The sequence below is a fragment of the Danio rerio genome, chromosome 13, assembly GCF_049306965.1.
Source record: "Danio rerio strain Tuebingen ecotype United States chromosome 13, GRCz12tu, whole genome shotgun sequence".
Taxonomy (NCBI): domain Eukaryota; kingdom Metazoa; phylum Chordata; class Actinopteri; order Cypriniformes; family Danionidae; genus Danio; species Danio rerio.
The window spans coordinates 21,805,571-21,873,539 of NC_133188.1; positions in this window are offsets into that span (position 1 = coordinate 21,805,571).

Consider the following 67,969-nt stretch of genomic DNA (forward strand, 5'->3'; position numbering starts at 1 on the left):
CTGGGGTCAGTGGCCCTTAGGTGGAGGGCTAGGGGCACCCTGGGGCCTATACTGCTAGTCCATGTAGAGAGGTGGACCCCTGGGTAGCTTGCTGGAGTCAGCGGCCCCTAGGTGGAGGGCCAGAGGGCACCCTGGGGCCTATACTGCAAGTCCAGGGAGAGAGGTGGATCCCTGGGTAGCTTGCTGCGGTCAAAGGCCCCTAGGTGGAAGGCCAGGGGGCACCTTGGGGTCTATACTGAAAGTCCAGGGAGAGAGGTGGACCCCTGGGTAGCTTGCTCAGGTCAGTGGCCCTTAGGTGGAGGGCTAGGGGCACCCTGGGGCCTATACTGCTAGTCCAAGTAGAGAGGTGGACTTCTCGGTAGCTTGCTGGAGTCAGCGGCCCCTAGGTGGAGGGCCAGAGGGCACCCTGAGGCCTATACTGCAAGTCCAGGGAGAGAGGTGGATCCCCGGGTAGCATGCTGCGGTCAAAGGCCCCTAGGTGGAAGGCCAGGGGGCACCTTGGGGTCTATACTGAAAGTCCAGGGAGAAAGGTGGACCCCTGGGTAGCTTGCTAGGGTCAGAGATCCCTAGGTGGAGGGCAAGGGGGCAACCCTGGGGCCTATACTGCAAATCCAGGGAGAGAGGTGGACCCCTGGGTAGCTTTCTGGGGTCAGAGACCACTAAGTGGAGGGCCAGGGGCACCCAGGGGCCTATACTGCAAGTCCAGGGAGAGAGGTGGTCCCCTGGTTAGCTTGCTGGGGTCAGAGGTGCCTTGGTTGAGGGCCAGGGGGCACCCTGGGGCCTATACTGCAAATCCAGGGAGAGAGGTGCACCCCTGGGTAGCTTGCTGGGGTCAGAGGCCCCTAGGTGGAGGGCCGGGGGGCACCCTGGGGCCTATACTGCAAGTCCAGGGAGAGAGGTGGTCCCCTGGGTAGCTTGCTGGGGTCAGAGGCCCCTAGGTTGAGGGCCAGGGTGCACCCTGGGGCCTATTCTGCAAGTCCATGGAGAGAGGTGGACCCCTGGGTAGATTGCTGGGGTCAGAGGCCCCTAGGTGGAGGGCCAGGGGGCACTCTGGGGCCTATACTGCAAGTCCAGGGAGAGAGGTGGTCCCCTGGTTAGCTTTCTGGGGTCAGAGGTGCCTGGGTTGAGGGCCAGGGGGCACCCTGGGGCCTATACTGCAAATCCAGGGAGAGAGGTGGACCCCTGGGTAGCTTGTTGGGGTCAGAGATCCCTAGGTGGAGGGGAAGGGAGCAACCCTGGGGCCTATACTGCAAATCCAGGGAGAGAGGTGGACCCCTGGGTAGCTTGCTGGGGTCAGAGACCACTAAGTGGAGGGCCAGGGGCACCCAGGGGCCTATACTGCAAGTCCAGGGAGAGAGGTGGTCCCCTGGTTAGCTTGCTGGGGTCAGAGGTGCCTTGGTTGAGGGCCAGGGGGCACCCTGGGGCCTATACTGCAAATCCAGGGAGAGAGGTGCACCCCTGGGTAGCTTGCTGGGGTCAGAGGCCCCTAGGTGGAGGGCCGGGGGGCACCCTGGGGCCTATACCTCAAGTCCAGGGAGAGAGGTGGTCCCCTGGGTAGCTTGCTGGGGTCAGAGGCCCCTAGGTTGATGGCCAGGGTGCACCCTGGGGCCTATTCTGCAAGTCCATGGAGAGAGGTGGACCCCTGGGTAGATTGCTGGGGTCAGAGGTCACTAGGTGGAGGGCCAGGGAGCACCCTGGGGGCTATACTGCAAGTCCGGGGAGAGAGGTGGATCCCTGGGTAGCTTGCTGCGGTCAAAGGCCCCTAGGTGGAAGGCCAGGGGGCACCTTGGGGTCTATACTGAAAGTCCAGGGAGAGAGGTGGACCCCTGGGTAGCTTGCTAGGGTCAGAGATCCCTAGGTGGAGGGCAAGGGGGCAACCCTGGGGCCTATACTGCAAATCCAGGGAGAGAGGTGGACCCCTGGGTAGCTTGCTGGGGTCAGAGACCACTAAGTGGAGGGCCAGGGGCACCCAGGGGCCTATACTGCAAGTCCAGGGAGAGAGGTGGTAAACTGGTTAGCTTGCTGGGGTCAGAGGTGCCTTGGTTGAGGGCCAGGGGGCACCCTGGGGCCTATACTGCAAATCCAGGGAGAGAGGTGCACCCCTGGGTAGCTTGCTGGGGTCAGAGGCCCCTAGGTGGAGGGCCGGGGGGAACCCTGGGGCCTATACTGCAAGTCCAGGGAGAGAGGTGGTCCCCTGGGTAGCTTGCTGGGGTCAGAGGCCCCTAGGTTGAGGGCCAGGGTGCACCCTGGGGCCTATTCTGCAAGTCCATGGAGAGAGGTGGACCCCTGGGTAGATTGCTGGGGTCAGAGGTCACTAGGTGGAGGGCCAGGGAGCACCCTGGGGGCTATACTGCAAGTCCAGGCAGAGAGGTGGACCCCTGGGTGGCTTGCTGGAGTCAGAGACCCCTAGGTGGAGGGCCAGGGAGCACCCTGGGTTCTAAACTGCAAGTCCAGGGAGAGAGGTGGACCCCTGGGTGGCTTGCTTGGGTCAGAGGCCTCTAGGTGGAGGGCCAGGGGGCACCCTGGGGCCTCTACTGCAAGTCCAGGGAGAGAGGTGGACCCGTGGGTAGCTTGCTGGGGTCAGAGACCCCTAGGTGGAGGGAAAGGGGGCACCCTGGGGCCTATACTGCAAGTCCAGGGAGAGAGGTGGACCCCTGGGTAGCTTGCTGGGGTCAGAGACCCCTAGGTGGAGGGCAAGGGGGCAACCCTGAGGCCTTTACTGCAAGTCCAGGGAGAGAGGTGGACCCCTGGGTAGCTTGCTGGGGTCATAGGCCCCTAGGTTGAGGGCCAGGGGGCACCCTGGAGCATATACTGCAAGTCCAGGGAGAGAGTTGGACCCGTGGGTAGCTTGCTGGGGTCTGAGGCCCCTAGGTGGAGGGCCAGGGGGCACCCTATTACCTATAGTGCAAGTCCAGGGAGAGAGGTGGACCCCTGGGTAGCTTTCTGTGGTCAGCGGCCCCTAGGTGGAGGGCCAGAGGGCACCCTGGGGCCTATACTGCAAGTCCAGGGAGAGAGGTGGATCCCTTGGTAGCTTGCTGCGGTCAAGGGCCCCTAGGTGGAAGGCCAGGGGGCACCCTGGGGAATATATTGCAAGTCCAGGGAGAGAGGTGGACCCCTGGGTAGCTTGCTGAGGTGATAGGCTTCTACATGGGGGGCCAGGGGGCACCCTGTGGCCTATACTGCAAGTCCAGGGAGAGAGGTGGACCCCTGGGTAGCTTGCTGGGGACAGAGGCCCCTAGGTGGAGGGCAAGGGGGCACCCTGGGGCCTATAGTGCAAGTCCAGGGAGAGAGGTGGACCCCTGGGTAGCTTGCTGGGGACAGAGGCCCCTAGGTGGAGGGCAAGGGGGCACCCTGGGGCCTATAGTGCAAGTCCAGGGAGAGAGGTGGACCCCTGGGTAGCTTGCTGGGGTCAGAGGCCCTTAGGTGGAGGGCTAGGAGCACTTTGGGGCCTATACTGCAAGTCCAGGGAGAGAGGTGGAACCCTGGGTCGATAGCTGGGGTTAAATGCCCATAGGTGGAGGGAAAGGGGGCACCCTGGGGCCTATATTGCAAGTCCAGGGAGAGAGGTGGACCCCTGGGTAGCTTGCTGGGGTCAGAGGTCACTAGGTGGAGGGCCAGGGGGCACCCTGGGGGCTATACTGCAAGTCCAGGGAGAGAGGTGGACCCCTGGGTAGCTTGCTGGAGTCAGAGGCCAATAGGTGCAGGGCCAAGGCGCACCCTGAGGCCTATACTGCAAGTTCAGGGTGAGAGGTGGACCCCTGGGTAGCTTTTTGGGGTCAAAGGCCCCTAGGTGGAGGGCAAGGGGGCACCCTGGGGCCTATACTGCAAGTCCAGGGAGCGAGGTGGACCCCTGGGTAGCTTGCTGGGGTCAGAGACACCTTGTTGGAGCGCAAGGGGGAACCCTTGGGCCTATACTGCAAGTCCAGGGAGAGAGGTGGACCCCTGGGTAGCTTGCTGGAGTCAGAGGCCCATAGGTGCAGGGCCAGGGGGCACCCTGGGGCCTATACTGCAAGTCCAGGGAGAGGGGTGGACCCCTGGGTTGCTTGCTAAGGTCAGAGGCCCCTAGGTTGAGGGCCAGGGGGCACCCTGTGGCCTATACTGCAAGTCCAGGGACAGACGTGGTCCCCTGGGTAGCTTGCTGGGGTCAGAGGCCCCTAGGTTGAGGGCCAGGGGGCATCCTGGGGCCTATACTAAAAGTCCATGGAGAGAGGTGGACCCCTGGGTAGCTTGCTGGGGTCAGAGGCCCCTAGGATGAGGGCCAGGTGGCACTCTGGGGCCTATACTGCAAGTCCAGGGAGAGAGGTGGAACCCTGGGTCGCTTGCTGGGGTCAGAAGCCCCTAGGTGGAGGGAAAGGGGGCACCCTGGGGCCTATATTGCAAGTCCACAAAGAGAGGTGGACCCCTGGGTAGCTTGCTGGGGTCAGAGGTCACTAGGTGCAGGGCCAGGGGGCACCCTGGGGGCTATACTGCAAGTCCAGGGAGAGAGGTGGACCCCTGGGTAGCTTGCTGGAGTCAGAGACCCCTAGGTGGAGGGCCAGGGAGCACCCTGGGTTCTAAACTGCAAGTCCATTGAGAGAGGTGGACCCCTGGGTGGCTTGCTTGGGTCAAAGGCCCCTAGGTGGAGGTCTATGGGGCACCCTGCGGCCTAAATTGCAAGTCCAGGGAGAGAGGTGGACCCCTGGGTAGCTTGCTGGGGTACGAGGCCTCTAGGTGGAGGGCCAGGGGGCACCCTGGAGCCTATACTGCAAGTCCAGGGAGAGAGGTGGACCCTTGGGTAGCTTGCTGGGGTCAGAGACCCCTAGGTGGAGGGAAAGGGGGCACCCTGGGGCCTATACTGCAAGTCCAGGGAGAGAGGTGGACCCCTGGGTAGCTTGCTGGGGTCAGAGACCCCTAGGTGGAGGGCAAGGGGGCAACCCTGGGGCCTTTACTGCAAGCCCAGGGAGAGAGGTGGACCCCTGGGTAGCTTGCTGGGGTCATAGGCCCCTAGGTTGAGGGCCAGGGGGCACCCTGGAGCATATACTGCAAGTCCAGGGAGAGAGTTGGACCCGTTGGTAGCTTGCTGGGGTCAGAGGCCCCTAGGTGGAGGGCAAGGGGGCACCCTATAACCTATAGTGCAAGTCCAGGGAGAGAGGTGGACCCCTGGGTAGCTTTCTGGGGTCAGTGGCCCTTAGGTGGAGGGCTAGGGGCACCCTGGGGCCTATACTGCTAGTCCATGTAGAGAGGTGGACCCCTGGGTAGCTTGCTGGAGTCAGCGGCCCCTAGGTGGAGGGCCAGAGGGCACCCTGGGGCCTATACTGCAAGTCCAGGGAGAGAGGTGGATCCCTGGGTAGCTTGCTGCGGTCAAAGGCCCCTAGGTGGAAGGCCAGGGGGCACCTTGGGGTCTATACTGAAAGTCCAGGGAGAGAGGTGGACCCCTGGGTAGCTTGCTCAGGTCAGTGGCCCTTAGGTGGAGGGCTAGGGGCACCCTGGGGCCTATACTGCTAGTCCAAGTAGAGAGGTGGACTTCTCGGTAGCTTGCTGGAGTCAGCGGCCCCTAGGTAGAGGGCCAGAGGGCACCCTGAGGCCTATACTGCAAGTCCATGGAGAGAGGAGGATCCCCGGGTAGCATGCCGCCGGTCAAAGGCCCCTAGGTGGAAGGCCAGGGGGCACCTTGGGGTCTATACTGAAAGTCCAGGGAGAGAGGTGGACCCCTGGGTAGCTTGCTGGGGTACGAGGCCTCTAGGTGGAGGGCCTGGGGGCACCCTGGGGCCTCTACTCCAAGTCCAGGGAGAGAGGTGGACCCGTGGGTAGTTTGCTGGGATCAGAGACCCCTAGGTGGAGGGAAAGGGGGCACCCTGGGGCCTATACTGCAAGTCCAGGGAGAAAGGTGGACCCCTGGGTAGCTTGCTAGGGTCAGAGATCCCTAGGTGGAGTGCAAGGGGGCAACCCTGGGGCCTATACTGCAAATCCAGGGAGAGAGGTGGTCCCCTGGGTAGCTTGATGGGGTCAGAGACCACTAGGTGGAGGGCCAGGGGCACCCAGGGGCCTATACTGCAAGTCCAGGGAGAGAGGTGGTCCCCTGGTTAGCTTGCTGGGGTCAGAGGTGCCTGGGTTGAGGGCCAGGGGGCACCCTGGGGCCTATACTGCAAATCCAGGGAGAGAGGTGGACCCCTGGGTAGCTTGATGGGGTCAGAGGCCCCTAGGTGGAGGGCCGGTTGCACCCTGGGGCCTCTACTGCAAGTCCAGGGAGAGAGGTGGTCCCCTGGGTAGCTTGCTGGGGTCAGAGGCACCTAGGTTGAGGGCCAGGGTGCACCCTGGGGCCTATTCTGCAAGTCCATGGAGAGAGGTGGACCCCTGGGTAGATTGCTGGGGTCAGAGGCCCCTAGGTGGAGGGCCAGGGGGCACTCTGGGGCCTATACTGCAAGTCCAGGGAGAGAGGTGGTCCCCTGGTTAGCTTTCTGGGGTCAGAGGTGCCTGGGTTGAGGGCCAGGGGGCACCCTGGGGCCTATACTGCAAATCCAGGGTGAGAGGTGGTCCCCTGGTTAGCTTGCTGGGGTCAGAGGTGCCTGGGTTGAGGGCCAGGGGGCACCCTGGGGCCTATACTGCAAATCCAGGGAGAGAGGTGGACCCCTGGGTAGCTTGCCGGGGTCAGAGGCCCCTAGGTTGAGGGCCAGGGTGCACCCTGGGGCCTATTCTGCAAGTCCATGGAGAGAGGTGGACCCCTGGGTAGATTGCTGGGGTCAGAGGCCCCTAGGTGGAGGGCCAGGGGGCACTCTGGGGCCTATACTGCAAGTCCAGGGAGAGAGGTGGACCCCTGGGTAGCTTGCTGGGGTCAGAGGCCCCTTGTTGGAAGGACAGAAGGCACCCTGGGGCCTATACTGCAAGTCCACAAAGAGAGGTGGACACCTGGGTAGCTTGCTGGGGTCAGAGGCCCATTGGTGGAGAACCAGGGGGCACTCTGGGGCCTATACTACAAGTCCAGGGAGAGAGGTGGAACCCTGGGTCGCTTGCTGGGGTCAGAAGCCACTAGGTGGAGGGAAAGGGGGCACCCTGGGGCCTATACTGCAAATCCAGGGAGAGAGGTGGACCCCTGGGTAGCTTGCTGGAGTCAGAGGCCCCTAGGTGGAGGGCTAGGGAGCACCCTGGGTTCTATCCTGCAAGTCCAGGTAGAGAGGTGGACCCCTGCGTGGCTTTCTTGGGTCAGAGGCCCCTAGGTTGAGGGCCAGGGGGCACCCTGGGGCCTATATTGCAAGTCCATGGAGAGAGATGGACCCCTGGGTTGCTTGCTGGGGTCAGAGGCCCCTAGGTGGAGGGCCAGGGGGCACCCTGGGGCCTATACTGCAAGTCCAGGGACAGACGTGGTCCCCTGGGTAGCTTGCTGGGGTCAGAGGCCCCTAGGTTGAGGGCCAGGGGGCACCCTGGAGCATATACTGCAAGTCCAGGGAGAGAGTTGGACCAGTTGGTAGCTTGCTGGGGTCAGAGGCCCCTAGGTGGAGGGCAAGGGGGCACCATATAACCTATAGTGCAAGTCCAGGGAGAGAGGTGGACCCCTGGGTAGCTTTCTGGGGTCAGTGGCCCTTAGGTGGAGGGCTAGGGGCACCCTGGGGCCTATACTGCTAGTCCATGTAGAGAGGTGGACCCCTGGGTAGCTTGCTGGAGTCAGCGGCCCCTAGGTGGATGGCCAGAGGGCACCCTGGGGCCTATACTGCAAGTCCAGGGAGAGAGGTGGATCCCTGGGTAGCTTGCTGCGGTCAAAGGCCCCTAGGTGGAAGGCCAGGGGGCACCTTGGGGTCTATACTGAAAGTCATGGGAGAGAGGTGGACCCCTGGGTAGCTTGCTCAGGTCAGTGGCCCTTAGGTGGAGGGCTAGGGGCACCCTGGGGCCTTTACTGCTAGTCCAAGTAGAGAGGTGGACTTCTCGGTAGCTTGCTGGAGTCAGCGGCCCCTAGGTGGAGGGCCAGAGGGCACCCTGAGGCCTATACTGCAAGTCCAGGGAGAGAGGTGGATCCCCGGGTAGCATGCTGCGGTCAAAGGCCCCTAGGTGGAAGGCCAGGGGGCACCTTGGGGTCTATACTGAAAGTCCAGGGAGAAAGGTGGACCCCTGGGTAGCTTGCTAGGGTCAGAGATCCCTAGGTGGAGGGCAAGGGGGCAACCCTGGGGCCTATACTGCAAATCCAGGGAGAGAGGTGGACCCCTGGGTAGCTTGCTGGGGTCAGAGACCACTAAGTGGAGGGCCAGGGGCACCCAGGGGCCTATACTGCAAGTCCAGGGAGAGAGGTGGTCCCCTGGTTAGCTTGCTGGGGTCAGAGGTGCCTTGGTTGAGGGCTAGGGGGCACCCTGGGGCCTATACTGCAAATCCAGGGAGAGAGGTGCACCCCTGGGTAGCTTGCTGGGGTCAGAGGCCCCTAGGTGGAGGGCCGGGGGGCACCCTGGGGCCTATACTGCAAGTCCAGGGAGAGAGGTGGTCCCCTGGGTAGCTTGCTGGGGTCAGAGGCCCCTAGGTTGAGGGCCAGGGTGCACCCTGGGGCCTATTCTGCAAGTCCATGGAGAGAGGTGGACCCCTGGGTAGATTGCTGGGGTCAGAGGCCCCTAGGTGGAGGGCCAGGGGGCACTCTGGGGCCTATACTGCAAGTCCAGGGAGAGAGGTGGTCCCCTGGTTAGCTTTCTGGGGTCAGAGGTTCCTGGGTTGAGGGCCAGGGGGCACCCTGGGGCCTATACTGCAAATCCAGGGAGAGAGGTGGACCCCTGGGTAGCTTGCTGGGGTCAGAGGCCCCTAGGTTGAGGGCCAGGGTGCACCCTGGGGCCTATTCTGCAAGTCCATGGATAGAGGTGGATCCCTGGGTAGCTTGCTGGGGTCAGAGGCCCCTAGGTGGAGGGCCGGGGGGCACCCTGGGGCCTATACTGCAAGTCCAGGGAGAGAGGTGGTCCCCTGGGTAGCTTGCTGGGGTCAGAGGCCCCTAGGTTGAGGGCCAGGGTGCACCCTGGGGCCTATTCTGCAAGTCCATGGAGAGAGGTGGACCCCTGGGTAGATTGCTGGGGTCAGAGGCCCCTAGGTGGAGGGCCAGGGGGCACTCTGGGGCCTATACTGCAAGTCCAGGGAGAGAGGTGGTCCCCTGGTTAGCTTTCTGGGGTCAGAGGTTCCTGGGTTGAGGGCCAGGGGGCACCCTGGGGCCTATACTGCAAATCCAGGGAGAGAGGTGGACCCCTGGGTAGCTTGCTGGGGTCAGAGATCCCTAGGTGGAGGGGAAGGGGGCAACCCTGGGGCCTATACTGCAAATCCAGGGAGAGAGGTGGACCCCTGGGTAGCTTGCTGGGGTCAGAGATCCCTAGGTGGAGAGGAAGGGGGCAACCCTGGGGCCTATACTGCAAATCCAGGGAGAGAGGTGGACCCCTGGGTAGCTTGCTGGGGTCAGAGACCACTAGGTGGAGGGCCAGGGGCACCCAGGGGCCTATACTGCAAGTCCAGGGAGAGAGGTGGTCCCCTGGTTAGCTTGCTGGGGTCAGAGGTGCCTGGGTTGAGGGCCAGGGGGCACCCTGGGGCCTATACTGCAAATCCAGGGAGAGAGGTGGACCCCTGGGTAGCTTGCTGGGGTCAGAGGCCCCTAGGTTGAGGGCCAGGGTGCACCCTGGGGCCTATTCTGCAAGTCCATGGATAGAGGTGGACCCCTGGGTAGATTGCTGGGGTCAGAGGCCCCTAGGTGGAGGGCCAGGGGGCACTCTGGGGCCTATACTGCAAGTCCAGGGAGAGAGGTGGACCCCTGGGTAGCTTGCTGGGGTCAGAGGCCCCTTGTTGGAAGGCCTGAAGGCACCCTGGGGCCTATACTGCAAGTCCACAAAGAGAGGTGGACCCCTGGGTAGCTTGCTGGGGTCAGAGGCCCCTAGGTGGAGGGCCAGAGGGCACTCTGGGGCCTATACTGCAAGTCCAGGGAGAGAGGTGGTCCCCTGGTTAGCTTTCTGGGGTCAGAGGTGCCTGGGTTGAGGGCCAGGGGGCACCCTGGGGCCTATACTGCAAGTCCAGGGACAGACGTGGACCCCTGGGTAGCTTGCTGGGGTCAGAGGCCCCTTGTTGGAAGGCCAGAAGGCACCCTGGGGCCTATACTGCAAGTCCACAAAGAGAGGTGGACCCCTGGGTAGCTTGCTAGGGTCAGAGGCCCGTTGGTGGAGAACCAGGGGGCACTCTGGGGCCTATGCTACAAGTCCAGGGAGAGAGGTGGAACCCTGGGTCGCTTGCTGGGGTCAGAAGCCGCTAGGTGGAGGGAAAGGGGGCACCCTGGGGCCTATACTGCAAATCCAGGGAGAGAGGTTTTCCCCTGGGTAGCTTGCTGGGGTCAGAGGCCCCTAGGTTGAGGGCCAGGGTGCACCCTGGGGCCTATTCTGCAAGTCCATGGAGAGAGGTGGACCCCTGGGTAGATTGCTGGGGTCAGAGGCCCCTAGGTGGAGGGCCAGGGGGCACTCTGGGGCCTATACTGCAAGTCCAGGGAGAGAGGTGGTCCCCTGGTTAGCTTTCTGGGGTCAGAGGTGCCTGGGTTGAGGGCCAGGGGGCACCCTGGGGCCTATACTGCAAATCCAGGGAGAGAGGTGGACCCCTGGGTAGCTTGCTGGGGTCAGAGATCCCTAGGTGGAGGGGAAGGGGGCAACCCTGGGGCCTATACTGCAAATCCAGGGAGAGAGGTGGACCCCTGGGTAGCTTGCTGGGGTCAGAGACCAATAGGTGGAGGGCCAGGGGCACCCAGGGGCCTATACTGCAAGTCCAGGGAGAGAGGTGGTCCCCTGGTTAGCTTGCTGGGGTCAGAGGATGCCTGGGTTGAGGGCCAGGGGGCACCCTGGGGCCTATACTGCAAATCCAGGGAGAGAGGTGGACCCCTGGGTAGCTTGCTGTGGTCAGAGTCCCCTAGGTTGAGGGCCAGGGTGCACCCTGGGGCCTATTCTGCAAGTCCATGGAGAGAGGTGGACCCCTGGGTAGATTGCTGGGGTCAGAGGCCCCTAGGTGGAGGGCCAGGGGGCACTCTGGGGCCTATACTGCAAGTCCAGGGAGAGAGGTGGACCCCTGGGTAGCTTGCTGGGGTCAGAGGCCCCTTGTTTTAAGGCCAGAAGGCACCCTGGGGCCTATACTGCAAGTCCACAAAGAGAGGTGGACCCCTGGGTAGCTTGCTGGGGTCAGAGGCCCGTTGGTGGAGAACCAGGGGGCACTTTGGGGCCTATGCTACAAGTCCAGGGAGAGAGGTGGAACCCTGGGTCGCTTGCTGGGGTCAGAAGCCGCTAGGTGGAGGGAAAGGGGGCACCCTGGGGCCTATACTGCAAGTCCAGGGAGAGAGGTGGACCCCTGGGTAGCTTGCTGGAGTCAGAGGCCCCTAGGTGGAGGGCTAGGGAGCACCCTGGGTTCTATACTGCAAGTCCAGGTAGAGAGGTGGACCCCTGCGTGGCTTTCTTGGGTCAGAGGCCCCTAGGTTGAGGGCCAGGGGGCACCCTGGGGCCTATACTGCAAGTCCAGGGAGAGAGATGGACCCCTGGGTTGCTTGCTGGGGTCAGAGGCCCCTAGGTGGAGGGCCAGGGGGCACCCTGGGGCCTATACTGCAAGTCCAGGGACAGACGTGGTCCCCTGGGTAGCTTCCTGGGGTCAGAGGCCCCTAGGTTGAGGGCCAGGGGGCATCCTGGGGCCTATACTAAAAGTCCATGGAGAGATGTGGACCCCTGGGTAGCTTGCTGGGGTCAGAGGCCCCTAAGATGAGGGCCAGGGGGCACTCTGGGGCCTATACTGCAAGTCCAGGGAGAGAGCTGGAACCCTGGGTCGCTTGCTGGGGTCAAAAGCCCCTAGGTGGAGGGAAAGGGGGCACCCTGGGGCCTATATTGCAAGTCCACAAAGAGAGGTGGACAACTGGGTAGCTTGCTGGGGTCAAAGGCCCCCTGTTGGAATGCCAGAAGGCACCTTGGGGCCTATACTGCAAGTCCAGGGAGAGAGGTGGACCCCTGGGTAGCTTGCTGGGGTCAAAGGCCCCCTGTTGGAATGCCAGAAGGCACCTTGGGGCCTATACTGCAAGTCCAGGGAGAGAGGTGGTCCCCTGGGTAGCTTGCTGGGGTCAGAGGCCCCTAAGATGAGGGCCAGGTGGCACTCTGGGGCCTATACTGCAAGTCCAGGGAGAGAGGTGGAACCCTGGGCCGCTTGCTGGGGTCAAAAGCCCCTAGGTGGAGGGCCAGGGAGCACCCTGGGTTCTAAACTGCCAGTCCAGGGAGAGAGGTGGACCCCTGGGTGGCTTGCTTGGGTCAGAGGCCCATAGGTGGAGGTCCATGGGGCACCCTGCGGCCTAAATTGCAAGTCCAGGGAGAGAGGTGGACCCCTGGGTAGCTTGCTGGGGTACGAGGCCTCTAGGTGGAGGGCCAGGGGGCACCCTGGAGCCTATACTGCAAGTCCAGGGAGAGAGGTGGACCCTTGGGTAGCTTGCTGGGGTCAGAGACCACTAGGTGGAAGGAAAGGGGGCACCCTGGGGCCTATACTGCAAGTCCAGGGAGAGAGGTGGACCCCTGGGTAGCTTGCTGGGGTCAGAGACCCCTAGGTGGAGGGCAAGGGGGCAACCCTGGGGCCTTTACTGCAAGTCCAGGGAGAGAGGTGGACCCCTGGGTAGCTTGCTGGGGTCATAGGTCCCTAGGTTGAGGGCCAGGGGGCACCCTGGAGCATATACTGCAAGTCCAGGGAGAGAGTTGGACCCGTGGGTAGCTTGCTGGGGTCAGAGGCCCCTAGGTGGAGGGCCAGGGGGCACCCTATAACCTATAGTGCAAGTCCAGGGAGAGAGGTGGACCCCTGGGTAGCTTTCTGGGGTTAGTGGCCCTTAGGTGGAGGGCCAGGGGCACCCTGGGGTCTATACTGCTAGTCCAAGTAGAGAGGTGGACCCCTGGGTAGCTTGCTGGAGTCAGCGGCCCCTAGGTGGAGGGCGAGAGGGCACCCTGAGGCCTATACTGCAAGTCAAGGGAGAGAAGTGGATCCCTGGGTAGCATTCTGCGGTCAAAGGCCCCTAGGTGGAAGGCCAGGGGGCACCTTGGGGTCTATACTGAAAGTCCAGGGAGAGAGGTGAACCCCTGGGTAGCTTGCTGGGGTCAGAGGCCCCTCGATGGAGGGCCAGGGGGCACCCTTGGGCCTATATTGCAAGTCCAGGAAGAGAGGTGGACCCCTGGGTAGCTTGCTGGGGTGATAGGCCTCTGCGTGGTGGGGGGGCAGGGGGCACCCTGTGGCCTATACTGCAAGTCTAGGGAGATAGGTGGACCCCTGGGTAGCTTGCTGGGGTGAGCGGACCCTAGGTGGAGGGCCAGGGGCACCCAGGGGCCTATACTGCAAGTCCAGGGAGAGAGGTGGTCCCCTGGTTAGCTTGCTGGGGTCAGAGGTGCCTTGGTTGAGGGCCAGGGGGCACCCTGGGGCCTATACTGCAAATCCAGGGAGAGAGGTGCACCCCTGGGTAGCTTGCTGGGGTCAGAGGCCCCTAGGTGGAGGGCCGGGGGGCACCCTGGGGCCTATACTGCAAGTCCAGGGAGAGAGGTGGTCCCCTGGGTAGCTTGCTGGGGTCAGAGGCCCCTAGGTTGAGGGCCAGGGTGCACCCTGGGGCCTATTCTGCAAGTCCATGGAGAGAGGTGGACCCCTGGGTAGATTGCTGGGGTCAGAGGTCACTAGGTGGAGGGCCAGGGAGCACCCTGGGGGCTATACTGCAAGTCCAGGCAGAGAGGTGGACCCCTGGGTAGCTTGCTGGAGTCAGAGACCCCTAGGTGGAGGGCCAGGGAGCACCCTGGGTTCTAAACTGCAAGTCCAGGGAGAGAGGTGGACCCCTGGGTGGCTTGCTTGGGTCAGAGGCCTCTAGGTGGAGGGCCAGGGGGCACCCTGGGGCCTCTACTGCAAGTCCAGGGAGAGAGGTGGACCCGTGGGTAGCTTGCTGGGGTCAGAGACCCCTAGGTGGAGGGAAAGGGGGCACCCTGGGGCCTATACTGCAAGTCCAGGGAGATAGGTGGACCCCTGGGTAGCTTGCTGGGGTCAGAGACCCCTAGGTGGAGGGCAAGGGGGCAACCCTGAGGCCTTTACTGCAAGTCCAAGGAGAGAGGTGGACCCCTGGGTAGCTTGCTGGGGTCATAGGCCCCTAGGTTGAGGGCCAGGGGGCACCCTGGAGCATATACTGCAAGTCCAGGGAGAGAGTTGGACCCGTGGGTAGCTTGCTGGGGTCTGAGGCCCCTAGGTGGAGGGCCAGGGGGCACCCCATTACCTATAGTGCAAGTCCAGGGAGAGAGGTGGACCCCTGTTAAGCTTTCTGGGGTCAGTGGCCCTTAGGTGGAGGGCTAGGGGCACCCTGGGGCCTATACTGCTAGTCAAAGTAGAGAGGTGGACCCCTGGGTAGCTTGCTGGAGTCAGCGGCCCCTAGGTGGAGGGCCAGAGGGCACCCTGGGGCCTATATTGCAAGTCCAGGGAGAGAGGTGGATCCCTGGGTAGCTTGCTGCGTTCAAAGGCCCCTAGGTGGAAGGCCAGGGGGCACCTTGGCGTCTATACCGAAAGTCCAGGGAGAGAGGTGGACCCCTGGGTAGCTTGCTCGTGTCAGTGGCCCTTAGGTGGAGGGCTAGGGGCACCCTGGGGCCTATACTGCTAGTCCAAGTAGAGAGGTGGACACCTCGGTAGCTTGCTGGAGTCAGCGGCCCCTAGGTGGAGGGCCAGAGGGCACCCTGGGGCCTATACTGCAAGTCCAGGGAGAGAGGTGGATCCCTTGGTAGCTTGCTGCGGTCAAAGGCCCCTAGGTGGAAGGCCAGGGGGCACCCTGGGGAATATATTGCAAGTCCAGGGAGAGAGGTGGACCCCTGGGTAGCTTGCTGAGGTGATAGGCTTCTACATGGGGGGCCAGGGGGCACCCTGTGGCCTATACTGCAAGTCCAGGGAGAGAGGTGGACCCCTGGGTAGCTTGCTGGGGACAGAGGCCCCTAGGTGGAGGGCAAGGGGGCACCCTGGGGCCTATAGTGCAAGTCCAGGGAGAGAGGTGGACCCCTGGGTAGCTTGCTGGGGTCAGAGGCCCTTAGGTGGAGGGCTAGGAGCACTTTGGGGCCTATACTGCAAGTCCAGGGATAGAGGTGGAACCCTGGGTCGATTGCTGGGGTTAAATGCCCATAGGTGGAGGGAAAGGGGGCACCCTGGGGCCTATATTGCAAGTCCAGGGAGAGAGGTGGACCCCTGGGTAGCTTGCTGGGGTCAGAGGTCACTAGGTGGAGGGCCAGGGGGCACCCTGGGGGCTATACTGCAAGTTCAGGGAGAGAGGTGGACCCCTGGGTAGCTTGCTGGAGTCAGAGGCCAATAGGTGCAGGGCCAAGGCGCACCCTGAGGCCTATACTGCAAGTCCAGGGTGAGAGGTGGACCCCTGGGTAGCTTTTTGGGGTCAAAGGCCCCTAGGTGGAGGGCAAGGGGGCACCCTGGGGCCTATACTGCAAGTCCAGGGAGAGAGGTGGACCCCTGGGTAGCTTGCTGCGGTCAAAGGCCCCTAGGTGGAAGGCCAGGGGGCACCTTGGGGTCTATACTGAAAGTCCAGGGAGAGAGGTGGACCCCTGGGTAGCTTGCTCGGGTCAGTGGCCCTTAGGTGGAGGGCCAGGGGCACCCTGGGGCCTATACTGCTAGTCCAAGTAGAGAGGTGGACACCTGGGTAGCTTGCTGGAGTCAGCGGCCCCTAGGTGGAGGGCCAGAGGGCACCCTGGGGCCTATACTGCAAGTCCAGGGAGAGAGGTGGATCCCTTGGTAGCTTGCTGCGGTCAAAGGCCCCTATGTGGAAGGCCAGGGGGCACCCTGGGGAATATATTGCAAGTCCAGGGAGAGAGGTGGACCCCTGGGTAGCTTGCTGAGGTGATAGGCTTCTACATGGGGGGCCAGGGGGCACCCTGTGGCCTATACTGCAAGTCCAGGGAGAGAGGTGGACCCCTGGGTAGCTTGCTGGGGACAGAGGCCCCTAGGTGGAGGGCAAGGGGGCACCCTGGGGCCTATAGTGCAAGTCCAGGGAGAGAGGTGGACCCCTGGGTAGCTTGCTGGGGACAGAGGCCCCTAGGTGGAGGGCAAGGGGGCACCCTGGGGCCTATAGTGCAAGTCCAGGGAGAGAGGTGGACCCCTGGGTAGCTTGCTGGGGACAGAGGCCCCTAGGTGGAGGGCAAGGGGGCACCCTGGGGCCTATAGTGCAAGTCCAGGGAGAGAGGTGGACCCCTGGGTAGCTTGCTGGGGTCAGAGGCCCTTAGGTGGAGGGCTAGGAGCACTTTGGGGCCTATACTGCAGGTCCAGGGAGAGAGGTGGAACCCTGGGTCGATTGCTGGGGTTAAATGCCCCTAGGTGGAGGGAAAGGGGGCACCCTGGAGAATATATTGCAAGTCCAGGGAGAGAGGTGGACCCCTGGGTAGCTTGCTGAGGTGATAGGCTTCTACATGGGGGGCCAGGGGGCACCCTGTGGCCTATACTGCAAGTCCAGGGAGAGAGGTGGACCCCTGGGTAGCTTGCTGGGGACAGAGGCCCCTAGGTGGAGGGCAAGGGGGCACCCTGGGGCCTATAGTGCAAGTCCAGGGAGAGAGGTGGACCCCTGGGTAGCTTGCTGGGGACAGAGGCCCCTAGGTGGAGGGCAAGGGGGCACCCTGGGGCCTATAGTGCAAGTCCAGGGAGAGAGGTGGACCCCTGGGTAGCTTGCTGGGGTCAGAGGCCCTTAGGTGGAGGGCTAGGAGCACTTTGGGGCCTATACTGCAAGTCCAGGGAGAGAGGTGGAACCCTGGGTCGATTGCTGGGGTTAAATGCCCATAGGTGGAGGGAAAGGCGGCACCCTGGGGCCTATATTGCAAGTCCAGGGAGAGAGGTGGACCCCTGGGTAGCTTGCTGGGGTCAGAGGTCACTAGGTGGAGGGCCAGGGGGCACCCTGGGGGCTATACTGCAAGTCCAGGGAGAGAGGTGGACCCCTGGGTAGCTTGCTGGAGTCAGAGGCCAATAGGTGCAGGGCCAAGGCGCACCCTGAGGCCTATACTCCAAGTCCAGGGTGAGAGGTGGACCCCTGGGTAGCTTTTTGGAGTCAAAGGCCCCTAGGTGGAGGGCAAGGGGGCACCCTGGGGCCTATACTGCAAGTCCAGGGAGAGAGGTGGACCCCTGGGTAGCTTGCTGCGGTCAAAGGCCCCTAGGTGGAAGGCCAGGGGGCACCTTGGAGTCTATACTGAAAGTCCAGGGAGAGAGGTGGACCCCTGGGTAGCTTGCTCGGGTCAGTGGCCCTTAGGTGGAGGGCTAGGGGCACCCTGGGGCCTATACTGCTAGTCCAAGTAGAGAGGTGGACACCTGGGTAGCTTGCTGGAGTCAGCGGCCCCTAGGTGGAGGGCCAGAGGGCACCCTGGGGCCTATACTGCAAGTCCAGGGAGAGAGGTGGATCCCTTGGTAGCTTGCTGCGGTCAAAGGCCCCTATGTGGAAGGCCAGGGGGCACCCTGGGGATTATATTGCAAGTCCAGGGAGAGAGGTGGACCCCTGGGTAGCCTGCTGAGGTGATAGGCTTCTACATGGGGGGCCAGGGGGCACCCTGTGGCCTATACTGCAAGTCCAGGGAGAGAGGTGGACCCCTGGGTAGGTTGCTGGGGACAGAGGCCCCTAGGTGGAGGGCAAGGGGGCACCCTGGGGCCTATAGTGCAAGTCCAGGGAGAGAGGTGGACCCCTGGGTAGCTTGCTGGGGACAGAGGCCCCTAGGTGGAGGGCAAGGGGGCACCCTGGGGCCTATAGTGCAAGTCCAGGGAGAGAGGTGGACCCCTGGGTAGCTTGCTGGGGTCAGAGGCCCTTAGGTGGAGGGCTAGGAGCACTTTGGGGCCTATACTGCAAGTCCAGGGAGAGAGGTGGAACCCTGGGTCGATTGCTGGGGTTAAATGCCCCTAGGTGGAGGGAAAGTGGGCACCCTGGGGCCTATATTGCAAGTCCAGGGAGAGAGGTGGACCCCTGGGTAGCTTGCTGGGGTCAGAGGTCACTAGGTGGAGGGCCAGGGGGCACCCTGGGGGCTATACTGCAAGTCCAGGGAGAGAGGTGGACCCCTGGGTAGCTTGCTGGAGTCAGAGGCCAATAGGTGCAGGGCCAAGGCGCACTCTGAGGCCTATACTGCAAGTCCAGGGTGAGAGGTGGACCCCTGGGTAGCTTTTTGGGGTCAAAGGCCCCTAGGTGGAGGGCAAGGGGGCACCCTGGGGCCTATACTGCAAGTCCAGGGAGAGAGGTGGACCCCTGGGTAGCTTGCTGGGGTCAGAGACACCTTGTTGGAGCGCAAGGGGGAACCCTTGGGCCTATACTGCAAGTCCAGGGAGAGAGGTGGACCCCTGGGTAGCTTGCTGGAGTCAAAGGCCCATAGGTGCAGGGCCAGGGGGCACCCTGGGGCCTATACTGCAAGTCCAGGGAGAGAGGTGGACCCCTGGGTTGCTTGCTAAGGTCAGAGGCCCCTAGGTGGAGGGCCAGGGGGCACCCTGTGGCCTATACTGCAAGTCCAGGGACAGACGTGGTCCCCTGGGTAGCTTGCTGGGGTCAGAGGCCCCTAGGTTGAGGGCCAGGGGGCATCCTGGGGCCTATACTAAAAGTCCATGGAGAGAGGTGGACCCCTGGGTAGCTTGCTGGGGTCAGAGGCCCCTAGGATGAGGGCCAGGTGGCACTCTGGGGCCTATACTGCAAGTCCAGGGAGAGCGGTGGAACCCTGGGTCGCTTGCTGGGGTCAGAAGCCCCTACGTGGAGGGAAAGGGGGCACCCTGGGGCCTATATTGCAAGTCCACAAAGAGAGGTGGACCCCTGGGTAGCTTGCTGGGGTCAGAGGTCACTAGGTGGAGGGCCAGGGGGCACCCTGGGGGCTATACTGCAAGTCCAGGGAGAGAGGTGGACCCCTGGGTAGCTTGCTGGAGTCAGAGACCCCTAGGTGGAGGGCCAGGGAGCACCCTGGGTTCTAAACTGCAAGTCCAGGGAGAGAGGTGGACCCCTGGGTGGCTTGCTTGGGTCAAAGGCCCCTAGGTGGAGGTCTATGGGGCACCCTGCGGCCTAAATTGCAAGTCCAGGGAGAGAGGTGGACCCCTGGGTAGCTTGCTGGGGTACGAGGCCTCTAGGTGGAGGGCCAGGGGGCACCCTGGAGCCTATACTGCAAGTCCAGGGAGAGAGGTGGACCTTTGGGTAGCTTGCTGGGGTCAGAGACCCCTAGGTGGAGGGAAAGGGGGCACCCTGGGGCCTATACTGCAAGTCCAGGGAGAGAGGTGGACCCCTGGGTAGCTTGCTGGGGTCAGAGACCCCTAGGTGGAGGGCAAGGGGGCAACCCTGGGGCCTTTACTGCAAGCCCAGGGAGAGAGGTGGACCCCTGGGTAGCTTGCTGGGGTCATAGGCCTCTAGGTTGAGGGCCAGGGGGCACCCTGGAGCATATACTGCAAGTCCAGGGAGAGAGTTGGACCCGTTGGTAGCTTGCTGGGGTCAGAGGCCCCTAGGTGGAGGGCAAGGGGGCACCCTATAACCTATAGTGCAAGTCCAGGGAGAGAGGTGGACCCCTGGGTAGCTTTCTGGGGTCAGTGGCCCTTAGGTGGAGGGCTAGGGGCACCCTGGGGCCTATACTGCTAGTCCATGTAGAGAGGTGGACCCCTGGGTAGCTTGCTGGAGTCAGCGGCCCCTAGGTGGAGGGCCAGAGGGCACCCTGGGGCCTATACTGCAAGTCCAGGGAGAGAGGTGGATCCCTGGGTAGCTTGCTGCGGTCAAAGGCCCCTAGGTGGAAGGCCAGGGGGCACCTTGGGGTCTATACTGAAAGTCCAGGGAGAGAGGTGGACCCCTGGGTAGCTTGCTCAGGTCAGTGGCCCTTAGGTGGAGGGCAAGGGGCACCCTGGGGCCTATACTGCTAGTCCAAGTAGAGAGGTGGACTTCTCGGTAGCTTGCTGGAGTCAGCGGCCCCTAGGTAGAGGGCCAGAGGGCACCCTGAGGCCTATACTGCAAGTCCATGGAGAGAGGAGGATCCCCGGGTAGCATGCTGCGGTCAAAGGCCCCTAGGTGGAAGGCCAGGGGGCACCTTGGGGTCTATACTGAAAGTCCAGGGAGAGAGGTGGACCCCTGGGTAGCTTGCTGGGGTACGAGGCCTCTAGGTGGAGGGCCTGGGGGCACCCTGGGGCCTCTACTCCAAGTCCAGGGAGAGAGGTGGACCCGTGGGTAGTTTGCTGGGATCAGAGACCCCTAGGTGGAGGGAAAGGGGGCACCCTGGGGCCTATACTGCAAGTCCAGGGAGAAAGGTGGACCCCTGGGTAGCTTGCTAGGGTCAGAGATCCCTAGGTGGAGTGCAAGGGGGCAACCCTGGGGCCTATACTGCAAATCCAGGGAGAGAGGTGGACCCCTGGGTAGCTTGCTGGGGTCAGAGACCACTAGGTGGAGGGCCAGGGGCACCCAGGGGCCTATACTGCAAGTCCAGGGAGAGAGGTGGTCCCCTGGGTAGCTTGCTGGGGTCAGAGGTGCCTGGGTTGAGGGCCAGGGGGCACCCTGGGGCCTATACTGCAAATCCAGGGAGAGAGGTGGACCCCTGGGTAGCTTGATGGGGTCAGAGGCCCCTAGGTGGAGGGCCGGGGGGCACCCTGGGGCCTCTACTGCAAGTCCAGGGAGAGAGGTGGTCCCCTGGGTAGCTTGCTGGGGTCAGAGGCCCCTAGGTTGAGGGCCAGGGTGCACCCTGGGGCCTATTCTGCAAGTCCATGGAGAGAGGTGGACCCCTGGGTAGATTGCTGGGGTCAGAGGCGCCTAGGTGGAGGGCCAGGGGGCACTCTGGGGCCTATACTGCAAGTCCAGGGAGAGAGGTGGTCCCCTGGTTAGCTTTCTGGGGTCAGAGGTGCCTGGGTTGAGGGCCAGGGGGCACCCTGGGGCCTATACGGCAAATTCAGGGTGAGAGGTGGACCCCTGGGTAGCTTGCTGGGGTCAGAGATCCCTAGGTGGAGGGCAAGGGGGCAACCCTGGGGCCTATACTGCAAATCCAGGGAGAGAGGTGGACCCCTGGGTAGCTTGCTGGGGTCAGAGACCACTAGGTGGAGGGCCAGTGGCACCCAGGGGCCTACACTGCAAGTCCAGGGAGAGAGGTGGTCCCCTGGTTAGCTTGCTGGGGTCAGAGGTGCTTGGGTTGAGGGCCAGGGGGCACCCTGGGGCCTATACTGCAAATCCAGGGAGAGAGGTGGACCCCTGGGTAGCTTGCTGGGGTCAGAGGCCCCTAGGTTGAGGGCCAGGGTGCACCCTGGGGCCTATTCTGCAAGTCCATGGAGAGAGGTGGACCCCTGGGTAGCTTGCTGGGGTCAGAGGCCCCTAGGTGGAGGGCCAGGGGGCACTCTGGGGCCTATACTGCAAGTCCAGGGAGAGAGGTGGACCCCTGGGTAGCTTGCTGGGGTCAGAGGCCCCTTGTTGGAAGGACAGAAGGCACCCTGGGGCCTATACTGCAAGTCCACAAAGAGAGGTGGACACCTGGGTAGCTTGCTGGGGTCAGAGGCCCATTGGTGGAGAACCAGGGGGCACTCTGGGGCCTATACTACAAGTCCAGGGAGAGAGGTGGAACCCTGGGTCGCTTGCTGGGGTCAGAAGCCACTAGGTGGAGGGAAAGGGGGCACCCTGGGGCCTATACTGCAAATCCAGGGAGAGAGGTGGACCCCTGGGTAGCTTGCTGGAGTCAGAGGCCCCTAGGTGGAGGGCTAGGGAGCACCCTGGGATCTATACTGCAAGTCCAGGTAGAGAGGTGGACCCCTGCGTGGCTTTCTTGGGTCAGAGGCCCCTAGGTTGAGGGCCAGGGGGCACCCTGCGGCCTATACTGCAAGTCCATGGAGAGAGATGGACCCCTGGGTTGCTTGCTGGGGTCAGAGGCCCCTAGGTGGAGGGCCAGGGGGCACCCTGGGGCCTATACTGCAAGTCCAGGGACAGACGTGGTCCCCTGGGTAGCTTGCTGGGGTCAGAGGCCCCTAGGTTGAGGGCCAGGGGGCACCCTGGAGCATATACTGCAAGTCCAGGGAGAGAGTTGGACCCGTTGGTAGCTTGCTGGGGTCAGAGGCCCCTAGGTGGAGGGCAAGGGGGCACCCTATAACCTATAGTGCAAGTCCAGGGAGAGAGGTGGACCCCTGGGTAGCTTTCTGGGGTCAGTGGCCCCTAGGTGGAGGGCCAGAGGGCACCCTGGGGCCTATACTGCAAGTCCAGGGAGAGAGGTGGATCCCTGGGTAGCTTGCTGCGGTCAAAGGCCCCTAGGTGGAAGGCCAGGGGGCACCTTGGGGTCTATACTGAAAGTCCAGGGAGAGAGGTGGACCCCTGGGTAGCTTGCTCAGGTCAGTGGCCCTTAGGTGGAGGGCTAGGGGCACCCTGGGGCCTTTACTGCTAGTCCATGTAGAGAGGTGGACCCCTGGGTAGCTTGCTGGAGTCAGCGGCCCCTAGGTGGAGGGCCAGAGGGCACCCTGGGGCCTATACTGCAAGTCCAGGGAGAGAGGTGGATCCCTGGGTAGCTTGCTGCGGTCAAAGGCCCCTAGGTGGAAGGCCAGGGGGCACCTTGGGGTCTATACTGAAAGTCCAGGGAGAGAGGTGGACCCCTGGGTAGCTTGCTCAGGTCAGTGGCCCTTAGGTGGAGGGCTAGGGGCACCCTGGGGCCTATACTGCTAGTCCAAGTAGAGAGGTGGACTTCTCGGTAGCTTGCTGGAGTCAGCGGCCCCTAGGTGGAGGGCCAGAGGGCACCCTGAGGCCTATACTGCAAGTCCAGGGAGAGAGGTGGATCCCCGGGTAGCATGCTGCGGTCAAAGGCCCCTAGGTGGAAGGCCAGGGGGCACCTTGGGGTCTATACTGAAAGTCCAGGGAGAAAGGTGGACCCCTGGGTAGCTTGCTAGGGTCAGAGATCCCTAGGTGGAGGGCAAGGGGGCAACCCTGGGGCCTATACTGCAAATCCAGGGAGAGAGGTGGACCCCTGGGTAGCTTGCTGGGGTCAGAGACCACTAAGTGGAGGGCCAGGGGCACCCAGGGGCCTATACTGCAAGTCCAGGGAGAGAGGTGGTCCCCTGGTTAGCTTGCTGGGGTCAGAGGTGCCTTGGTTGAGGGCCAGGGGGCACCCTGGGGCCTATACTGCAAATCCAGGGAGAGAGGTGCACCCCTGGGTAGCTTGCTGGGGTCAGAGGCCCCTAGGTGGAGGGCCGGGGGGCACCCTGGGGCCTATACTGCAAGTCCAGGGAGAGAGGTGGTCCCCTGGGTAGCTTGCTGGGGTCAGAGGCCCCTAGGTTGAGGGCCAGGGTGCACCCTGGGGCCTATTCTGCAAGTCCATGGAGAGAGGTGGACCCCTGGGTAGATTGCTGGGGTCAGAGGCCCCTAGGTGGAGGGCCAGGGGGCACTCTGGGGCCTATACTGCAAGTCCAGGGAGAGAGGTGGTCCCCTGGTTAGCTTTCTGGGGTCAGAGGTTCCTGTGTTGAGGGCCAGGGGGCACCCTGGGGCCTATACTGCAAATCCAGGGAGAGAGGTGGACCCCTGGGTAGCTTGCTGGGGTCAGAGATCCCTAGGTGGAGGGGAAGGGGGCAACCCTGGGGCCTATACTGCAAATCCAGGGAGAGAGGTGGACCCCTGGGTAGCTTGCTGGGGTCAGAGACCACTAGGTGGAGGGCCAGGGGCACCCAGGGGCCTATACTGCAAGTCCAGGGAGAGAGGTGGTCCCCTGGTTAGCTTGCTGGGGTCAGAGGTGCCTGGGTTGAGGGCCAGGGGGCACCCTGGGGCCTATACTGCAAATCCAGGGAGAGAGGTGGACCCCTGGGTAGCTTGCTGGGGTCAGAGGCCCCTAGGTTGAGGGCCAGGGTGCACCCTGGGGCCTATTCTGCAAGTCCATGGAGAGAGGTGGACCCCTGGGTAGATTGCTGGGGTCAGAGGCCCCTAGGTGGAGGGCCAGGGGGCACTCTGGGGCCTATACTGCAAGTCCAGGGAGAGAGGTGGACCCCTGGGTAGCTTGCTGGGGTCAGAGGCCCCTTGTTTTAAGGCCTGAAGGCACCCTGGGGCCTATACTGCAAGTCCACAAAGAGAGGTGGACCCCTGGGTAGCTTGCTGGGGTCAGAGGCCCCTAGGTGGAGGGCCAGAGGGCACTCTGGGGCCTATACTGCAAGTCCAGGGAGAGAGGTGGTCCCCTGGTTAGCTTTCTGGGGTCAGAGATGCCTGGGTTGAGGGCCAGGGGGCACCCTGGGGCCTATACTGCAAGTCCAGGGACAGACGTGGACCCCTGGGTAGCTTGCTGGGGTCAGAGGCCCCTTGTTGGAAGGCCAGAAGGCACCCTGGGGCCTATACTGCAAGTCCACAAAGAGAGGTGGACCCCTGGGTAGCTTGCTGGGGTCAGAGGCCCGTTGGTGGAGAACCAGGGGGCACTCTGGGGCCTATGCTACAAGTCCAGGGAGAGAGGTGGAGCCCTGGGTCGCTTGCTGGGGTCAGATGCCGCTAGGTGGAGGGAAAGGGGGCACCCTGGGGCCTATACTGCAAATCCAGGGAGAGAGGTGGTCCCCTGGGTAGCTTGCTGGGGTCAGAGGCCCCTAGGTTGAGGGCCAGGGTGCACCCTGGGGCCTATTCTGCAAGTCCATGGAGAGAGGTGGACCCCTGGGTAGATGACTGGGGTCAGAGGCCCCTAGGTGGAGGGCCAGGGGGCACTCTTGGGCCTATACTGCAAGTCCAGGGAGAGAGGTGGTCCCCTGGTTAGCTTTCTGGGGTCAGAGGTGCCTGGGTTGAGGGCCAGGGGGCACCCTGGGGCCTATACTGCAAATCCAGGGAGAGTGGTGGACCCCTGGGTAGCTTGCTGGGGTCAGAGATCCCTAGGTGGAGGGGAAGGGGGCAACCCTGGGGCCTATACTGCAAATCCAGGGAGAGAGGTGGACCCCTGGGTAGCTTGCTGGGGTCAGAAACCACTAGGTGGAGGGCCAGGGGCACCCAGGGGCCTATACTGCAAGTCCAGGGAGAGAGGTGGTCCCCTGGTTAGCTTGCTGGGGTCAGAGGTGCCTGGGTTGAGGGCCAGGGGGCACCCTGGGGCCTATACTGCAAATCCAGGGAGAGAGGTGGACCCCTGGGTAGCTTGCTGTGGTCAGAGGCCCCTAGGTTGAGGGCCAGGGTGCACCCTGGGGCCTATTCTGCAAGTCCATGGAGAGAGGTGGACCCCTGGGTAGATTGCTGGGGTCAGAGGCCCCTAGGTGGAGGGCCAGGGGGCACTCTGGGGCCTATACTGCAAGTCCAGGGAGAGAGGTGGACCCCTGGGTAGCTTGCTGGGGTCAGAGGCCCCTTGTTGGAAGGCCAGAAGGCACCCTGGGGCCTATACTGCAAGTCCACAAAGAGAGGTGGACCCCTGGGTAGCTTGCTGGGGTCAGAGGCCCGTTGGTGGAGAACCAGGGGGCACTCTGGGGCCTATGCTACAAGTCCAGGGAGAGAGGTGGAACCCTGGGTCGCTTGCTGGGGTCAGAAGCCGCTAGGTGGAGGGAAAGGGGGCACCCTGGGGCCTATACTGCAAATCCAGGGAGAGAGGTGGACCCCTGGGTAGCTTGCTGGAGTCAGAGGCCCCTAGGTGGAGGGCTAGGGAGCACCCTGGGTTCTATACTGCAAGTCCAGGTAGAGAGGTGGACCCCTGCGTGGCTTTCTTGGGTCAGAGGCCCCTAGGTTGAGGGCCAGGGGGCACCCTGGGGCCTATACTGCAAGTCCAGGGAGAGAGATGGACCCCTGGGTTGCTTGCTGGGGTCAGAGGCCCCTAGGTGGAGGGCCAGGGGGCACCCTGGGGCCTATACTGCAAGTCCAGGGACAGACGTGGTCCCCTGGGTAGCTTCCTGGGGTCAGAGGCCCCTAAGTTGAGGGCCAGGGGGCATCCTGGGGCCTATACTAAAAGTCCATGGAGAGATGTGGACCCCTGGGTAGCTTGCTGGGGTCAGAGGCCCCTAAGATGAGGGCCAGGTGGCACTCTGGGGCCTATACTGCAAGTCCAGGGAGAGAGCTGGAACCCTGGGTCGCTTGCTGGGGTCAAAAGCCCCTAGGTGGAGGGAAAGGGGGCACCCTGGGGCCTATATTGCAAGTCCAAAAAGAGAGGTGGACAACTGGGTAGCTTGCTCAGGTCAGTGGCCCTTAGGTGGAGGGCTAGGGGCACCCTGGGGCCTATACTGCTAGTCCAAGTAGAGAGGTGGACTTCTCGGTAGCTTGCTGGAGTCAGCGGCCCCTAGGTGGAGGGCCAGAGGGCACCCTGAGGCCTATACTGCAAGTCCAGGAAGAGAGGTGGATCCCCGGGTAGCATGCTGCGGTCAAAGGCCCCTAGGTGGAGGGCCAGGGGGCACCCTGGGGCCTATACTGCAAGTCCAGGGACAGACGTGGTCCCCTGGGTAGCTTGCTGGGGTCAGAGGCCCCTAGGTTGAGGGCCAGGGGCCACCCTGGAGCATATACTGCAAGTCCAGGGAGAGAGTTGGACCCGTTGGTAGCTTGCTGGGGTCAGAGGCCCCTAGGTGGAGGGCAAGGGGGCACCCTATAACCTATAGTGCAAGTCCAGGGAGAGAGGTGGACCCCTGGGTAGCTTTCTGGGGTCAGTGGCCCTTAGGTGGAGGGCTAGGGGCACCCTGGGGCCTATACTGCTAGTCCATGTAGAGAGGTGGACCCCTGGGTAGCTTGCTGGAGTCAGCGGCCCCTAGGTGGAGGGCCAGAGGGCACCCTGGGGCCTATACTGCAAGTCCAGGGAGAGAGGTGGATCCCTGGGTAGCTTGCTGCGGTCAAAGGCCCCTAGGTGGAAGGCCAGGGGGCACCTTGGGGTCTATACTGAAAGTCCAGGGAGAGAGGTGGACCCCTGGGTAGCTTGCTCAGGTCAGTGTACCTTAGGTGGAGGGCGAGGGGCACCCTGGGGCCTACACTGCTAGTCCAAGTAGAGAGGTGGACTTCTCGGTAGCTTGCTGGAGTCAGCGGCCCCTAGGTGGAGGGCCAGAGGGCACCCTGAGGCCTATACTGCAAGTCCAGGAAGAGACGTGGATCCCCGGGTAGCATGCTGCGGTCAAAGGCCCCTAGGTGGAAGGCCAGGGGGCACCTTGGGGTCTATACTGAAAGTCCAGGGAGAAAGGTGGACCCCTGGGTAGCTTGCTAGGGTCAGAGATCCCTAGGTGGAGGGCAAGGGGGCAACCCTGGGGCCTATACTGCAAATCCAGGGAGAGAGGTGGACCCCTGGGTAGCTTGCTGGGGTCAGAGACCACTAAGTGGAGGGCCAGGGGCACCCAGGGGCCTATACTGCAAGTCAAGGGAGAGAGGTGGTCCCCTGGTTAGCTTGCTGGGGTCAGAGGTGCCTTTTTTGAGGGCCAGGGGGCACCCTGGGGCCTATACTGCAAATCCAGGGAGAGAGGTGCACCCCTGGGTAGCTTGCTGGGGTCAGAGGCCCCTAGGTGGAGGGCCGGGGGGCACCCTGGGGCCTATACTGCAAGTCCAGGGAGAGAGGTGGTCCCCTGGGTAGCTTGCTGGGGTCAGAGGCCCCTAGGTTGAGGGCCAGGGTGCACCCTGGGGCCTATTCTGCAAGTCCATGGAGAGAGGTGGACCCCTGGGTAGATTGCTGGGGTCAGAGGCCCCTAGGTGGAGGGCCAGGGGGCACTCTGGGGCCTATACTGCAAGTCCAGGGAGAGAGGTGGTCCCCTGGTTAGCTTTCTGGGGTCAGAGGTGCCTGGGTTGAGGGCCAGGGGGCACCCTGGGGCCTATACTGCAAATCCAGGGAGAGAGGCGGACCCCTGGGTAGCTTGCTGGGGTCAGAGATCCCTAGGTGGAGGGGAAGGGAGCAACCCTGGGGCCTATACTGCAAATCCAGGGAGAGAGGTGGACCCCTGGGTAGCTTGCTGGGGTCAGAGACCACTAGGTGGAGGGCCAGGGGCACCCAGGGGCCTATTCTGCAAGTCCAGGGAGAGAGGTGGTCCCCTGGTTAGCTTGCTGGGGTCAGAGGTGCCTGGGTTGAGGGCCAGTGGGCACCCTGGGGCCTATACTGCAAATCCAGGGAGAGAGGTGGACCCCTGGGTCGCTTGCTGGGGTCAGAAGACCCTAGGTGGAGGGAAAGGGGGCACCCTGGGGCCTTTACTGCAAGTCCAGGGAGAGAGGTGGACCCCTGGGTAGCTTGCTGGGGTCATAGGCCCCTAGGTTAAGGGCCAGGGGGCACCCTGGAGCATATACTGCAAGTCCAGGGAGAGAGTTGGACCCGTGGGTAGCTTGCTGGGGTCTGAGGCCCCTAGGTGGAGGGCCAGGGGGCACCCTATTACCTATAGTGCAAGTCCAGGGAGAGAGGTGGACCCCTGGGTAGCTTTCTGGGGACAGTGGCCCTTAGGTGGAGGGCTACGGGCACCCTGGGGCCTATACTGCTAGTCAAAGTAGAGAGGTGGACCCCTGGGTAGCTTGCTGGAGTCAGCGGCCCCTAGGTGGAGGGCCAGAGGGCACCCTGGGGCCTATATTGCAAGTCCAGGGAGAGAGGTGGATCCCTGGGTAGCTTGCTGCGGTCAAAGGCCCCTAGGTGGAAGGCCAGGGGGCACCTTGGGGTCTATACTGAAAGTCCAGGGAGAGAGGTGGACCCCTGGGTAGCTTGCTAGGGTCAGAGATCCCTAGGTGGAGGGCAAGGGGGCAACCCTGGGGCCTATACTGCAAATCCAGGGAGAGAGGTGGACCCCTGGGTAGCTTGCTGGGGTCAGAGACCACTAAGTGGAGGGCCAGGGGCACCCAGGGGCCTATACTGCAAGTCCAGGGAGAGAGGTGGTCCCCTGGTTAGCTTGCTGGGGTCAGAGGTGCCTTGGTTGAGGGCCAGGGGGCACCCTGGGGCCTATACTGCAAATCCAGGGAGAGAGGTGCACCCCTGGGTAGCTTGCTGGGGTCAGAGGCCCCTAGGTGGAGGGCCGGGGGGCACCCTGGGGCCTATACTGCAAGTCCAGGGAGAGAGGTGGTCCCCTGGGTAGCTTGCTGGGGTCAGAGGCCCCTAGGTTGAGGGCCAGGGTGCACCCTGGGGCCTATTCTGCAAGTCCATGGAGAGAGGTGGACCCCTGGGTAGATTGCTGGGGTCAGAGGTCACTAGGTGGAGGGCCAGGGAGCACCCTGGGGGCTATACTGCAAGTCCAGGCAGAGAGGTGGACCCCTGGGTAGCTTGCTGGAGTCAGAGACCCCTAGGTGGAGGGCCAGGGAGCACCCTGGGTTCTAAACTGCAAGTCCAGGGAGAGAGGTGGACCCCTGGGTGGCTTGCTTGGGTCAGAGGCCTCTAGGTGGAGGGCCAGGGGGCACCCTGGGGCCTCTACTGCAAGTCCAGGGAGAGAGGTGGACCCGTGGGTAGCTTGCTGGGGTCAGAGACCCCTAGGTGGAGGGAAAGGGGGCACCCTGGGGCCTATACTGCAAGTCCAGGGAGATAGGTTGACCCCTGGGTAGCTTGCTGGGGTCAGAGACCCCTAGGTGGAGGGCAAGGGGGCAACCCTGAGGCCTTTACTGCAAGTCCAAGGAGAGAGGTGGACCCCTGGGTAGCTTGCTGGGGTCATAGGCCCCTAGGTTGAGGGCCAGGGGGCACCCTGGAGCATATACTGCAAGTCCAGGGAGAGAGTTGGACCCGTGGGTAGCTTGCTGGGGTCTGAGGCCCCTAGGTGGAGGGCCAGGGGGCACCCCATTACCTATAGTGCAAGTCCAGGGAGAGAGGTGGACCCCTGTTTAGCTTTCTGGGGTCAGTGGCCCTTAGGTGGAGGGCTAGGGGCACCCTGGGGCCTATACTGCTAGTCAAAGTAGAGAGGTGGACCCCTGGGTAGCTTGCTGGAGTCAGCGGCCCCTAGGTGGAGGGCCAGAGGGCACCCTGGGGCCTATATTGCAAGTCCAGGGAGAGAGGTGGATCCCTGGGTAGCTTGCTGCGGTCAAAGGCCCCTAGGTGGAAGGCCAGGGGGCACCTTGGCGTCTATACCGAAAGTCCAGGGAGAGAGGTGGACCCCTGGGTAGCTTGCTCGTGTCAGTGGCCCTTAGGTGGAGGGCTAGGGGCACCCTGGGGCCTATACTGCTAGTCCAAGTAGAGAGGTGGACACCTCGGTAGCTTGTTGGAGTCAGCGGCCCCTAGGTGGAGGGCCAGAGGGCACCCTGGGGCCTATACTGCAAGTCCAGGGAGAGAGGTGGATCCCTTGGTAGCTTGCTGCGGTCAAAGGCCCCTAGGTGGAAGGCCAGGGGGCACCCTGGGGAATATATTGCAAGTCCAGGGAGAGAGGTGGACCCCTGGGTAGCTTGCTGAGGTGATAGGCTTCTACATGGGGGGCCAGGGGGCACCCTGTGGCCTATACTGCAAGTCCAGGGAGAGAGGTGGACCCCTGGGTAGCTTGCTGGGGACAGAGGCCCCTAGGTGGAGGGCAAGGGGGCACCCTGGGGCCTATAGTGCAAGTCCAGGGAGAGAGGTGGACCCCTGGGTAGCTTGCTGGGGACAGAGGCCCCTAGGTGGAGGGCAAGGGGGCACCCTGGGGCCTATAGTGCAAGTCCAGGGAGAGACGTGGACCCCTGGGTAGCTTGCTGGGGTCAGAGGCCCTTAGGTGGAGGGCTAGGAGCACTTTGGGGCCTATACTGCAAGTCCAGGGAGAGAGGTGGAACCCTGGGTCGATTGCTGGGGTTAAATGCCCATAGGTGGAGGGAAAGGGGGCACCCTGGGGCCTATATTGCAAGTCCAGGGAGAGAGGTGGACCCCTGGGTAGCTTGCTGGGGTCAGAGGTCACTAGGTGGAGGGCCAGGGGGCACCCTGGGGGCTATACTGCAAGTTCAGGGAGAGAGGTGGACCCCTGGGTAGCTTGCTGGAGTCAGAGGCCAATAGGTGCAGGGCCAAGGCGCACCCTGAGGCCTATACTCCAAGTCCAGGGTGAGAGGTGGACCCCTGGGTAGCTTTTTGGAGTCAAAGGCCCCTAGGTGGAGGGCAAGGGGGCACCCTGGGGCCTATACTGCAAGTCCAGGGAGAGAGGTGGACCCCTGGGTAGCTTGCTGCGGTCAAAGGCCCCTAGGTGGAAGGCCAGGGGGCACCTTGGGGTCTATACTGAAAGTCCAGGGAGAGAGGTGGACCCCTGGGTAGCTTGCTCGGGTCAGTGGCCCTTAGGTGGAGGGCTAGGGGCACCCTGGGGCCTATACTGCTAGTCCAAGTAGAGAGGTGGACACCTGGGTAGCTTGCTGGAGTCAGCGGCCCCTAGGTGGAGGGCCAGAGGGCACCCTGGGGCCTATATTGCAAGTCCAGGGAGAGAGGTGGATCCCTGGGTAGCTTGCTGCGGTCAAAGGCCCCTAGGTGGAAGGCCAGGGGGCACCTTGGCGTCTATACCGAAAGTCCAGGGAGAGAGGTGGACCCCTGGGTAGCTTGCTCGTGTCAGTGGCCCTTAGGTGGAGGGCTAGGGGCACCCTGGGGCCTATACTGCTAGTCCAAGTAGAGAGGTGGACACCTCGGTAGCTTGCTGGAGTCAGCGGCCCCTAGGTGGAGGGCCAGAGGGCACCCTGGGGCCTATACTGCAAGTCCAGGGAGAGAGGTGGATCCCTTGGTAGCTTGCTGCGGTCAAAGGCCCCTAGGTGGAAGGCCAGGGGGCACCCTGGGGAATATATTGCAAGTCCAGGGAGAGAGGTGGACCGCTGGGTAGCTTGCTGAGGTGATAGGCTTCTACATGGGGGGCCAGGGGGCACCCTGTGGCCTATACTGCAAGTCCAGGGAGAGAGGTGGACCCCTGGGTAGCTTGCTGGGGACAGAGGCCCCTAGGTGGAGGGCAAGGGGGCACCCTGGGGCCTATAGTGCAAGTCCAGGGAGAGAGGTGGACCCCTGGGTAGCTTGCTGGGGACAGAGGCCCCTAGGTGGAGGGCAAGGGGGCACCCTGGGGCCTATAGTGCAAGTCCAGGGAGAGAGGTGGACCCCTGGGTAGCTTGCTGGGGTCAGAGGCCCTTAGGTGGAGGACTAGGAGCACTTTGGGGCCTATACTGCAAGTCCAGGGAGAGAGGTGGAACCCTGGGTCGATTGCTGGGGTTAAATGCCCATAGGTGGAGGGAAAGGGGGCACCCTGGGGCCTATATTGCAAGTCCAGGGAGAGAGGTGGACCCCTGGGTAGCTTGCTGGGGTCAGAGGTCACTAGGTGGAGGGCCAGGGGGCACCCTGGGGGCTATACTGCAAGTTCAGGGAGAGAGGTGGACCCCTGGGTAGCTTGCTGGAGTCAGAGGCCAATAGGTGCAGGGCCAAGGCGCACCCTGAGGCCTATACTGCAAGTCCAGGGTGAGAGGTGGACCCCTGGGTAGCTTTTTGGGGTCAAAGGCCCCTAGGTGGAGGGCAAGGGGGCACCCTGGGGCCTATACTGCAAGTCCAGGGAGAGAGGTGGACCCCTGGGTAGCTTGCTGCGGTCAAAGGCCCCTAGGTGGAAGGCCAGGGGGCACCTTGGGGTCTATACTGAAAGTCCAGGGAGAGAGGTGGACCCCTGGGTAGCTTGCTCGGGTCAGTGGCCCTTAGGTGGAGGGCCAGGGGCACCCTGGGGCCTATACTGCTAGTCCAAGTAGAGAGGTGGACACCTGGGTAGCTTGCTGGAGTCAGCGGCCCCTAGGTGGAGGGCCAGAGGGCACCCTGGGGCCTATACTGCAAGTCCAGGGAGAGAGGTGGATCCCTTGGTAGCTTGCTGCGGTCAAAGGCCCCTATGTGGAAGGCCAGGGGGCACCCTGGGGAATATATTGCTAGTCCAGGGAGAGAGGTGGACCCCTGGGTAGCTTGCTGAGGTGATAGGCTTCTACATGGGGGGCCAGGGGGCACCCTGTGGCCTATACTGCAAGTCCAGGGAGAGAGGTGGACCCCTGGGTAGCTTGCTGGGGACAGAGGCCCCTAGGTGGAGGGCAAGGGGGCACCCTGGGGCCTATAGTGCAAGTCCAGGGAGAGAGGTGGACCCCTGGGTAGCTTGCTGGGGACAGAGGCCCCTAGGTGGAGGGCAAGGGGGCACCCTGGGGCCTATAGTGCAAGTCCAGGGAGAGAGGTGGACCCCTGGGTAGCTTGCTGGGGACAGAGGCCCCTAGGTGGAGGGCAAGGGGGCACCCTGGGGCCTATAGTGCAAGTCCAGGGAGAGAGGTGGACCCCTGGGTAGCTTGCTGGGGTCAGAGGCCCTTAGGTGGAGGGCTAGGAGCACTTTGGGGCCTATACTGCAGGTCCAGGGAGAGAGGTGGAACCCTGGGTCGATTGCTGGGGTTAAATGCCCCTAGGTGGAGGGAAAGGGGGCACCCTGGAGAATATATTGCAAGTCCAGGGAGAGAGGTGGACCCCTGGGTAGCTTGCTGAGGTGATAGGCTTCTACATGGGGGGCCAGGGGGCACCCTGTGGCCTATACTGCAAGTCCAGGGAGAGAGGTGGACCCCTGGGTAGCTTGCTGGGGACAGAGGCCCCTAGGTGGAGGGCAAGGGGGCACCCTGGGGCCTATAGTGCAAGTCCAGGGAGAGAGGTGGACCCCTGGGTAGCTTCTTGGGGACAGAGGCCCCTAGGTGGAGGGCAAGGGGGCACCCTGGGGCCTATAGTGCAAGTCCAGGGAGAGAGGTGGACCCCTGGGTAGCTTGCTGGGGTCAGAGGCCCTTAGGTGGAGGGCTAGGAGCACTTTGGGGCCTATACTGCAAGTCCAGGGAGAGAGGTGGAACCCTGGGTCGATTGCTGGGGTTAAATGCCCATAGGTGGAGGGAAAGGCGGCACCCTGGGGCCTATATTGCAAGTCCAGGGAGAGAGGTGGACCCCTGGGTAGCTTGCTGGGGTCAGAGGTCACTAGGTGGAGGGCCAGGGGGCACCCTGGGGGCTATACTGCAAGTCCAGGGAGAGAGGTGGACCCCTGGGTAGCTTGCTGGAGTCAGAGGCCAATAGGTGCAGGGCCAAGGCGCACCCTGAGGCCTATACTCCAAGTCCAGGGTGAGAGGTGGACCCCTGGGTAGCTTTTTGGAGTCAAAGGCCCCTAGGTGGAGGGCAAGGGGGCACCCTGGGGCCTATACTGCAAGTCCAGGGAGAGAGGTGGACCCCTGGGTAGCTTGCTGCGGTCAAAGGCCCCTAGGTGGAAGGCCAGGGGGCACCTTGGGGTCTATACTGAAAGTCCAGGGAGAGAGGTGGACCCCTGGGTAGCTTGCTCGGGTCAGTGGCCCTTAGGTGGAGGGCTAGGGGCACCCTGGGGCCTATACTGCTAGTCCAAGTAGAGAGGTGGACACCTGGGTAGCTTGCTGGAGTCAGCGGACCCTAGGTGGAGGGCCAGAGGGCACCCTGGGGCCTATACTGCAAGTCCAGGGAGAGAGGTGGATCCCTTGGTAGCTTGCTGCGGTCAAAGGCCCCTATGTGGAAGGCCAGGGGGCACCCTGGGGATTATATTGCAAGTCCAGGGAGAGAGGTGGACCCCTGGGTAGCTTGCTGAGGTGATAGGCTTCTACATGGGGGGCCAGGGGGCACCCTGTGGCCTATACTGCAAGTCCAGGGAGAGAGGTGGACCCCTGTGTAGGTTGCTGGGGACAGAGGCCCCTAGGTGGAGGGCAAGGGGGCACCCTGGGGCCTATAGTGCAAGTCCAGGGAGAGAGGTGGACCCCTGGGTAGCTTGCTGGGGACAGAGGCCCCTAGGTGGAGGGCCAGGGGGCACCCTGGGGGCTATACTGCAAGTCCAGGGAGAGAGGTGGACCCCTGGGTAGCTTGCTGGGGTCAGAGGCCCTTAGGTGGAGGGCTAGGAGCACTTTGGGGCCTATACTGCAAGTCCAGGGAGAGAGGTGGAACCCTGGGTCGATTGCTGGGGTTAAATGCCCCTAGGTGGAGGGAAAGTGGGCACCCTGGGGCCTATATTGCAAGTCCAGGGAGAGAGGTGGACCCCTGGGTAGCTTGCTGGGGTCAGAGGTCACTAGGTGGAGGGCCAGGGGGCACCCTGGGGGCTATACTGCAAGTCCAGGGAGAGAGGTGGACCCCTGGGTAGCTTGCTGGAGTCAGAGGCCAATAGGTGCAGGGCCAAGGCGCACTCTGAGGCCTATACTGCAAGTCCAGGGTGAGAGGTGGACCCCTGGGTAGCTTTTTGGGGTCAAAGGCCCCTAGGTGGAGGGCAAGGGGGCACCCTGGGGCCTATACTGCAAGTCCAGGGAGAGAGGTGGACCCCTGGGTAGCTTGCTGGGGTCAGAGACACCTTGTTGGAGCGCAAGGGGGAACCCTTGGGCCTATACTGCAAGTCCAGGGAGAGAGGTGGACCCCTGGGTAGCTTGCTGGAGTCAGAGGCCCATAGGTGCAGGGCCAGGGGGCACCCTGGGGCCTATACTGCAAGTCCAGGGAGAGAGGTGGACCCCTGGGTTGCTTGCTAAGGTCAGAGGCCCCTAGGTGGAGGGCCAGGGGGCACCCTGTGGCCTATACTGCAAGTCCAGGGACAGATGTGGTCCCCTGGGTAGCTTGCTTTGGTCAGAGGCCCCTAGGTTGAGGTCCAGGGGGCATCCTGGGGCCTATACTAAAAGTCCATGGAGAGAGGTGGACCCCTGGGTAGCTTGCTGGGGTCAGAGGCCCCTAGGATGAGGGCCAGGTGGCACTCTGGGGCCTATACTGCAAGTCCAGGGAGAGAGGTGGAACCCTGGGTCGCTTGCTGGGGTCAGAAGCCCCTACGTGGAGGGAAAGGGGGCACCCTGGGGCCTATATTGCAAGTCCACAAAGAGAGGTGGACCCCTGGGTAGCTTGCTGGGGTCAGAGGTCACTAGGTGGAGGGCCAGGGGGCACCCTGGGGGCTACACTGCAAGTCCAGGGAGAGAGGTGGACCCCTGGGTAGCTTGCTGGAGTCAGAGACCCCTAGGTGGAGGGCCAGGGAGCACCCTGGGTTCTAAACTGCAAGTCCAGGGAGAGAGGTGGGCCCCTGGGTGGCTTGCTTGGGTCAAAGGCCCCTAGGTGGAGGTCTATGGGGCACCCTGCGGCCTAAATTGCAAGTCCAGGGAGAGAGGTGGACCCCTGGGTAGCTTGCTGGGGTACGAGGCCTCTAGGTGGAGGGCCAGGGGGCACCCTGGAGCCTATACTGCAAGTCCAGGGAGAGAGGTGGACCTTTGGGTAGCTTGCTGGGGTCAGAGACCCCTAGGTGGAGGGAAAGGGGGCACCCTGGGGCCTATACTGCAAGTCCAGGGAGAGAGGTGGACCCCTGGGTAGCTTGCTGGGGTCAGAGACCCCTAGGTGGAGGGCAAGGGGGCAACCCTGGGGCCTTTACTGCAAGCCCAGGGAGAGAGGTGGACCCCTGGGTAGCTTGCTGGGGTCAGAGGCCCTTAGGTGGAGGGCTAGGAGCACTTTGGGGCCTATACTGCAGGTCCAGGGAGAGAGGTGGAACCCTGGGTCGATTGCTGGGGTTAAATGCCCCTAGGTGGAGGGAAAGGGGGCACCCTGGAGAATATATTGCAAGTCCAGGGAGAGAGGTGGACCCCTGGGTAGCTTGCTGAGGTGATAGGCTTCTACATGGGGGGCCAGGGGGCATCCTGTGGCCTATACTGCAAGTCCAGGGAGAGAGGTGGACCCCTGGGTAGCTTGCTGGGGACAGAGGCCCCTAGGTGGAGGGCAAGGGGGCACCCTGGGGCCTATAGTGCAAGTCCAGGGAGAGAGGTGGACCCCTGGGTAGCTTGCTGGGGACAGAGGCCCCTAGGTGGAGGGCAAGGGGGCACCCTGGGGCCTATAGTGCAAGTCCAAGGAGAGAGGTGGACCCCTGGGTAGCTTGCTGGGGTCAGAGGCCCTTAGGTGGAGGGCTAGGAGCACTTTGGGGCCTATACTGCAAGTCCAGGGAGAGAGGTGGAACCCTGGGTCGATTGCTGGGGTTAAATGCCCATAGGTGGAGGGAAAGGCGGCACCCTGGGGCCTATATTGCAAGTCCAGGGAGAGAGGTGGACCCCTGGGTAGCTTGCTGGGGTCAGAGGTCACTAGGTGGAGGGCCAGGGGGCACCCTGGGGGCTATACTGCAAGTCCAGGGAGAGAGGTGGACCCCTGGGTAGCTTGCTGGAGTCAGAGGCCAATAGGTGCAGGGCCAAGGCGCACCCTGAGGCCTATACTCCAAGTCCAGGGTGAGAGGTGGACCCCTGGGTAGCTTTTTGGAGTCAAAGGCCCCTAGGTGGAGGGCAAGGGGGCACCCTGGGGCCTATACTGCAAGTCCAGGGAGAGAGGTGGACCCCTGGGTAGCTTGCTGCGGTCAAAGGCCCCTAGGTGGAAGGCCAGGGGGCACCTTGGGGTCTATACTGAAAGTCCAGGGAGAGAGGTGGACCCCTGGGTAGCTTGCTCGGGTCAGTGGCCCTTAGGTGGAGGGCTAGGGGCACCCTGGGGCCTATACTGCTAGTCCAAGTAGAGAGGTGGACACCTGGGTAGCTTGCTGGAGTCAGCGGCCCCTAGGTGGAGGGCCAGAGGGCACCCTGGGGCCTATATTGCAAGTCCAGGGAGAGAGGTGGATCCCTGGGTAGCTTGCTGCGGTCAAAGGCCCCTAGGTGGAAGGCCAGGGGGCACCTTGGCGTCTATACCGAAAGTCCAGGGAGAGAGGTGGACCCCTGGGTAGCTTGCTCGTGTCAGTGGCCCTTAGGTGGAGGGCTAGGGGCACCCTGGGGCCTATACTGCTAGTCCAAGTAGAGAGGTGGACACCTCGGTAGCTTGCTGGAGTCAGCGGCCCCTAGGTGGAGGGCCAGAGGGCACCCTGGGGCCTATACTGCAAGTCCAGGGAGAGAGGTGGATCCCTTGGTAGCTTGCTGCGGTCAAAGGCCCCTAGGTGGAAGGCCAGGGGGCACCCTGGGGAATATATTGCAAGTCCAGGGAGAGAGGTGGACCCCTGGGTAGCTTGCTGAGGTGATAGGCTTCTACATGGGGGGCCAGGGGGCACCCTGTGGCCTATACTGCAAGTCCAGGGAGAGAGGTGGACCCCTGGGTAGCTTGCTGGGGACAGAGGCCCCTAGGTGGAGGGCAAGGGGGCACCCTGGGGCCTATAGTGCAAGTCCAGGGAGAGAGGTGGACCCCTGGGTAGCTTGCTGGGGACAGAGGCCCCTAGGTGGAGGGCAAGGGGGCACCCTGGGGCCTATAGTGCAAGTCCAGGGAGAGAGGTGGACCCCTGGGTAGCTTGCTGGGGTCAGAGGCCCTTAGGTGGAGGACTAGGAGCACTTTGGGGCCTATACTGCAAGTCCAGGGAGAGAGGTGGAACCCTGGGTCGATTGCTGGGGTTAAATGCCCATAGGTGGAGGGAAAGGGGGCACCCTGGGGCCTATATTGCAAGTCCAGGGAGAGAGGTGGACCCCTGGGTAGCTTGCTGGGGTCAGAGGTCACTAGGTGGAGGGCCAGGGGGCACCCTGGGGGCTATACTGCAAGTTCAGGGAGAGAGGTGGACCCCTGGGTAGCTTGCTGGAGTCAGAGGCCAATAGGTGCAGGGCCAAGGCGCACCCTGAGGCCTATACTGCAAGTCCAGGGTGAGAGGTGGACCCCTGGGTAGCTTTTTGGGGTCAAAGGCCCCTAGGTGGAGGGCAAGGGGGCACCCTGGGGCCTATACTGCAAGTCCAGGGAGAGAGGTGGACCCCTGGGTAGCTTGCTGCGGTCAAAGGCCCCTAGGTGGAAGGCCAGGGGGCACCTTGGGGTCTATACTGAAAGTCCAGGGAGAGAGGTGGACCCCTGGGTAGCTTGCTCGGGTCAGTGGCCCTTAGGTGGAGGGCCAGGGGCACCCTGGGGCCTATACTGCTAGTCCAAGTAGAGAGGTGGACACCTGGGTAGCTTGCTGGAGTCAGCGGCCCCTAGGTGGAGGGCCAGAGGGCACCCTGGGGCCTATACTGCAAGTCCAGGGAGAGAGGTGGATCCCTTGGTAGCTTGCTGCGGTCAAAGGCCCCTATGTGGAAGGCCAGGGGGCACCCTGGGGAATATATTGCTAGTCCAGGGAGAGAGGTGGACCCCTGGGTAGCTTGCTGAGGTGATAGGCTTCTACATGGGGGGCCAGGGGGCACCCTGTGGCCTATACTGCAAGTCCAGGGAGAGAGGTGGACCCCTGGGTAGCTTGCTGGGGACAGAGGCCCCTAGGTGGAGGGCAAGGGGGCACCCTGGGGCCTATAGTGCAAGTCCAGGGAGAGAGGTGGACCCCTGGGTAGCTTGCTGGGGACAGAGGCCCCTAGGTGGAGGGCAAGGGGGCACCCTGGGGCCTATAGTGCAAGTCCAGGGAGAGAGGTGGACCCCTGGGTAGCTTGCTGGGGACAGAGGCCCCTAGGTGGAGGGCAAGGGGGCACCCTGGGGCCTATAGTGCAAGTCCAGGGAGAGAGGTGGACCCCTGGGTAGCTTGCTGGGGTCAGAGGCCCTTAGGTGGAGGGCTAGGAGCACTTTGGGGCCTATACTGCAGGTCCAGGGAGAGAGGTGGAACCCTGGGTCGATTGCTGGGGTTAAATGCCCCTAGGTGGAGGGAAAGGGGGCACCCTGGAGAATATATTGCAAGTCCAGGGAGAGAGGTGGACCCCTGGGAAGCTTGCTGAGGTGATAGGCTTCTACATGGGGGGCCAGGGGGCACCCTGTGGCCTATACTGCAAGTCCAGGGAGAGAGGTGGACCCCTGGGTAGCTTGCTGGGGACAGAGGCCCCTAGGTGGAGGGCAAGGGGGCACCCTGGGGCCTATAGTGCAAGTCCAGGGAGAGAGGTGGACCCCTGGGTAGCTTCTTGGGGACAGAGGCCCCTAGGTGGAGGGCAAGGGGGCACCCTGGGGCCTATAGTGCAAGTCCAGGGAGAGAGGTGGACCCCTGGGTAGCTTGCTGGGGTCAGAGGCCCTTAGGTGGAGGGCTAGGAGCACTTTGGGGCCTATACTGCAAGTCCAGGGAGAGAGGTGGAACCCTGGGTCGATTGCTGGGGTTAAATGCCCATAGGTGGAGGGAAAGGCGGCACCCTGGGGCCTATATTGCAAGTCCAGGGAGAGAGGTGGACCCCTGGGTAGCTTGCTGGGGTCAGAGGTCACTAGGTGGAGGGCCAGGGGGCACCCTGGGGGCTATACTGCAAGTCCAGGGAGAGAGGTGGACCCCTGGGTAGCTTGCTGGAGTCAGAGGCCAATAGGTGCAGGGCCAAGGCGCACCCTGAGGCCTATACTCCAAGTCCAGGGTGAGAGGTGGACCCCTGGGTAGCTTTTTGGAGTCAAAGGCCCCTAGGTGGAGGGCAAGGGGGCACCCTGGGGCCTATACTGCAAGTCCAGGGAGAGAGGTGGACCCCTGGGTAGCTTGCTGCGGTCAAAGGCCCCTAGGTGGAAGGCCAGGGGGCACCTTGGGGTCTATACTGAAAGTCCAGGGAGAGAGGTGGACCCCTGGGTAGCTTGCTCGGGTCAGTGGCCCTTAGGTGGAGGGCTAGGGGCACCCTGGGGCCTATACTGCTAGTCCAAGTAGAGAGGTGGACACCTGGGTAGCTTGCTGGAGTCAGCGGCCCCTAGGTGGAGGGCCAGAGGGCACCCTGGGGCCTATACTGCAAGTCCAGGGAGAGAGGTGGATCCCTTGGTAGCTTGCTGCGGTCAAAGGCCCCTATGTGGAAGGCCAGGGGGCACCCTGGGGATTATATTGCAAGTCCAGGGAGAGAGGTGGACCCCTGGGTAGCTTGCTGAGGTGATAGGCTTCTACATGGGGGGCCAGGGGGCACCCTGTGGCCTATACTGCAAGTCCAGGGAGAGAGGTGGACCCCTGTGTAGGTTGCTGGGGACAGAGGCCCCTAGGTGGAGGGCAAGGGGGCACCCTGGGGCCTATAGTGCAAGTCCAGGGAGAGAGGTGGACCCCTGGGTAGCTTGCTGGGGACAGAGGCCCCTAGGTGGAGGGCCAGGGGGCACCCTGGGGGCTATACTGCAAGTCCAGGGAGAGAGGTGGACCCCTGGGTAGCTTGCTGGGGTCAGAGGCCCTTAGGTGGAGGGCTAGGAGCACTCTGGGGCCTATACTGCAAGTCCAGGGAGAGAGGTGGAACCCTGGGTCGATTGCTGGGGTTAAATGCCCCTAGGTGGAGGGAAAGTGGGCACCCTGGGGCCTATATTGCAAGTCCAGGGAGAGAGGTGGACCCCTGGGTAGCTTGCTGGGGTCAGAGGTCACTAGGTGGAGGGCCAGGGGGCACCCTGGGGGCTATACTGCAAGTCCAGGGAGAGAGGTGGACCCCTGGGTAGCTTGCTGGAGTCAGAGGCCAATAGGTGCAGGGCCAAGGCGCACTCTGAGGCCTATACTGCAAGTCCAGGGTGAGAGGTGGACCCCTGGGTAGCTTTTTGGGGTCAAAGGCCCCTAGGTGGAGGGCAAGGGGGCACCCTGGGGCCTATACTGCAAGTCCAGGGAGAGAGGTGGACCCCTGGGTAGCTTGCTGGGGTCAGAGACACCTTGTTGGAGCGCAAGGGGGAACCCTTGGGCCTATACTGCAAGTCCAGGGAGAGAGGTGGACCCCTGGGTAGCTTGCTGGAGTCAGAGGCCCATAGGTGCAGGGCCAGGGGGCACCCTGGGGCCTATACTGCAAGTCCAGGGAGAGAGGTGGACCCCTGGGTTGCTTGCTAAGGTCAGAGGCCCCTAGGTGGAGGGCCAGGGGGCACCCTGTGGCCTATACTGCAAGTCCAGGGACAGATGTGGTCCCCTGGGTAGCTTGCTTTGGTCAGAGGCCCCTAGGTTGAGGTCCAGGGGGCATCCTGGGGCCTATACTAAAAGTCCATGGAGAGAGGTGGACCCCTGGGTAGCTTGCTGGGGTCAGAGGCCCCTAGGATGAGGGCCAGGTGGCACTCTGGGGCCTATACTGCAAGTCCAGGGAGAGAGGTGGAACCCTGGGTCGCTTGCTGGGGTCAGAAGCCCCTACGTGGAGGGAAAGGGGGCACCCTGGGGCCTATATTGCAAGTCCACAAAGAGAGGTGGACCCCTGGGTAGCTTGCTGGGGTCAGAGGTCACTAGGTGGAGGGCCAGGGGGCACCCTGGGGGCTACACTGCAAGTCCAGGGAGAGAGGTGGACCCCTGGGTAGCTTGCTGGAGTCAGAGACCCCTAGGTGGAGGGCCAGGGAGCACCCTGGGTTCTAAACTGCAAGTCCAGGGAGAGAGGTGGGCCCCTGGGTGGCTTGCTTGGGTCAAAGGCCCCTAGGTGGAGGTCTATGGGGCACCCTGCGGCCTAAATTGCAAGTCCAGGGAGAGAGGTGGACCCCTGGGTAGCTTGCTGGGGTACGAGGCCTCTAGGTGGAGGGCCAGGGGGCACCCTGGAGCCTATACTGCAAGTCCAGGGAGAGAGGTGGACCTTTGGGTAGCTTGCTGGGGTCAGAGACCCCTAGGTGGAGGGAAAGGGGGCACCCTGGGGCCTATACTGCAAGTCCAGGGAGAGAGGTGGACCCCTGGGTAGCTTGCTGGGGTCAGAGACCCCTAGGTGGAGGGCAAGGGGGCAACCCTGGGGCCTTTACTGCAAGCCCAGGGAGAGAGGTGGACCCCTGGGTAGCTTGCTGGGGTCATAGGCCCCTAGGTTGAGGGCCAGAGGGCACCCTGGAGCATATACTGCAAGTCCAGGGAGAGAGTTGGACCCGTTGGTAGCTTGCTGGGGTCAGAGGCCCCTAGGTGGAGGGCAAGGGGGCACCCTATAACCTATAGTGCAAGTCCAGGGAGAGAGGTGGACCCCTGGGTAGCTTTCTGGGGTCAGTGGCCCTTAGGTGGAGGGCTAGGGGCACCCTGGGGCCTATACTGCTAGTCCATGTAGAGAGGTGGACCCCTGGGTAGCTTGCTGGAGTCAGCGGCCCCTAGGTGGAGGGCCAGAGGGCACCCTGGGGCCTATACTGCAAGTCCAGGGAGAGAGGTGGATCCCTGGGTAGCTTGCTGCGGTCAAAGGCCCCTAGGTGGAAGGCCAGGGGGCACCTTGGGGTCTATACTGAAAGTCCAGGGAGAGAGGTGGACCCCTGGGTAGCTTGCTCAGGTCAGTGGCCCTTAGGTGGAGGGCAAGGGGCACCCTGGGGCCTATACTGCTAGTCCAAGTAGAGAGGTGGACTTCTCGGTAGCTTGCTGGAGTCAGCGGCCCCTAGGTAGAGGGCCAGAGGGCACCCTGAGGCCTATACTGCAAGTCCATGGAGAGAGGAGGATCCCCGGGTAGCATGCTGCGGTCAAAGGCCCCTAGGTGGAAGGCCAGGGGGCACCTTGGGGTCTATACTGAAAGTCCAGGGAGAGAGGTACACCCCTGGGTAGCTTGCTGGGGTACGAGGCCTCTAGGTGGAGGGCCTGGGGGCACCCTGGGGCCTCTACTCCAAGTCCAGGGAGAGAGGTGGACCCGTGGGTAGTTTGCTGGGATCAGAGACCCCTAGGTGGAGGGAAAGGGGGCACCCTGGGGCCTATACTGCAAATCCAGGGAGAAAGGTGGACCCCTGGGTAGCTTGCTAGGGTCAGAGATCCCTAGGTGGAGTGCAAGGGGGCAACCCTGGGGCCTATACTGCAAATCCAGGGAGAGAGGTGGACCCCTGGGTAGCTTGCTGGGGTCAGAGACCACTAGGTGGAGGGCCAGGGGCACCCAGGGGCCTATACTGCAAGTCCAGGGAGAGAGGTGGTCCCCTGGGTAGCTTGCTGGGGTCAGAGGTGCCTGGGTTGAGGGCCAGGGGGCACCCTGGGGCCTATACTGCAAATCCAGGGAGAGAGGTGGACCCCTGGGTAGCTTGATGGGGTCAGAGGCCCCTAGGTGGAGGGCCGGGGGGCACCCTGGGGCCTCTACTGCAAGTCCAGGGAGAGAGGTGGTCCCCTGGGTAGCTTGCTGGGGTCAGAGGCCCCTAGGTTGAGGGCCAGGGTGCACCCTGGGGCCTATTCTGCAAGTCCATGGAGAGAGGTGGACCCCTGGGTAGATTGCTGGGGTCAGAGGCGCCTAGGTGGAGGGCCAGGGGGCACTCTGGGGCTTATACTGCAAGTCCAGGGAGAGAGGTGGTCCCCTGGTTAGCTTTCTGGGGTCAGAGGTGCCTGGGTTGAGGGCCAGGGGGCACCCTGGGGCCTATACGGCAAATTCAGGGTGAGAGGTGGACCCCTGGGTAGCTTGCTGGGGTCAGAGATCCCTAGGTGGAGGGCAAGGGGGCAACCCTGGGGCCTATACTGCAAATCCAGGGAGAGAGGTGGACCCCTGGGTAGCTTGCTGGGGTCAGAGACCACTAGGTGGAGGGCCAGTGGCACCCAGGGGCCTACACTGCAAGTCCAGGGAGAGAGGTGGTCCCCTGGTTAGCTTGCTGGGGTCAGAGGTGCCTGGGTTGAGGGCCAGGGGGCACCCTGGGGCCTATACTGCAAATCCAGGGAGAGAGGTGGACCCCTGGGTAGCTTGCTGGGGTCAGAGGCCCCTAGGTTGAGGGCCAGGGTGCACCCTGGGGCCTATTCTGCAAGTCCATGGAGAGAGGTGGACCCCTGGGTAGCTTGCTGGGGTCAGAGGCCCCTAGGTGGAGGGCCAGGGGGCACTCTGGGGCCTATACTGCAAGTCCAGGGAGAGAGGTGGACCCCTGGGTAGCTTGCTGGGGTCAGAGGCCCCTTGTTGGAAGGACAGAAGGCACCCTGGGGCCTATACTGCAAGTCCACAAAGAGAGGTGGACACCTGGGTAGCTTGCTGGGGTCAGAGGCCCATTGGTGGAGAACCAGGGGGCACTCTGGGGCCTATACTACAAGTCCAGGGAGAGAGGTGGAACCCTGGGTCGCTTGCTGGGGTCAGAAGCCACTAGGTGGAGGGAAAGGGGGCACCCTGGGGCCTATACTGCAAATCCAGGGAGAGAGGTGGACCCCTGGGTAGCTTGCTGGAGTCAGAGGCCCCTAGGTGGAGGGCTAGGGAGCACCCTGGGATCTATACTGCAAGTCCAGGTAGAGAGGTGGACCCCTGCGTGGCTTTCTTGGGTCAGAGGCCCCTAGGTTGAGGGCCAGGGGGCACCCTGCGGCCTATACTGCAAGTCCATGGAGAGAGATGGACCCCTGGGTTGCTTGCTGGGGTCAGAGGCCCCTAGGTGGAGGGCCAGGGGGCACCCTGGGGCCTATACTGCAAGTCCAGGGACAGACGTGGTCCCCTGGGTAGCTTGCTGGGGTCAGAGGCCCCTAGGTTGAGGGCCAGGGGGCACCCTGGAGCATATACTGCAAGTCCAGGGAGAGAGTTGGACCCGTTGGTAGCTTGCTGGGGTCAGAGGCCCCTAGGTGGAGGGCAAGGGGGCACCCTATAACCTATAGTGCAAGTCCAGGGAGAGAGGTCGACCCCTGGGTAGCTTTCTGGGGTCAGTGGCCCCTAGGTGGAGGGCCAGAGGGCACCCTGGGGCCTATACTGCAAGTCCAGGGAGAGAGGTGGATCCCTGGGTAGCTTGCTGCGGTCAAAGGCCCCTAGGTGGAAGGCCAGGGGGCACCTTGGGGTCTATACTGAAAGTCCAGGGAGAGAGGTGGACCCCTGGGTAGCTTGCTCAGGTCAGTGGCCCTTAGGTGGAGGGCTAGGGGCACCCTGGGGCCTTTACTGCTAGTCCATGTAGAGAGGTGGACCCCTGGGTAGCTTGCTGGAGTCAGCGGCCCCTAGGTGGAGGGCCAGAGGGCACCCTGGGGCCTATACTGCAAGTCCAGGGAGAGAGGTGGATCCCTGGGTAGCTTGCTGCGGTCAAAGGCCCCTAGGTGGAAGGCCAGGGGGCACCTTGGGGTCTATACTGAAAGTCCAGGGAGAGAGGTGGACCCCTGGGTAGCTTGCTCAGGTCAGTGGCCCTTAGGTGGAGGGCTAGGGGCACCCTGGGGCCTATACTGCTAGTCCAAGTAGAGAGGTGGACTTCTCGGTAGCTTGCTGGAGTCAGCGGCCCCTAGGTGGAGGGCCAGAGGGCACCCTGAGGCCTATACTGCAAGTCCAGGGAGAGAGGTGGATCCCCGGGTAGCATGCTGCGGTCAAAGGCCCCTAGGTGGAAGGCCAGGGGGCACCTTGGGGTCTATACTGAAAGTCCAGGGAGAAAGGTGGACCCCTGGGTAGCTTGCTAGGGTCAGAGATCCCTAGGTGGAGGGCAAGGGGGCAACCCTGGGGCCTTTACTGCAAATCCAGGGAGAGAGGTGGACCCCTGGGTAGCTTGCTGGGGTCAGAGACCACTAAGTGGAGGGCCAGGGGCACCCAGGGGCCTATACTGCAAGTCCAGGGAGAGAGGTGGTCCCCTGGTTAGCTTGCTGGGGTCAGAGGTGCCTTGGTTGAGGGCCAGGGGGCACCCTGGGGCCTATACTGCAAATCCAGGGAGAGAGGTGCACCCCTGGGTAGCTTGCTGGGGTCAGAGGCCCCTAGGTGGAGGGCCGGGGGGCACCCTGGGGCCTATACTGCAAGTCCAGGGAGAGAGGTGGTCCCCTGGGTAGCTTGCTGGGGTCAGAGGCCCCTAGGTTGAGGGCCAGGGTGCACCCTGGGGCCTATTCTGCAAGTCCATGGAGAGAGGTGGACCCCTGGGTAGATTGCTGGGGTCAGAGGCCCCTAGGTGGAGGGCCAGGGGGCACTCTGGGGCCTATACTGCAAGTCCAGGGAGAGAGGTGGTCCCCTGGTTAGCTTTCTGGGGTCAGAGGTTCCTGTGTTGAGGGCCAGGGGGCACCCTGGGGCCTATACTGCAAATCCAGGGAGAGAGGTGGACCCCTGGGTAGCTTGCTGGGGTCAGAGATCCCTAGGTGGAGGGGAAGGGGGCAACCCTGGGGCCTATACTGCAAATCCAGGGAGAGAGGTGGACCCCTGGGTAGCTTGCTGGGGTCAGAGACCACTAGGTGGAGGGCCAGGGGCACCCAGGGGCCTATACTGCAAGTCCAGGGAGAGAGGTGGTCCCCTGGTTAGCTTGCTGGGGTCAGAGGTGCCTGGGTTGAGGGCCAGGGGGCACCCTGGGGCCTATACTGCAAATCCAGGGAGAGAGGTGGACCCCTGGGTAGCTTGCTGGGGTCAGAGGCCCCTAGGTTGAGGGCCAGGGTGCAGCCTGGGGCCTATTCTGCAAGTCCATGGAGAGAGGTGGACCCCTGGGTAGATTGCTGGGGTCAGAGGCCCCTAGGTGGAGGGCCAGGGGGCACTCTGGGGCCTATACTGCAAGTCCAGGGAGAGAGGTGGACCCCTGGGTAGCTTGCTGGGGTCAGAGGCCCCTTGTTGGAAGGACTGAAGGCACCCTGGGGCCTATACTGCAAGTCCACAAAGAGAGGTGGACCCCTGGGTAGCTTGCTGGGGTCAGAGGCCCCTAGGTGGAGGGCTAGAGGGCACTCTGGGGCCTATACTGCAAGTCCAGGGAGAGAGGTGGTCCCCTGGTTAGCTTTCTGGGGTCAGAGATGCCTGGGTTGAGGGCCAGGGGGCACCCTGGGGCCTATACTGCAAGTCCAGGGACAGACGTGGACCCCTGGGTAGCTTGCTGGGGTCAGAGGCCCCTTGTTGGAAGGCCAGAAGGCACCCTGGGGCCTATACTGCAAGTCCACAAAGAGAGGTGGACCCCTGGGTAGCTTGCTGGGGTCAGAGGCCCGTTGGTGGAGAACCAGGGGGCACTCTGGGGCCTATGCTACAAGTCCAGGGAGAGAGGTGGAGCCCTGGGTCGCTTGCTGGGGTCAGATGCCGCTAGGTGGAGGGAAAGGGGGCACCCTGGGGCCTATACTGCAAATCCAGGGAGAGAGGTGGTCCCCTGGGTAGCTTGCTGGGGTCAGAGGCCCCTAGGTTGAGGGCCAGGGTGCACCCTGGGGCCTATTCTGCAAGTCCATGGAGAGAGGTGGACCCCTGGGTAGATGACTGGGGTCAGAGGCCCCTAGGTGGAGGGCCAGGGGGCACTCTTGGGCCTATACTGCAAGTCCAGGGAGAGAGGTGGTCCCCTGGTTAGCTTTCTGGGGTCAGAGGTGCCTGGGTTGAGGGCCAGGGGGCACCCTGGGGCCTATACTGCAAATCCAGGGAGAGTGGTGGACCCCTGGGTAGCTTGCTGGGGTCAGAGATCCCTAGGTGGAGGGGAAGGGGGCAACCCTGGGGCCTATACTGCAAATCCAGGGAGAGAGGTGGACCCCTGGGTAGCTTGCTGGGGTCAGAAACCACTAGGTGGAGGGCCAGGGGCACCCAGGGGCCTATACTGCAAGTCCAGGGAGAGAGGTGGTCCCCTGGTTAGCTTGCTGGGGTCAGAGGTGCCTGGGTTGAGGGCCAGGGGGCACCCTGGGGCCTATACTGCAAATCCAGGGAGAGAGGTGGACCCCTGGGTAGCTTGCTGTGGTCAGAGGCCCCTAGGTTGAGGGCCAGGGTGCACCCTGGGGCCTATTCTGCAAGTCCATGGAGAGAGGTGGACCCCTGGGTAGATTGCTGGGGTCAGAGGCCCCTAGGTGGAGGGCCAGGGGGCACTCTGGGGCCTATACTGCAAGTCCAGGGAGAGAGGTGGACCCCTGGGTAGCTTGCTGGGGTCAGAGGCCCCTTGTTGGAAGGCCAGAAGGCACCCTGGGGCCTATACTGCAAGTCCACAAAGAGAGGTGGACCCCTGGGTAGCTTGCTGTGGTCAGAGGCCCCTAGGTTGAGGGCCAGGGTGCACCCTGGGGCCTATGCTACAAGTCCAGGGAGAGAGGTGGAACCCTGGGTCGCTTGCTGGGGTCAGAAGCCGCTAGGTGGAGGGAAAGGGGGCACCCTGGGGCCTATACTGCAAATCCAGGGAGAGAGGTGGACCCCTGGGTAGCTTGCTGGAGTCAGAGGCCCCTAGGTGGAGGGCTAGGGAGCACCCTGGGTTCTATACTGCAAGTCCAGGTAGAGAGGTGGACCCCTGCGTGGCTTTCTTGGGTCAGAGGCCCCTAGGTTGAGGGCCAGGGGGCACCCTGGGGCCTATACTGCAAGTCCAGGGAGAGAGATGGAACCCTGGGTTGCTTGCTGGGGTCAGAGGCCCCTAGGTGGAGGGCCAGGGGGCACCCTGGGGCCTATACTGCAAGTCCAGGGACAGACGTGGTCCCCTGGGTAGCTTCCTGGGGTCAGAGGCCCCTAGGTTGAGGGCCAGGGGGCATCCTGGGGCCTATACTAAAAGTCCATGGAGAGATGTGGACCCCTGGGTAGCTTGCTGGGGTCAGAGGCCCCTAAGATGAGGGCCAGGTGGCACTCTGGGGCCTATACTGCAAGTCCAGGGAGAGAGCTGGAACCCTGGGTCGCTTGCTGGGGTCAAAAGCCCCTAGGTGGAGGGAAAGGGGGCACCCTGGGGCCTATATTGCAAGTCCACAAAGAGAGGTGGACAACTGGGTAGCTTGCTCAGGTCAGTGGCCCTTAGGTGGAGGGCTAGGGGCACCCTGGGGCCTATACTGCTAGTCCAAGTAGAGAGGTGGACTTCTCGGTAGCTTGCTGGAGTCAGCGGCCCCTAGGTGGAGGGCCAGAGGGCACCCTGAGGCCTATACTGCAAGTCCAGGAAGAGAGGTGGATCCCCGGGTAGCATGCTGCGGTCAAAGGCCCCTAGGTGGAGGGCCAGGGGGCACCCTGGGGCCTATACTGCAAGTCCAGGGACAGACGTGGTCCCCTGGGTAGCTTGCTGGGGTCAGAGGCCCCTAGGTTGAGGGCCAGGGGCCACCCTGGAGCATATACTGCAAGTCCAGGGAGAGAGTTGGACCCGTTGGTAGCTTGCTGGGGTCAGAGGCCCCTAGGTGGAGGGCAAGGGGGCACCCTATAACCTATAGTGCAAGTCCAGGGAGAGAGGTGGACCCCTGGGTAGCTTTCTGGGGTCAGTGGCCCTTAGGTGGAGGGCTAGGGGCACCCTGGGGCCTATACTGCTAGTCCATGTAGAGAGGTGGACCCCTGGGTAGCTTGCTGGAGTCAGCGGCCCCTAGGTGGAGGGCCAGAGGGCACCCTGGGGCCTATACTGCAAGTCCAGGGAGAGAGGTGGATCCCTGGGTAGCTTGCTGCGGTCAAAGGCCCCTAGGTGGAAGGCCAGGGGGCACCTTGGGGTCTATACTGAAAGTCCAGGGAGAGAGGTGGACCCCTGGGTAGCTTGCTCAGGTCAGTGTACCTTAGGTGGAGGGCGAGGGGCACCCTGGGGCCTACACTGCTAGTCCAAGTAGAGAGGTGGACTTCTCGGTAGCTTGCTGGAGTCAGCGGCCCCTAGGTGGAGGGCCAGAGGGCACCCTGAGGCCTATACTGCAAGTCCAGGAAGAGAGGTGGATCCCCGGGTAGCATGCTGCGGTCAAAGGCCCCTAGGTGGAAGGCCAGGGGGCACCTTGGGGTCTATACTGAAAGTCCAGGGAGAAAGGTGGACCCCTGGGTAGCTTGCTAGGGTCAGAGATCCCTAGGTGGAGGGCAAGGGGGCAACCCTGGGGCCTATACTGCAAATCCAGGGAGAGAGGTGGACCCCTGGGTAGCTTGCTGGGGTCAGAGACCACTAAGTGGAGGGCCAGGGGCACCCAGGGGCCTATACTGCAAGTCAAGGGAGAGAGGTGGTCCCCTGGTTAGCTTGCTGGGGTCAGAGGTGCCTTGGTTGAGGGCCAGGGGGCACCCTGGGGCCTATACTGCAAATCCAGGGAGAGAGGTGCACCCCTGGGTAGCTTGCTGGGGTCAGAGGCCCCTAGGTGGAGGGCCGGGGGGCACCCTGGGGCCTATACTGCAAGTCCAGGGAGAGAGGTGGTCCCCTGGGTAGCTTGCTGGGGTCAGAGGCCCCTAGGTTGAGGGCCAGGGTGCACCCTGGGGCCTATTCTGCAAGTCCATGGAGAGAGGTGGACCCCTGGGTAGATTGCTGGGGTCAGAGGCCCCTAGGTGGAGGGCCAGGGGGCACTCTGGGGCCTATACTGCAAGTCCAGGGAGAGAGGTGGTCCCCTGGTTAGCTTTCTGGGGTCAGAGGTGCCTGGGTTGAGGGCCAGGGGGCACCCTGGGGCCTATACTGCAAATCCAGGGAGAGGGGCGGACCCCTGGGTAGCTTGCTGGGGTCAGAGATCCCTAGGTGGAGGGGAAGGGAGCAACCCTGGGGCCTATACTGCAAATCCAGGGAGAGAGGTGGACCCCTGGGTAGCTTGCTGGGGTCAGAGACCACTAGGTGGAGGGCCAGGGGCACCCAGGGGCCTATTCTGCAAGTCCAGGGAGAGAGGTGGTCCCCTGGTTAGCTTGCTGGGGTCAGAGGTGCCTGGGTTGAGGGCCAGGGGGCACCCTGGGGCCTATACGGCAAATCCAGGGAGAGAGGTGGACCCCTGGGTCGCTTGCTGGGGTCAGAAGACCCTAGGTGGAGGGAAAGGGGGCACCCTGGGGCCTTTACTGCAAGTCCAGGGAGAGAGGTGGACCCCTGGGTAGCTTGCTGGGGTCATAGGCCCCTAGGTTGAGGGCCAGGGGGCACCCTGGAGCATATACTGCAAGTCCAGGGAGAGAGTTGGACCCGTGGGTAGCTTGCTGGGGTCTGAGGCCCCTAGGTGGAGGGCCAGGGGGCACCCTATTACCTATAGTGCAAGTCCAGGGAGAGAGGTGGACCCCTGGGTAGCTTTCTGGGGACAGTGGCCCTTAGGTGGAGGGCTACGGGCACCCTGGGGCCTATACTGCTAGTCAAAGTAGAGAGGTGGACCCCTGGGTAGCTTGCTGGAGTCAGCGGCCCCTAGGTGGAGGGCCAGAGGGCACCCTGGGGCCTATATTGCAAGTCCAGGGAGAGAGGTGGATCCCTGGGTAGCTTGCTGCGGTCAAAGGCCCCTAGGTGGAAGGCCAGGGGGCACCTTGGGGTCTATACTGAAAGTCCAGGGAGAGAGGTGGACCCCTGGGTAGCTTGCTAGGGTCAGAGATCCCTAGGTGGAGGGCAAGGGGGCAACCCTGGGGCCTATACTGCAAATCCAGGGAGAGAGGTGGACCCCTGGGTAGCTTGCTGGGGTCAGAGACCACTAAGTGGAGGGCCAGGGGCACCCAGGGGCCTATACTGCAAGTCCAGGGAGAGAGGTGGTCCCCTGGTTAGCTTGCTGGGGTCAGAGGTGCCTTGGTTGAGGGCCAGGGGGCACCCTGGGGCCTATACTGCAAATCCAGGGAGAGAGGTGCACCCCTGGGTAGCTTGCTGGGGTCAGAGGCCCCTAGGTGGAGGGCCGGGGGGCACCCTGGGGCCTATACTGCAAGTCCAGGGAGAGAGGTGGTCCCCTGGGTAGCTTGCTGGGGTCAGAGGCCCCTAGGTTGAGGGCCAGGGTGCACCCTGGGGCCTATTCTGCAAGTCCATGGAGAGAGGTGGACCCCTGGGTAGATTGCTGGGGTCAGAGGTCACTAGGTGGAGGGCCAGGGAGCACCCTGGGGGCTATACTGCAAGTCCAGGCAGAGAGGTGGACCCCTGGGTAGCTTGCTGGAGTCAGAGACCCCTAGGTGGAGGGCCAGGGAGCACCCTGGGTTCTAAACTGCAAGTCCAGGGAGAGAGGTGGACCCCTGGGTGGCTTGCTTGGGTCAGAGGCCTCTAGGTGGAGGGCCAGGGGGCACCCTGGGGCCTCTACTGCAAGTCCAGGGAGAGAGGTGGACCCGTGGGTAGCTTGCTGGGGTCAGAGACCCCTAGGTGGAGGGAAAGGGGGCACCCTGGGGCCTATACTGCAAGTCCAGGGAGATAGGTTGACCCCTGGGTAGCTTGCTGGGGTCAGAGACCCCTAGGTGGAGGGCAAGGGGGCAACCCTGAGGCCTTTACTGCAAGTCCAAGGAGAGAGGTGGACCCCTGGGTAGCTTGCTGGGGTCATAGGCCCCTAGGTTGAGGGCCAGGGGGCACCCTGGAGCATATACTGCAAGTCCAGGGAGAGAGTTGGACCCGTGGGTAGCTTGCTGGGGTCTGAGGCCCCTAGGTGGAGGGCCAGGGGGCACCCCATTACCTATAGTGCAAGTCCAGGGAGAGAGGTGGACCCCTGTTTAGCTTTCTGGGGTCAGTGGCCCTTAGGTGGAGGGCTAGGGGCACCCTGGGGCCTATACTGCTAGTCAAAGTAGAGAGGTGGACCCCTGGGTAGCTTGCTGGAGTCAGCGGCCCCTAGGTGGAGGGCCAGAGGGCACCCTGGGGCCTATATTGCAAGTCCAGGGAGAGAGGTGGATCCCTGGGTAGCTTGCTGCGGTCAAAGGCCCCTAGGTGGAAGGCCAGGGGGCACCTTGGGGTCTATACTGAAAGTCCAGGGAGAGAGGTGGACCCCTGGGTAGCTTGCTCGGGTCAGTGGCCCTTAGGTGGAGGGCCAGGGGCACCCTGGGGCCTATACTGCTAGTCCAAGTAGAGAGGTGGACACCTGGGTAGCTTGCTGGAGTCAGCGGCCCCTAGGTGGAGGGCCAGAGGGCACCCTGGGGCCTATACTGCAAGTCCAGGGAGAGAGGTGGATCCCTTGGTAGCTTGCTGCGGTCAAAGGCCCCTATGTGGAAGGCCAGGGGGCACCCTGGGGAATATATTGCTAGTCCAGGGAGAGAGGTGGACCCCTGGGTAGCTTGCTGAGGTGATAGGCTTCTACATGGGGGGCCAGGGGGCACCCTGTGGCCTATACTGCAAGTCCAGGGAGAGAGGTGGACCCCTGGGTAGCTTGCTGGGGACAGAGGCCCCTAGGTGGAGGGCAAGGGGGCACCCTGGGGCCTATAGTGCAAGTCCAGGGAGAGAGGTGGACCCCTGGGTAGCTTGCTGGGGACAGAGGCCCCTAGGTGGAGGGCAAGGGGGCACCCTGGGGCCTATAGTGCAAGTCCAGGGAGAGAGGTGGACCCCTGGGTAGCTTGCTGGGGACAGAGGCCCCTAGGTGGAGGGCAAGGGGGCACCCTGGGGCCTATAGTGCAAGTCCAGGGAGAGAGGTGGACCCCTGGGTAGCTTGCTGGGGTCAGAGGCCCTTAGGTGGAGGGCTAGGAGCACTTTGGGGCCTATACTGCAGGTCCAGGGAGAGAGGTGGAACCCTGGGTCGATTGCTGGGGTTAAATGCCCCTAGGTGGAGGGAAAGGGGGCACCCTGGAGAATATATTGCAAGTCCAGGGAGAGAGGTGGACCCCTGGGTAGCTTGCTGAGGTGATAGGCTTCTACATGGGGGGCCAGGGGGCATCCTGTGGCCTATACTGCAAGTCCAGGGAGAGAGGTGGACCCCTGGGTAGCTTGCTGGGGACAGAGGCCCCTAGGTGGAGGGCAAGGGGGCACCCTGGGGCCTATAGTGCAAGTCCAGGGAGAGAGGTGGACCCCTGGGTAGCTTGCTGGGGACAGAGGCCCCTAGGTGGAGGGCAAGGGGGCACCCTGGGGCCTATAGTGCAAGTCCAGGGAGAGAGGTGGACCCCTGGGTAGCTTGCTGGGGTCAGAGGCCCTTAGGTGGAGGGCTAGGAGCACTTTGGGGCCTATACTGCAAGTCCAGGGAGAGAGGTGGAACCCTGGGTCGATTGCTGGGGTTAAATGCCCATAGGTGGAGGGAAAGGCGGCACCCTGGGGCCTATATTGCAAGTCCAGGGAGAGAGGTGGACCCCTGGGTAGCTTGCTGGGGTCAGAGGTCACTAGGTGGAGGGCCAGGGGGCACCCTGGGGGCTATACTGCAAGTCCAGGGAGAGAGGTGGACCCCTGGGTAGCTTGCTGGAGTCAGAGGCCAATAGGTGCAGGGCCAAGGCGCACCCTGAGGCCTATACTCCAAGTCCAGGGTGAGAGGTGGACCCCTGGGTAGCTTTTTGGAGTCAAAGGCCCCTAGGTGGAGGGCAAGGGGGCACCCTGGGGCCTATACTGCAAGTCCAGGGAGAGAGGTGGACCCCTGGGTAGCTTGCTGCGGTCAAAGGCCCCTAGGTGGAAGGCCAGGGGGCACCTTGGGGTCTATACTGAAAGTCCAGGGAGAGAGGTGGACCCCTGGGTAGCTTGCTCGGGTCAGTGGCCCTTAGGTGGAGGGCTAGGGGCACCCTGGGGCCTATACTGCTAGTCCAAGTAGAGAGGTGGACACCTGGGTAGCTTGCTGGAGTCAGCGGCCCCTAGGTGGAGGGCCAGAGGGCACCCTGGGGCCTATATTGCAAGTCCAGGGAGAGAGGTGGATCCCTGGGTAGCTTGCTGCGGTCAAAGGCCCCTAGGTGGAAGGCCAGGGGGCACCTTGGCGTCTATACCGAAAGTCCAGGGAGAGAGGTGGACCCCTGGGTAGCTTGCTCGTGTCAGTGGCCCTTAGGTGGAGGGCTAGGGGCACCCTGGGGCCTATACTGCTAGTCCAAGTAGAGAGGTGGACACCTCGGTAGCTTGCTGGAGTCAGCGGCCCCTAGGTGGAGGGCCAGAGGGCACCCTGGGGCCTATACTGCAAGTCCAGGGAGAGAGGTGGATCCCTTGGTAGCTTGCTGCGGTCAAAGGCCCCTAGGTGGAAGGCCAGGGGGCACCCTGGGGAATATATTGCAAGTCCAGGGAGAGAGGTGGACCCCTGGGTAGCTTGCTGAGGTGATAGGCTTCTACATGGGGGGCCAGGGGGGACCCTGTGGCCTATACTGCAAGTCCAGGGAGAGAGGTGGACCCCTGGGTAGCTTGCTGGGGACAGAGGCCCCTAGGTGGAGGGCAAGGGGGCACCCTGGGGCCTATAGTGCAAGTCCAGGGAGAGAGGTGGACCCCTGGGTAGCTTGCTGGGGACAGAGGCCCCTAGGTGGAGGGCAAGGGGGCACCCTGGGGCCTATAGTGCAAGTCCAGGGAGAGAGGTGGACCCCTGGGTAGCTTGCTGGGGTCAGAGGCCCTTAGGTGGAGGGCTAGGAGCACTTTGGGGCCTATACTGCAAGTCCAGGGAGAGAGGTGGAACCCTGGGTCGATTGTTGGGGTTAAATGCCCATAGGTGGAGGGAAAGGGGGCACCCTGGGGCCTATATTGCAAGTCCAGGGAGAGAGGTGGACCCCTGGGTAGCTTGCTGGGGTCAGAGGTCACTAGGTGGAGGGCCAGGGGGCACCCTGGGGGCTATACTGCAAGTTCAGGGAGAGAGGTGGACCCCTGGGTAGCTTGCTGGAGTCAGAGGCCAATAGGTGCAGGGCCAAGGCGCACCCTGAGGCCTATACTGCAAGTCCAGGGTGAGAGGTGGACCCCTGGGTAGCTTTTTGGGGTCAAAGGCCCCTAGGTGGAGGGCAAGGGGGCACCCTGGGGCCTATACTGCAAGTCCAGGGAGAGAGGTGGACCCCTGGGTAGCTTGCTGCGGTCAAAGGCCCCTAGGTGGAAGGCCAGGGGGCACCTTGGGGTCTATACTGAAAGTCCAGGGAGAGAGGTGGACCCCTGGGTAGCTTGCTCGGGTCAGTGGCCCTTAGGTGGAGGGCCAGGGGCACCCTGGGGCCTATACTGCTAGTCCAAGTAGAGAGGTGGACACCTGGGTAGCTTGCTGGAGTCAGCGGCCCCTAGGTGGAGGGCCAGAGGGCACCCTGGGGCCTATACTGCAAGTCCAGGGAGAGAGGTGGATCCCTTGGTAGCTTGCTGCGGTCAAAGGCCCCTATGTGGAAGGCCAGGGGGCACCCTGGGGAATATATTGCTAGTCCAGGGAGAGAGGTGGACCCCTGGGTAGCTTGCTGAGGTGATAGGCTTCTACATGGGGGGCCAGGGGGCACCCTGTGGCCTATACTGCAAGTCCAGGGAGAGAGGTGGACCCCTGGGTAGCTTGCTGGGGACAGAGGCCCCTAGGTGGAGGGCAAGGGGGCACCCTGGGGCCTATAGTGCAAGTCCAGGGAGAGAGGTGGACCCCTGGGTAGCTTGCTGGGGACAGAGGCCCCTAGGTGGAGGGCAAGGGGGCACCCTGGGGCCTATAGTGCAAGTCCAGGGAGAGAGGTGGACCCCTGGGTAGCTTGCTGGGGACAGAGGCCCCTAGGTGGAGGGCAAGGGGGCACCCTGGGGCCTATAGTGCAAGTCCAGGGAGAGAGGTGGACCCCTGGGTAGCTTGCTGGGGTCAGAGGCCCTTAGGTGGAGGGCTAGGAGCACTTTGGGGCCTATACTGCAGGTCCAGGGAGAGAGGTGGAACCCTGGGTCGATTGCTGGGGTTAAATGCCCCTAGGTGGAGGGAAAGGGGGCACCCTGGAGAATATATTGCAAGTCCAGGGAGAGAGGTGGACCCCTGGGTAGCTTGCTGAGGTGATAGGCTTCTACATGGGGGGCCAGGGGGCACCCTGTGGCCTATACTGCAAGTCCAGGGAGAGAGGTGGACCCCTGGGTAGCTTGCTGGGGACAGAGGCCCCTAGGTGGAGGGCAAGGGGGCACCCTGGGGCCTATAGTGCAAGTCCAGGGAGAGAGGTGGACCCCTGGGTAGCTTGCTGGGGACAGAGGCCCCTAGGTGGAGGGCAAGGGGGCACCCTGGGGCCTATAGTGCAAGTCCAGGGAGAGAGGTGGACCCCTGGGTAGCTTGCTGGGGTCAGAGGCCCTTAGGTGGAGGGCTAGGAGCACTTTGGGGCCTATACTGCAAGTCCAGGGAGAGAGGTGGAACCCTGGGTCGATTGCTGGGGTTAAATGCCCATAGGTGGAGGGAAAGGCGGCACCCTGGGGCCTATATTGCAAGTCCAGGGAGAGAGGTGGACCCCTGGGTAGCTTGCTGGGGTCAGAGGTCACTAGGTGGAGGGCCAGGGGGCACCCTGGGGGCTATACTGCAAGTCCAGGGAGAGAGGTGGACCCCTGGGTAGCTTGCTGGAGTCAGAGGCCAATAGGTGCAGGGCCAAGGCGCACCCTGAGGCCTATACTCCAAGTCCAGGGTGAGAGGTGGACCCCTGGGTAGCTTTTTGGAGTCAAAGGCCCCTAGGTGGAGGGCAAGGGGGCACCCTGGGGCCTATACTGCAAGTCCAGGGAGAGAGGTGGACCCCTGGGTAGCTTGCTGCGGTCAAAGGCCCCTAGGTGGAAGGCCAGGGGGCACCTTGGGGTCTATACTGAAAGTCCAGGGAGAGAGGTGGACCCCTGGGTAGCTTGCTCGGGTCAGTGGCCCTTAGGTGGAGGGCTAGGGGCACCCTGGGGCCTATACTGCTAGTCCAAGTAGAGAGGTGGACACCTGGGTAGCTTGCTGGAGTCAGCGGCCCCTAGGTGGAGGGCCAGAGGGCACCCTGGGGCCTATATTGCAAGTCCAGGGAGAGAGGTGGATCCCTGGGTAGCTTGCTGCGGTCAAAGGCCCCTAGGTGGAAGGCCAGGGGGCACCTTGGCGTCTATACCGAAAGTCCAGGGAGAGAGGTGGACCCCTGGGTAGCTTGCTCGTGTCAGTGGCCCTTAGGTGGAGGGCTAGGGGCACCCTGGGGCCTATACTGCTAGTCCAAGTAGAGAGGTGGACACCTCGGTAGCTTGCTGGAGTCAGCGGCCCCTAGGTGGAGGGCCAGAGGGCACCCTGGGGCCTATACTGCAAGTCCAGGGAGAGAGGTGGATCCCTTGGTAGCTTGCTGCGGTCAAAGGCCCCTAGGTGGAAGGCCAGGGGGCACCCTGGGGAATATATTGCAAGTCCAGGGAGAGAGGTGGACCCCTGGGTAGCTTGCTGAGGTGATAGGCTTCTACATGGGGGGCCAGGGGGGACCCTGTGGCCTATACTGCAAGTCCAGGGAGAGAGGTGGACCCCTGGGTAGCTTGCTGGGGACAGAGGCCCCTAGGTGGAGGGCAAGGGGGCACCCTGGGGCCTATAGTGCAAGTCCAGGGAGAGAGGTGGACCCCTGGGTAGCTTGCTGGGGACAGAGGCCCCTAGGTGGAGGGCAAGGGGGCACCCTGGGGCCTATAGTGCAAGTCCAGGGAGAGAGGTGGACCCCTGGGTAGCTTGCTGGGGTCAGAGGCCCTTAGGTGGAGGGCTAGGAGCACTTTGGGGCCTATACTGCAAGTCCAGGGAGAGAGGTGGAACCCTGGGTCGATTGTTGGGGTTAAATGCCCATAGGTGGAGGGAAAGGGGGCACCCTGGGGCCTATATTGCAAGTCCAGGGAGAGAGGTGGACCCCTGGGTAGCTTGCTGGGGTCAGAGGTCACTAGGTGGAGGGCCAGGGGGCACCCTGGGGGCTATACTGCAAGTTCAGGGAGAGAGGTGGACCCCTGGGTAGCTTGCTGGAGTCAGAGGCCAATAGGTGCAGGGCCAAGGCGCACCCTGAGGCCTATACTGCAAGTCCAGGGTGAGAGGTGGACCCCTGGGTAGCTTTTTGGGGTCAAAGGCCCCTAGGTGGAGGGCAAGGGGGCACCCTGGGGCCTATACTGCAAGTCCAGGGAGAGAGGTGGACCCCTGGGTAGCTTGCTGCGGTCAAAGGCCCCTAGGTGGAAGGCCAGGGGGCACCTTGGGGTCTATACTGAAAGTCCAGGGAGAGAGGTGGACCCCTGGGTAGCTTGCTCGGGTCAGTGGCCCTTAGGTGGAGGGCCAGGGGCACCCTGGGGCCTATACTGCTAGTCCAAGTAGAGAGGTGGACACCTGGGTAGCTTGCTGGAGTCAGCGGCCCCTAGGTGGAGGGCCAGAGGGCACCCTGGGGCCTATACTGCAAGTCCAGGGAGAGAGGTGGATCCCTTGGTAGCTTGCTGCGGTCAAAGGCCCCTATGTGGAAGGCCAGGGGGCACCCTGGGGAATATATTGCTAGTCCAGGGAGAGAGGTGGACCCCTGGGTAGCTTGCTGAGGTGATAGGCTTCTACATGGGGGGCCAGGGGGCACCCTGTGGCCTATACTGCAAGTCCAGGGAGAGAGGTGGACCCCTGGGTAGCTTGCTGGGGACAGAGGCCCCTAGGTGGAGGGCAAGGGGGCACCCTGGGGCCTATAGTGCAAGTCCAGGGAGAGAGGTGGACCCCTGGGTAGCTTGCTGGGGACAGAGGCCCCTAGGTGGAGGGCAAGGGGGCACCCTGGGGCCTATAGTGCAAGTCCAGGGAGAGAGGTGGACCCCTGGGTAGCTTGCTGGGGACAGAGGCCCCTAGGTGGAGGGCAAGGGGGCACCCTGGGGCCTATAGTGCAAGTCCAGGGAGAGAGGTGGACCCCTGGGTAGCTTGCTGGGGTCAGAGGCCCTTAGGTGGAGGGCTAGGAGCACTTTGGGGCCTATACTGCAGGTCCAGGGAGAGAGGTGGAACCCTGGGTCGATTGCTGGGGTTAAATGCCCCTAGGTGGAGGGAAAGGGGGCACCCTGGAGAATATATTGCAAGTCCAGGGAGAGAGGTGGACCCCTGGGTAGCTTGCTGAGGTGATAGGCTTCTACATGGGGGGCCAGGGGGCACCCTGTGGCCTATACTGCAAGTCCAGGGAGAGAGGTGGACCCCTGGGTAGCTTGCTGGGGACAGAGGCCCCTAGGTGGAGGGCAAGGGGGCACCCTGGGGCCTATAGTGCAAGTCCAGGGAGAGAGGTGGACCCCTGGGTAGCTTGCTGGGGACAGAGGCCCCTAGGTGGAGGGCAAGGGGGCACCCTGGGGCCTATAGTGCAAGTCCAGGGAGAGAGGTGGACCCCTGGGTAGCTTGCTGGGGTCAGAGGCCCTTAGGTGGAGGGCTAGGAGCACTTTGGGGCCTATACTGCAAGTCCAGGGAGAGAGGTGGAACCCTGGGTCGATTGCTGGGTTTAAATGCCCATAGGTGGAGGGAAAGGCGGCACCCTGGGGCCTATATTGCAAGTCCAGGGAGAGAGGTGGACCCCTGGGTAGCTTGCTGGGGTCAGAGGTCACTAGGTGGAGGGCCAGGGGGCACCCTGGGGGCTATACTGCAAGTCCAGGGAGAGAGGTGGACCCCTGGGTAGCTTGCTGGAGTCAGAGGCCAATAGGTGCAGGGCCAAGGCGCACCCTGAGGCCTATACTCCAAGTCCAGGGTGAGAGGTGGACCCCTGGGTAGCTTTTTGGAGTCAAAGGCCCCTAGGTGGAGGGCAAGGGGGCACCCTGGGGCCTATACTGCAAGTCCAGGGAGAGAGGTGGACCCCTGGGTAGCTTGCTGCGGTCAAAGGCCCCTAGGTGGAAGGCCAGGGGGCACCTTGGGGTCTATACTGAAAGTCCAGGGAGAGAGGTGGACCCCTGGGTAGCTTGCTCGGGTCAGTGGCCCTTAGGTGGAGGGCTAGGGGCACCCTGGGGCCTATACTGCTAGTCCAAGTAGAGAGGTGGACACCTGGGTAGCTTGCTGGAGTCAGCGGCCCCTAGGTGGAGGGCCAGAGGGCACCCTGGGGCCTATACTGCAAGTCCAGGGAGAGAGGTGGATCCCTTGGTAGCTTGCTGCGGTCAAAGGCCCCTATGTGGAAGGCCAGGGGGCACCCTGGGGATTATATTGCAAGTCCAGGGAGAGAGGTGGACCCCTGGGTAGCTTGCTGAGGTGATAGGCTTCTACATGGGGGGCCAGGGGGCACCCTGTGGCCTATACTGCAAGTCCAGGGAGAGAGGTGGACCCCTGTGTAGGTTGCTGGGGACAGAGGCCCCTAGGTGGAGGGCAAGGGGGCACCCTGGGGCCTATAGTGCAAGTCCAGGGAGAGAGGTGGACCCCTGGGTAGCTTGCTGGGGACAGAGGCCCCTAGGTGGAGGGCAAGGGGGCACCCTGGGGCCTATAGTGCAAGTCCAGGGAGAGAGGTGGACCCCTGGGTAGCTTCCTGGGGTCAGAGGCCCTTAGGTGGAGGGCTAGGAGCACTTTGGGGCCTATACTGCAAGTCCAGGGAGAGAGGTGGAACCCTGGGTCGATTGCTGGGGTTAAATGCCCCTAGGTGGAGGGAAAGTGGGCACCCTGGGGCCTATATTGCAAGTCCAGGGAGAGAGGTGGACCCCTGGGTAGCTTGCTGGGGTCAGAGGTCACTAGGTGGAGGGCCAGGGGGCACCCTGGGGGCTATACTGCAAGTCCAGGGAGAGAGGTGGACCCCTGGGTAGCTTGCTGGAGTCAGAGGCCAATAGGTGCAGGGCCAAGGCGCACTCTGAGGCCTATACTGCAAGTCCAGGGTGAGAGGTGGACCCCTGGGTAGCTTTTTGGGGTCAAAGGCCCCTAGGTGGAGGGCAAGGGGGCACCCTGGGGCCTATACTGCAAGTCCAGGGAGAGAGGTGGACCCCTGGGTAGCTTGCTGGGGTCAGAGACACCTTGTTGGAGCGCAAGGGGGAACCCTTGGGCCTATACTGCAAGTCCAGGGAGAGAGGTGGACCCCTGGGTAGCTTGCTGGAGTCAGAGGCCCATAGGTGCAGGGCCAGGGGGCACCCTGGGGCCTATACTGCAAGTCCAGGGAGAGAGGTGGACCCCTGGGTTGCTTGCTAAGGTCAGAGGCCCCTAGGTGGAGGGCCAGGGGGCACCCTGTGGCCTATACTGCAAGTCCAGGGACAGACGTGGTCCCCTGGGTAGCTTGCTGGGGTCAGAGGCCCCTAGGTTGAGGGCCAGGGGGCATCCTGGGGCCTATACTAAAAGTCCATGGAGAGAGGTGGACCCCTGGGTAGCTTGCTGGGGTCAGAGGCCCCTAGGATGAGGGCCAGGTGGCACTCTGGGGCCTATACTGCAAGTCCAGGGAGAGAGGTGGAACCCTGGGTCGCTTGCTGGGGTCAGAAGCCCCTACGTGGAGGGAAAGGGGGCACCCTGGGGCCTATATTGCAAGTCCACAAAGAGAGGTGGACCCCTGGGTAGCTTGCTGGGGTCAGAGGTCACTAGGTGGAGGGCCAGGGGGCACCCTGGGGGCTATACTGCAAGTCCAGGGAGAGAGGTGGACCCCTGGGTAGCTTGCTGGAGTCAGAGACCCCTAGGTGGAGGGCCAGGGAGCACCCTGGGTTCTAAACTGCAAGTCCAGGGAGAGAGGTGGACCCCTGGGTGGCTTGCTTGGGTCAAAGGCCCCTAGGTGGAGGTCTATGGGGCACCCTGCGGCCTAAATTGCAAGTCCAGGGAGAGAGGTGGACCCCTGGGTAGCTTGCTGGGGTACGAGGCCTCTAGGTGGAGGGCCAGGGGGCACCCTGGAGCCTATACTGCAAGTCCAGGGAGAGAGGTGGACCTTTGGGTAGCTTGCTGGGGTCAGAGACCCCTAGGTGGAGGGAAAGGGGGCACCCTGGGGCCTATACTGCAAGTCCAGGGAGAGAGGTGGACCCCTGGGTAGCTTGCTGGGGTCAGAGACCCCTAGGTGGAGGGCAAGGGGGCAACCCTGGGGCCTTTACTGCAAGCCCAGGGAGAGAGGTGGACCCCTGGGTAGCTTGCTGGGGTCATAGGCCCCTAGGTTGAGGGCCAGGGGGCACCCTGGAGCATATACTGCAAGTCCAGGGAGAGAGTTGGACCCGTTGGTAGCTTGCTGGGGTCAGAGGCCCCTAGGTGGAGGGCAAGGGGGCACCCTATAACCTATAGTGCAAGTCCAGGGAGAGAGGTGGACCCCTGGGTAGCTTTCTGGGGTCAGTGGCCCTTAGGTGGAGGGCTAGGGGCACCCTGGGGCCTATACTGCTAGTCCATGTAGAGAGGTGGACCCCTGGGTAGCTTGCTGGAGTCAGCGGCCCCTAGGTGGAGGGCCAGAGGGCACCCTGGGGCCTATACTGCAAGTCCAGGGAGAGAGGTGGATCCCTGGGTAGCTTGCTGCGGTCAAAGGCCCCTAGGTGGAAGGCCAGGGGGCACCTTGGGGTCTATACTGAAAGTCCAGGGAGAGAGGTGGACCCCTGGGTAGCTTGCTCAGGTCAGTGGCCCTTAGGTGGAGGGCAAGGGGCACCCTGGGGCCTATACTGCTAGTCCAAGTAGAGAGGTGGACTTCTCGGTAGCTTGCTGGAGTCAGCGGCCCCTAGGTAGAGGGCCAGAGGGCACCCTGAGGCCTATACTGCAAGTCCATGGAGAGAGGAGGATCCCCGGGTAGCATGCTGCGGTCAAAGGCCCCTAGGTGGAAGGCCAGGGGGCACCTTGGGGTCTATACTGAAAGTCCAGGGAGAGAGGTGGACCCCTGGGTAGCTTGCTGGGGTACGAGGCCTCTAGGTGGAGGGCCTGGGGGCACCCTGGGGCCTCTACTCCAAGTCCAGGGAGAGAGGTGGACCCGTGGGTAGTTTGCTGGGATCAGAGACCCCTAGGTGGAGGGAAAGGGGGCACCCTGGGGCCTATACTGCAAGTCCAGGGAGAAAGGTGGACCCCTGGGTAGCTTGCTAGGGTCAGAGATCCCTAGGTGGAGTGCAAGGGGGCAACCCTGGGGCCTATACTGCAAATCCAGGGAGAGAGGTGGACCCCTGGGTAGCTTGCTGGGGTCAGAGACCACTAGGTGGAGGGCCAGGGGCACCCAGGGGCCTATACTGCAAGTCCAGGGAGAGAGGTGGTCCCCTGGGTAGCTTGCTGGGGTCAGAGGTGCCTGGGTTGAGGGCCAGGGGGCACCCTGGGGCCTATACTGCAAATCCAGGGAGAGAGGTGGACCCCTGGGTAGCTTGATGGGGTCAGAGGCCCCTAGGTGGAGGGCCGGGGGGCACCCTGGGGCCTCTACTGCAAGTCCAGGGAGAGAGGTGGTCCCCTGGGTAGCTTGCTGGGGTCAGAGGCCCCTAGGTTGAGGGCCAGGGTGCACCCTGGGGCCTATTCTGCAAGTCCATGGAGAGAGGTGGACCCCTGGGTAGATTGCTGGGGTCAGAGGCCCCTAGGTGGAGGGCCAGGGGGCACTCTGGGGCCTATACTGCAAGTCCAGGGAGAGAGGTGGTCCCCTGGTTAGCTTTCTGGGGTCAGAGGTGCCTGGGTTGAGGGCCAGGGGGCACCCTGGGGCCTATACGGCAAATTCAGGGTGAGAGGTGGACCCCTGGGTAGCTTGCTGGGGTCAGAGATCCCTAGGTGGAGGGCAAGGGGGCAACCCTGGGGCCTATACTGCAAATCCAGGGAGAGAGGTGGACCCCTGGGTAGCTTGCTGGGGTCAGAGACCACTAGGTGGAGGGCCAGTGGCACCCAGGGGCCTACACTGCAAGTCCAGGGAGAGAGGTGGTCCCCTGGTTAGCTTGCTGGGGTCAGAGGTGCCTGGGTTGAGGGCCAGGGGGCACCCTGGGGCCTATACTGCAAATCCAGGGAGAGAGGTGGACCCCTGGGTAGCTTGCTGGGGTCAGAGGCCCCTAGGTTGAGGGCCAGGGTGCACCCTGGGGCCTATTCTGCAAGTCCATGGAGAGAGGTGGACCCCTGGGTAGCTTGCTGGGGTCAGAGGCCCCTAGGTGGAGGGCCAGGGGGCACTCTGGGGCCTATACTGCAAGTCCAGGGAGAGAGGTGGACCCCTGGGTAGCTTGCTGGGGTCAGAGGCCCCTTGTTGGAAGGACAGAAGGCACCCTGGGGCCTATACTGCAAGTCCACAAAGAGAGGTGGACACCTGGGTAGCTTGCTGGGGTCAGAGGCCCATTGGTGGAGAACCAGGGGGCACTCTGGGGCCTATACTACAAGTCCAGGGAGAGAGGTGGAACCCTGGGTCGCTTGCTGGGGTCAGAAGCCACTAGGTGGAGGGAAAGGGGGCACCCTGGGGCCTATACTGCAAATCCAGGGAGAGAGGTGGACCCCTGGGTAGCTTGCTGGAGTCAGAGGCCCCTAGGTGGAGGGCTAGGGAGCACCCTGGGATCTATACTGCAAGTCCAGGTAGAGAGGTGGACCCCTGCGTGGCTTTCTTGGGTCAGAGGCCCCTAGGTTGAGGGCCAGGGGGCACCCTGCGGCCTATACTGCAAGTCCATGGAGAGAGATGGACCCCTGGGTTGCTTGCTGGGGTCAGAGGCCCCTAGGTGGAGGGCCAGGGGGCACCCTGGGGCCTATACTGCAAGTCCAGGGACAGACGTGGTCCCCTGGGTAGCTTGCTGGGGTCAGAGGCCCCTAGGTTGAGGGCCAGGGGGCACCCTGGAGCATATACTGCAAGTCCAGGGAGAGAGTTGGACCCGTTGGTAGCTTGCTGGGGTCAGAGGCCCCTAGGTGGAGGGCAAGGGGGCACCCTATAACCTATAGTGCAAGTCCAGGGAGAGAGGTGGACCCCTGGGTAGCTTTCTGGGGTCAGTGGCCCCTAGGTGGAGGGCCAGAGGGCACCCTGGGGCCTATACTGCAAGTCCAGGGAGAGAGGTGGATCCCTGGGTAGCTTGCTGCGGTCAAAGGCCCCTAGGTGGAAGGCCAGGGGGCACCTTGGGGTCTATACTGAAAGTCCATGGAGAGAGGTGGACCCCTGGGTAGATTGCTGGGGTCAGAGGCCCCTAGGTGGAGGGCCAGGGGGCACTCTGGGGCCTATACTGCAAGTCCAGGGAGAGAGGTGGTCCCCTGGTTAGCTTTCTGGGGTCAGAGGTTCCTGTGTTGAGGGCCAGGGGGCACCCTGGGGCCTATACTGCAAATCCAGGGAGAGAGGTGGACCCCTGGGTAGCTTGCTGGGGTCAGAGATCCCTAGGTGGAGGGGAAGGGGGCAACCCTGGGGCCTATACTGCAAATCCAGGGAGAGAGGTGGACCCCTGGGTAGCTTGCTGGGGTCAGAGACCACTAGGTGGAGGGCCAGAGGCACCCAGGGGCCTATACTGCAAGTCCAGGGAGAGAGGTGGTCCCCTGGTTAGCTTGCTGGGGTCAGAGGTGCCTGGGTTGAGGGCCAGGGGGCACCCTGGGGCCTATACTGCAAATCCAGGGAGAGAGGTGGACCCCTGGGTAGCTTGCTGGGGTCAGAGGCCCCTAGGTTGAGGGCCAGGGTGCACCCTGGGGCCTATTCTGCAAGTCCATGGAGAGAGGTGGACCCCTGGGTAGATTGCTGGGGTCAGAGGCCCCTAGGTGGAGGGCCAGGGGGCACTCTGGGGCCTATACTGCAAGTCCAGGGAGAGAGGTGGACCCCTGGGTAGCTTGCTGGGGTCAGAGGCCCCTTGTTGGAAGGCCTGAAGGCACCCTGGGGCCTATACTGCAAGTCCACAAAGAGAGGTGGACCCCTGGGTAGCTTGCTGGGGTCAGAGGCCCCTAGGTTGAGGGCCAGGGTGCACCCTGGGGCCTATTCTGCAAGTCCATGGAGAGAGGTGGACCCCTGGGTAGATTGCTGGGGTCAGAGGCCCCTAGGTGGAGGGCCAGGGGGCACTCTGGGGCCTATACTGCAAGTCCAGTGAGAGAGGTGGTCCCCTGGTTAGCTTTCTGGGGTCAGAGGTGCCTGGGTTGAGGGCCAGGGGGCACCCTGGGGCCTATACGGCAAATTCAGGGTGAGAGGTGGACCCCTGGGTAGCTTGCTGGGGTCAGAGATCCCTAGGTGGAGGGCAAGGGGGCAACCCTGGGGCCTATACTGCAAATCCAGGGAGAGAGGTGGACCCCTGGGTAGCTTGCTGGGGTCAGAGACCACTAGGTGGAGGGCCAGTGGCACCCAGGGGCCTACACTGCAAGTCCAGGGAGAGAGGTGGTCCCCTGGTTAACTTGCTGGGGTCAGAGGTGCCTGGGTTGAGGGCCAGGGGGCACCCTGGGGCCTATACTGCAAATCCAGGGAGAGAGGTGGACCCCTGGGTAGCTTGCTGGGGTCAGAGGCCCCTAGGTTGAGGGCCAGGGTGCACCCTGGGGCCTATTCTGCAAGTCCATGGAGAGAGGTGGACCCCTGGGTAGCTTGCTGGGGTCAGAGGCCCCTAGGTGGAGGGCCAGGGGGCACTCTGGGGCCTATACTGCAAGTCCAGGGAGAGAGGTGGACCCCTGGGTAGCTTGCTGGGGTCAGAGGCCCCTTGTTGGAAGGACAGAAGGCACCCTGGGGCCTATACTGCAAGTCCACAAAGAGAGGTGGACACCTGGGTAGCTTGCTGGGGTCAGAGGCCCATTGGTGGAGAACCAGGGGGCACTCTGGGGCCTATACTACAAGTCCAGGGAGAGAGGTGGAACCCTGGGTCGCTTGCTGGGGTCAGAAGCCACTAGGTGGAGGGAAAGGGGGCACCCTGGGGCCTATACTGCAAATCCAGGGAGAGAGGTGGACCCCTGGGTAGCTTGCTGGAGTCAGAGGCCCCTAGGTGGAGGGCTAGGGAGCACCCTGGGATCTATACTGCAAGTCCAGGTAGAGAGGTGGACCCCTGCGTGGCTTTCTTGGGTCAGAGGCCCCTAGGTTGAGGGCCAGGGGGCACCCTGCGGCCTATACTGCAAGTCCATGGAGAGAGATGGACCCCTGGGTTGCTTGCTGGGGTCAGAGGCCCCTAGGTGGAGGGCCAGGGGGCACCCTGGGGCCTATACTGCAAGTCCAGGGACAGACGTGGTCCCCTGGGTAGCTTGCTGGGGTCAGAGGCCCCTAGGTTGAGGGCCAGGGGGCACCCTGGAGCATATACTGCAAGTCCAGGGAGAGAGTTGGACCCGTTGGTAGCTTGCTGGGGTCAGAGGCCCCTAGGTGGAGGGCAAGGGGGCACCCTATAACCTATAGTGCAAGTCCAGGGAGAGAGGTGGACCCCTGGGTAGCTTTCTGGGGTCAGTGGCCCCTAGGTGGAGGGCCAGAGGGCACCCTGGGGCCTATACTGCAAGTCCAGGGAGAGAGGTGGATCCCTGGGTAGCTTGCTGCGGTCAAAGGCCCCTAGGTGGAAGGCCAGGGGGCACC